Raw genomic sequence first — 72,089 nt, forward strand, 5'->3', positions numbered from 1 at the left:
CTGTGGGGCTGCTTAGAGGATTGTGCCAGACGTGCATTGGCATAATGTCATCCGATTGCAGGACTGTAAATAGCTGCATTTCTTGTTTCTAAAAACACTGAAGACTAACATGGTACACCAACATGAATGACTTGTAGGGCAATGAGATGGATGTCTAAATGGATGATTGTTCTAAACAAGTGCAAAATTCAATTGTCATGTTTTTTTAGGTGGCATCACTATTAACAACTCTTCATATTCTTATCCAACTTGGATGTAATTATCTAAAAATTCATGGATCAAGGACCAAAAAGGTCTGTAAAACTTTACTTGGCTACAGATTAATTCCTTAATGAAAGCAGTAACCTGCAGTTTCCAGTCTGTTTTGCTGTGGTCAACAGAATCAGTGTCTTTTTAACTGTACAGAGCTTCTGTATTGTTTCCCCTACTGTTTTTACAAATCAGTAAATTTCTCTTATGAAAACATGAAAGCTTGGTCTGTGCCAACGGTTCTTGTCCCTTATGGCCTGGAGGTCAAACTGCAGAGCAAAGGGTCAGTCAATGACCAAGTCAACCAGGCAGTCAGTTTACGAAAGGTCAGCTCATTAACCTGCTTTGGTGCCCTGTCTTTGCTCTATTCATCAGAAGAATTCATAAGAATTCATAAGTTTCAGTGTTAAAACCAGGTTAAAAAACATCAACAATAACACATGACATGGAGTGCAATAATGCAAGATATTGGCACTGATGTACAGAGGTTGTATGCATGAGCCCAGATGATCGGCACACCAGCGCCAATATCGCATGAACCTTGAGTGTATTATTGTAATTATATAACAGTCCTGTAATCACTGTTTATTGTAAGATAAAGAGGATAGAAAAAAATTATTTATTAATCTTTGTTCGGTAAGGTAAAAAAGGCCCATAGCCATTTTCTATCATGCACTGTGGTTATTTAACAGGTTCCATTCAAGAGTCATAAACCTTGGCACTCTCCAGAGAATCAACCCCACATCTGAACTTCTTTTGATGGGAGAGATGCCAGAGATAAACAGGCTGAGTCAGGATACAGTCATGGTTTATCCATGGTTTATTCAGAACACACTGCGTTCAGGTCATGGTGATGGTACCTCAAATTGTACTGCCCTCAGTCCCAGAAAACAGACGTGGCATTTTCTTGTTTTTATTTCTATGCAAATAAATATTATAAATATAAATAAATATATATTTTCTGTTTTTAAATCAAGAAGGTCTGCTGCACCATGGTGCTTTATCTTGACGTATTCACAGATGTCATCACAGTTGTTGCTCTTGTCAGGCAACTTGCTCTCTACCAGAAATCCCACCATCCCCAGCCTCTGTCTGGTAAGTGCTTGCGTCGTAGCTGGATTATGTGTGTATGTGGTGGAGTAATACTAGAAGAGCTTCAGTCAAAGTGCCATTATCACTAATACTGGCACCCCTAGAATGCAGGGACAGAACTAACTGTGGTATAATATATGATGTACTCAATGGCTTGCATTGGACAATGTGACCTTAGACACATGTGCAGTTTCCTTTTTCATTCCATAAGTTTCTAAGAAGATAATACAAGCTGTGTATGCACAATTGAACATCTGTGTACCGTAACAGCTGAATTCACTAATTATAAATGGTGTTTAACAAACTTGGATATATAATGTATTTATTGTCAAGGCGAGAAATGGTCCATACTAATATTTCTCTCTCTCTCCCTCATCAGCATTAAATTGCAAGCCTCCTACTTGGTCATCATAATGAAATAAAATTAGTGAAGCTTGCACCCACAAGTCTACAGCCTCCTACGTGTGGCGGCCCTTCAGACGCACAGCAGCAGCATCCCACACACGCACGCGCGCCATTTTGTACATTTTCAGTGAAGAGCGAGAAGATGTGGGAGAGACACGGCGGTCATAATTCAGAGACAAGGGACAGAGGAAACAAATCCAATGCAGGGGAACCATTACAATGAATAGAAAGAAGCACACCCGATCGTGAAGACGGATGGTGGGATTTATTCTGGATTTTTTTTCCAGGCAGTAGTGTGACAGAAACACACTGCTCTTATGACAGAAAAGGAGAAATCTGTTTATTCAGCAGCACTCTTGACTCTCACAGGCCACGCTAGGCTAGCTTCTGCTAGTATGCATTGCATATCCGTATAAATCAAATCAAATTGACACATGTTTCCACTTAAATACAGCCCATCAGCCAAGATGTATTCAGTGTCAGCTGTCTGCTTATTTAGTTCTGTCCTGGAGACGTACAGCAGAGGTAGAAACCAAGGAATGAAATTCTGTACGAATTAGCTTTGCATAAACTGCATTAGGACAAATATATATCAGTCTAAAGGTTCAAAAGGCCTCCTTGTTTCTACATCCATTGTCCATTTTTAAGCTCCAGTGACTGTAAAGGAGCACTTTGTAGCTTGACAACGAGAGACTGTAGTTCAGTTGTTGCTCTGCATACTTTATTAGCACACCTTCACCATTCTTCAATTCAGGACCACCACAGGTGCTGCAGTGAAACTGAGTGTGCGTTGTGCTGGTATGAGTGGATCAGACACAGCAGTGCTGCCGGAGTTTTTAAACACTGTGTTCACTCACTGTCCACTCTGTAAGACAGTGAGTGGTCCACCTTGTAAAGTCAGAGCCAGTAGTTCATCTGTTGCTTCACAGTCTGCTTTGGTCATCTCCTAGTCCTTCGTCAGTGGACACAGGATACAGCCTACAGGGTGCTTTTGGCTGGATATTTTTTTGGTTAATGGACTATTCGTAGTCCAACAGTAACGTTGAAGTGACGCAACACAAACTGTGCAGCACTAACTCTCTGACTTTACATCTACAAGGTGGACCAATGAGGTAGGTGTATCTAACAAAGTAGACAGTGAGTAGACCGTGTTTAAAAACTCCAGCAGCAACTGCTGTGTCTGATCCACTTGAACCAACACAACACACCACCACCACATCAGTGTCTCTGCAACACTGAGAATGATCCACACTCAAATTATACCTGCTCTGTGCTTTGTCCTGACCTTTGAAGCAGAATAACAGGGTGCTAATAAAGTACGGACATCCAGCTATGACATATGACCATCTGTAATTGTAGAACTACAAAGTGCACCCAAGCATTAATTAAAAGCAACATTTAGGAAATGTTCCAGCTTGAAAGCTTTTAACAAAGCAAGGTCTAAAGCTGTGTAAGTGCTTTGTGACTTTCTTAATGTTATTTGACGATGAGTCCCCCCTTAATCTCCCATTGGCTGTCCTATTAATCAAATAAGAGCAAGAGAGCTATTGTATGAGTAAAAGAGCTATTGTGATTCTGAGGAAAGAAACAGCGAATGAAAATCTGCATCCCACAATTTATTGCACAATGCTCAGCAGCTGCGCAGCCAGACTTGTGACAGCACAGACTTAGGGGGACAGCGCCTCCTTCTGACAGCTAGGGGAACTGTGAATTTGAGAGACTGACGCTTTCTGGAGGCAATTGAGCTCTCTGTGGTGTGTGTTTGTGTGTGTAGGCGCTCATTTCCGAGAGCTGTACCCCTTGGCGAAGTTTGAGAAAGTGTGTGTGTGTGTGTGGTTTTTTAGATTGTAATTGTAAACTGTAATTGATACCGCGGAAACCTCTGTGTTTATATATGCACAAACTATTAACACACACGCACATATACATACACACACACACACACACACACACACACACACACACACACACACAGGCACCCCTAGTCAAACTTTGTTGTTTATCTAGGTGGCATAAATAAAATAAATAAAATTAAACACAACTGTACACTGAATGTCCAAAAATGTACAGACACCTAACTCTATATATACGTTAGGGTCTCTAATCTTTACAAAAAAGCTTTACACTAGGGACATTAGCTGTGAGGTTTTGATGGCACTCTGCCACAAAAACATTAATGAGATCAGATAATGGTGTTGGATTATTAGTACTTGATCACAAAATACACTTAAGCTCATCAGAAAAACTATTGGCGCTCCATCAGTGCAGAGGATGCCTTTCCTGCCCCATGAACCAGTACTGGGTGGCTTTACACTCCTTTAGCCCATGCTTAGCTTTGATCATGGTGACCTTAGGTTAATGTGCAGCTGCTCTGGAGTGTGTGTGCAGTTGAATGTCAGTATCAGCAGAGGGTGCACCTTAAAGTAGACACATTACTCATTAGTGGTGGTGTATGCTAGAAACTAGGAAATGACCTGATCCTACACTGACCATCTAGCAGTATCCAGATGGAAAACAACAGGTCTTGCCCATTTTATTTGAAGGTTATGATAGAAGCCGGTGGTTCACAGACACAGGCAGACAAGCTATATATAAAGCATATTTACATTAGAGACGTGCCTCCCTTGATAGTTGCTCCTTCATATTGAGAACGTTTTCTAGGTCACAGAAGTGGCGCATGATAATCTGCTCTTTTGCTCAGAGGGGGAAAAAGCGTTCTCACCACTAAATGGGTCATGGTAAAAAGGAGGCAGCCGCTAATCCGCCCATTACATAACGGGGAACTTTCCTGTACTCAGGCACTGTATGCAGCGTGCAGCCCCTGAGCAAGCCAGGTTTGACTTGTAGTTGTGTGAACAAGTTTGACTTTTTTGATTATGTCCTGTCCTCTAAAGGAATAAAGGTTTTCAGTGCATTACTCTTATTTGGAGGGTGACAGATATAATACGGCCTGAAAAAGCTATGGCGCATTTTCTAGGTTTTTTCTAATTTTCTGTAAATATATCAACACCAAGCAGCAAGAAGTGGGCGATAAATCCTGCAATACTTGGCAACACTTGGTTTCGACCAAAATATTAGAGACAATCAGTGACAAACACTAACAGAGAGCAATCAGAAGCTTGGCTTGCAACAGCTTAGTGTAGGTTCACATTGTAAGGTTCGTGAAGCGGGATTGGGAAATGGGTTGCTAGTAGGGGTGGGAATACAGTATTATCACAATACATTGCCAAAATAATCACGATAATATCACAGATAATATCACATTTGATTAGCGCCAACATGGAGTCATGTAGGGACTCTTGTAAGTCTAGTTGGAGGGGGAGTCTGTTTAGTGCCAGTGTCTCGACAATGTATAGCAAAATTGCTGTGAAATAAATATGATATATGGCCATATTGATGTTTTGTCACATCTCTAGTCTCCAGTTTGATACACTTAACTGCCAGGGTAATTGGGGTGGAAGGAATGAGGAAAGAGCATTATATCCTCCCTCAGCAAACTCAGCTGAGATGCCCTAAGATATCCAATCCTTAACCACTCTCTGAGTGCTGAAATGGCTACTCTCCGCTCCGAGTGTATATAGTTAAAAATAATTAAAAACATGTTCATTCATTCATTATCTGTAACCGCTTATCCAGTTCAGGGTCGCGGTGGGTCCAGAGCCTACGTGGAATCATTGGGCGCAAGGCAGGAATACACCCTGGAGGGGGCACCAGTCCTTCACAGGGCAACACACACACACCTAAAGTTACTTTTGAGTCCCCAATCCACCTACCAACGTGTGTTTTTTTTTGGACTGTGGGAGGACACCGGAGCACCCGGAGGAAACCCACATGGACACAGGGAGAACACACCAACTCCTCACAGACAGTCACCCAGAGCGGGAATCGAACCCATAACCTCCAGGCCCCTGGAGCTGTGTGACTGCGACACTACCTGCTGCGCCACTGTGCCCCCGTATCTCACAAAATAGTAACTTTACAGGTGAAAAAAAAAACTTCACTTTCAATGGAAGTCAATTTAAAAAGATTTTATACCAAGTAATTGGAGCATTTCTGTTGATCGGCAAAAAATCGGAAATACACGTTTTAAATTGGAGGTGTCATGTGTCTCATAATAAACAATAACTTACACCGAAGTACTACCAGTCATTTTTAGGGTTCTTCTTAATGCTTTCAGCAAGTATGTCACTAAATGTCTTTAAAACTGGCAGATACCAAGAGAGGACTTCATATTTATATTCACAAACAATACTTAAGATTTTATTTAATTGAATAATTCATTTAAATTTATACACATCTAAAATCTTTTATCTTAGATAAGCTTCTAAACCTGTCCCACTAACTCATCTGTGGTTCTGCTGTAGTAATGTAACTGAGAGATAATAATCGTATGCTAAATTTAGGCCAATTGTAGCTGCTGTTTCTTTTGATTTCTGCAGTAATGACTAAAATGAGGCAAGATCAAATTGTCTTGTCTCACTCCTGTGGTTGCCATTTGCTTCGTAAGCAATTCTCTGAAATATCGAGCCCTTTTGGCTTTCCTGTCCTCTTTATCTGCTGTTATCTGATGTTCATGTCCCCAATTTGGTTGCCGCATCCTCTTCTAACATTCCCCACACTTGTGATTGTTGTGTGGGGGTGGTTATGTATGTTATCTCCCTATTTAGTCACATATAAGAGACCGCATGTCAGCGTAAATCTTGTACATCTGACAACATGACTGTGAAGGGTCTGATCACCGTTGTCCTCGCTGGATGCTGGGGTCTCTTTTTGCTGTGTCCTAAGTCGGATGCATGTGAGTTCAAGAATGGGAATTACATTTTAATTCTGTTATTGTAATTAATTTTTTAAACAGCATTTTCTTTAATTTGCATATTTTCCATTTTTCATTCATGAAATTTGGTGGACGCTTTTATTCAGAGATAATTCAGATTTTTAAATCATGTAACAGGCGTAAAGACAACTCTTATATGTGATCGAATAGAAGGAAGGTGTTAGAAACACCTCTTCCTATATCCAACACCATGGACCTTGATATATATAATTAAACTACACTTAAACAAGCTGGGAACTCTTAAAATGTATATTTGGTGGTTTGAATTGCAGTTGTGTTATTTTCTAGTTTTTTAAGCTGTTTTCCATGGTCTACTATGTCTGATTAACACAATTTACAAAGTATATAAAGTATAAGTAAAAATCCTGTCTGTCGGCATTATTCGGAATGCCCATTCATCACTGGTCATTTAGTAAACACAGGGTAGCTGTTAGCCAGATATTGAGTATGAGTAACTTCAATACATCAGTCACACTTACAGATTTATTCATGCATGTTTATGTATGTGAATATTGCAAAGAAAACAGGATATACAGGAATGACAAAATATAGAAAATATACTTTTGTCCAAATTGGCATAAAAGTTGAAGCGAATATTTTTCTATTATAAAACCAAATGCAGTGAATCATAACAAAAATCAAACTAATGTATCTGCAAATACAACAGTAATATGCCGCATATTTATTCATGTATATATACTTATTAATTTCACCAGGTATTATCTATGAAACCTAATTCAACAAATAAAAAATAAATGACAAAGGGATTTTTTTTGATTAATATTAAATATTCTTATAATACTGAATCACAGACAAAACATGAGATATTCTCAGATCTTTATTAGGCATTTGCAGTGCCAGTACATTCTCTCTCCACATTCTTACAAAGCATAATACAGCCAAGAAACTGAATATTAAGGCAACAACACGTAAAGATTTCTCTGTAGACTTGCCCTAAATTTCTCCGAAATGTTTATAGAAATGTGACATACAGAGCTGAGAGAATTATTTTTTTTTACAATGCTTTAGCAACATTTAATTCATATGTTTGAATTAAAGGTATAAAGTTATCAGCTGGATGGAAATCCGCTGAGTGTTTGACTGCTACTGATAAGGTATTATTTTTGTGGTGGACTCTTACAAGATAGTTGCATTGTGCTGCGTGAGTGTATCAGGAACCGCAGTGCTGCTGCTAGACTGACTCCCCAAAAAGATCTAGCCATGCACTTCTGTGGCCAGAAACTGACCAGTGGTGAATAGCTAGAGGGTGACCAACAAACATCAAACAGGCTGTTTTGTAAGGTTCTTGCTCCACTTGATTTTCCCATTTGAAAAAAAAAACTCCCATGAATTTAACAAACAGGAAACAATAGAATGTATTACAATGTACAGGTCCAATTTCAAAATTATGGTCAAACTGACAGTAACATATTATTATTATTATTATTATTTTGTCATTATGCAGATCTAAATGGTCCAATATGGCTTATTAGCAAGCCAGCTTAACTTACTGGCTGTAATCCACAACTATGTTCTATAACAAGAAATCTTAATATTGCTATTCCATTTTGTTCCAATTTCAGATCAATGTATTGGTGCTAGGTGATTTGGTCCTCACCTTTTAAAGAATTGTGTAATTGGTATTTGGTTTCAGCTACAAGCTGCGAAGACATACGTTTGTGCACCATTTGGTCTTGTAGGTGCCAATCTTGAAATTGCACCAAAAACCATGAATCAGAAGTCTTTAGTACTGGACCAATGGCCTATAAAGTAAGCACAGTTGTAATTGTCAGGTGCCAATATTTTTAGTACTTTGTGCAATGGAAAAATCACCCAGTAAACTAAGGTTGATCTATGAGGTAGGTGAAGAAAAAAATAATAAAATAAAATAAAGTGGCCAGTGGTTATAAAGACAACATTGTGTGTGTGTTTAATGTCAGATGGTCCGCTGAATCATGCCTGCTGTGTGAAATACACTCGGACACCCCTGTCCTTCAATGTGATCAAAGGTTACATAGAGCAGAGCTCCCGTGAGGTGTGCCGCATCGATGCCATCATGTGAGTCAACCAACCACAACACACCCCTGACCCAACACCCACAATACTGAGTGGTTTACACTGTTCACATGCTTCATACATATGCTTTCACATGAGTTGCATACAGTGACAGAAACCAACAGCCCTCAGATTACAGCACTGTACAGTACATACATCTTAAGCAGCCGCTTCCTCCGGATACATTCAAACTCAACATTCAACTACTGATCTACACCCTCTAACTTTTATTTCTATTTTTTCCTCCAGCTTTCTCACAAAGCGCAACAAGAAGGTCTGCGCGAGTACTGAAGACGAGTGGGTGAAACATGCGCTGAAATTTCTGAGGTGAGGGAAAGAATACTATTCCTGGACCCTTTAAACCAGTACAGGAGATTGTTCATGAAGCTACATGACTTCTATATAAGACCAGTGACTTAAACCAATGTACATTTACAGTGTACATTTATAATCACTTATTTTTCATGATGACTGATTTTGTTTCTGCTGTGTGACATTAGCACGTTTTAACAAATGACTTTGCCAGACTGAAAATATCACACACTTATAGGGTCTAATTAAATATAGGCCAAAGAAAATGGCAGAAAGTGAAAAAGTTACAAAGTCTAGGCTGTTTCACATTTGTACTAATGTCATAAAGAAATGCCATCTACAGGAATACTATGACAAATATATTACAAAACATATATATATATATATATATATATATATATATATATATATATATATATATATATATATATATCTAATATATAGATATATATATATATATATTCCAAGAGCCCACTAGCACAAGTAAAATTATTTTATTTTAATTTTGTTTTTGCTGTTTTGTATACTATTTCAACAGCACATCAATACGCAAACAGGAAATGCTCCTCAACCACAGCTCTCTAACTTGTTTTTGTTTTCTTTGCAGCGAGAAAATGAAAAAGATGTCAAAGCCACAGCCAAACCACACAGCTACCGTCAGCATCAGCGCCACCACAGCCATTTAGTCTTCCATTCTAATTTAGCCTCAAGCATCGCTACTATATATGATCTTTACTATCCTTGTTCTTCTATATTCCTACATAAGGCAAATAATCTATAAGCTAATGCAATCAAAATTTTTATGTCCTATTTGGGGCAGCACATGGTAAAATATTGTATAACTCATATCACGTTGCATATGTCTTTTGCTTACTTTTACATTCGATTCTTGTTTAATAGTAGATTAGATACTTGCTTTATATGTATTGCAATTTTTATTATCTAAAGTTGGATATTTTCAGTAGGAGATTTAAGAGTATGTAATTTTTGTTTTTCCAGTTTGTAGAAACTGAATTAATAAAATGTTATTGGATCAAATTTATTAGTAAGATCTCAGCCAGCACTCACCAGCATCTAATCTATATGGTCCAAGTAAGCACTGTGCCACAGTGTCTAAAAGGCTAAATCCACTGGTTATATTTACAATGTCTATAGTATAGGTTGTGCTATTGAGATTAAAGGTACAATCAGTCATTGTTCACAAAACAGCTGTCTGACACCTGAATGTTTCAGAGATATTAAATTATTTGAAACATGGCAAACCCTTGTTTAGTGGTCTGCTCTATGGAGCATATGCAGGCTGGAGGTATTTTAAACAAAATTTTGTTCATTTCTTTCAAATTGCACTTTGTAAAATAAACAAAAAAAGGAATAAATCTTTGCTTTAAGAAATGTTGTTTGAAGATTTAAAAAAAAGCTGATTGCTCCTTTAACCCAACTGGCCCACTGAAATGAACTAACTATATTTAACAGCTATTTTGTAGAAGCATATTTGAAAAATAAAATAAAATAGTGATTTTATGTCTTTCCTTCCTCTGTGTCTACTCCTTCAGAGGTGTGTCAGAAGACACCATAACACATCTGCTGGATGGGGTCCATGTGGGCTACTTTCAAGATGTTGTCCTGTGTTTCACAGTCATGGTTGTCCGTAGTTGTAGGAGCCGGCGGCAATGGAAGACGCATTCTGGCACCGTGCATCAGCTGTGTGTATATGAGAGAGAGAGAGAGAGAGAGACAGATGTATAGAGAGTAATAGAAGGGGAGTGAAAGAGATGCAACAATAGATAGATATAAAAATAAATCAAAAAGTAATTAACAGTGCAGAAAGTGAAAGATAAAGAATTACAGAAGAGTGAGAGAGAGGTATAGATAACTATTCCTCACGTGTATTATTTTTAATTCAATAAAATTAATTAAATTATATAAAACTATTTATATAAAAGTTTATTTTAATATTCAAAACATTAAAATAATAAAACACTCATCCATAAATACTCATGTAAAGTATTTTTCAGTCTTTTGCTCTGTTATTAATTGATGTTCAGTGTTCCCATTGCAGCGATAGATAAACTGTAATCAAATGCTACCTGAAGAAACTCCTCAAAGTTAATACACTTGTATCCATGTACATCTGCTCTGTCAAACATTGCCCTGTGCTGCACTGGAGTGGAGCTCTCCAAAGCCAGGTCCATACACTCATTGCTGATGAAATAATATGCGCAAAAACAAAAGTAAGAAATCTGTAACTTTATCCTACTTGGTCAAAAAAATTAATAAATAAATAAACCTAAATAACTAATGCTGAATAAAATATTGGAGAAACTAATTTTGTTAGATGTAAAATGTTTAGAACATCCCTTTCTTATTCGCACAAACACCTCAAACTAAAAGAATTATTTATAATTAATAATGGCTTTCTAGAACATATATTTTAAAGAATCTGATTTTGTTCATCAAAATGACCTGTTTAGAACTTAATTCAATTATTAAAATACCTTAATGCCTTAAAATTGATTTAGATTTAGATAAAATGCCATAGCTTTTTCTCAATCTGTTTCTCGGTCTGTTACATCCAGCAAACAAATATTTTACTTACTGTTTAATTTTACTGAATTTAATCTGTTTAAATTACACTGACATTACATTAAAGAGTAAGCAAAATTTGTTTGTGTTTAGAATAAGAGAATATATAAAACATTAAATATGAGATAACACGTTTTCTCAGTCTGTTACATTCAGCAAACAAACTGATGTAATGAAATATGTTTATAGAATGTGTAACTTTACAGCAAACTGTGTAGTTAGGCAATGTTTGCATTCTGTATTTGCACGATAATCCATGAACTTTTAGCTGTAGTGACGCCCTGCATGCCTTACTCCACAGTGACCACAAATACACATTTAAAGCATCTACTCTCACTTACCAAATAATGTGAGTAATGTCAACTATGCAGGCGGTCGTCGTCTAATGTTTAGAGATATGGCCTTGGGAATGGAAAGTCACTGGTTCAATCCCACAGACTGGCAGCAAAATAAGAGCAGGGGTACTGAAGGAACATCGCTGTCCTACTTCCTCAATCTACGACTGAGGTGCCCTTGGGCATAACACCTAACTCCCAAATCCTGCTGCTCCAGGTATGGGTCCAGTGTCCATAGAGCATTAGTGTGTGTGTGTGTGTATGTGTTCACTACCACGTTTGTTGTAGAAAGACAAACTGAAGTTTCAGCTTGTTAAAGTGATACTATCACAAGCAAGTAAACCCTTAAAATGTAAATTATGTAAATCTAATCTGTTTCAAGCAACATTTCATGTGACCTGCCTAATAAAGGACACAGGGTTTTTTCCTCAGAGGCTGAAAATAGAGAACATAGATTTACAATAAAAGGGATATAAAATACAACATTTTGAAGAGTTAATATAAAAATGTTGTTTTAATTTATTAATTTCATTTTCAGTTATACCAGAATCACTGGGCGCAAGGTAGAAATAAACCCTGTAGGGGATGCCAGTTCTTCACAGGGCGAGACACACACTCACACCTATGGACATCTTTGAGTAGCCAATCGACCTACGTGTGTTTTTGGCACTGTTTTTTAACAAAGAGTGGATAGGTACACTGCAAAAACTCCAAAGAATTTGATTTCACTTTTTTTTTGTTTAAACTACTCTTTCAAAAAATCAGTTAATAACACAGATTAAGTCATGAACCAAACATTAGTGAATAGTAGTCTGAATGCCAGCTTCATAACAGATTTTAGATTTTTATACAGATGTTTAAATACACAGATTATTAAAATATATATATATATATATATATATATTGACAGTGAATGTGGCTGTCATGGGGAAAAAATCTTGTAAAGTAATAGTGAAATGGAGCTGTAGACAGGTTGTTACATACAAAATCAGGATGACAAAACTCCCTCAGTTTGAGTTACCTCAATGTCATTAAACCTGCCTCTGTATGCAAACCTGTAACACCTCCTTAACAGCCTCCACCAACACTACTACTACGCTCCTTACAGATGTGTATTACAACAAAAGTTGTCAGTCTCGCTAAATGGCAGAACCATTGGTAGAGTACAGAAAAAGGCTGACTGATTACTATGTGAGCTTGTGCTGCCATCTAGAGCCAAGGCAACAGAGGACACCCTTTGGTCTGTTTAAACTCACAAGTCTTTGAAACGAAGCAGTTTTTTTCCATTGGTGTCAAACAGTTCAAAGAGATGCAAGAGGTTCAGTAGGTCATTGGACGTCCAGTCAGGGTATCTCTTCCATAGTTTTTTGGCTGTGGCTTCCCAATCCATAATAAAACCTAAAAAAAAAAAAAAATTATCTTACCTTCTTAAACTTTGACTTATTGGCAGCCATCACAGAAATCTATGCTTGTGAAACTGCAAACATGAGCTTATTAAATTGTAAATATATATATATATATAATTAATATTTAATTATTGTTGACTCAAACAGTGAAATATGTTTTATAAGTTCTGTAGGTTTTAGTAACTGAGATGACAAAAATGAGTGAATATGCCTACTCATAAATAGCTCTCTGTGAAAGCCATAAAATAACAGCTTCTTTGAGTGGATATGACAAAACAGTGCTGCTGAAGTTTGTGAGCACTAACTGTTCCACCTTGTAGATGTAAATTTGGAGACCTAAATACTAGTAGCTTTTAGTAGTACAATATTACTAGTAGCTCATCTGTTTCTGCAAGGTGTTTTTGCCATCTTCTAGTAATTTGTGAGTGGACACTGCTGCCTGGATATTTTTGGTTGGTGGACTATTCAGTCCAGTAGTGACACTGAGGGGTTAAAAAAAACTCTAGCAGCACTGCTGTGTCTGATCCATTCATACAAGCACAACTAACAAACTACCACCACATCAGTGTCACTGCAGTTTTGAGATTGATCCACCATCCAAATCATGTTATATCATGTGGTAGTTCTAGGAGATCCTGACCACTAAAAAATTGTGAAAAAATGGGGATAAACGTATGCAGAGCAACATGTGAACTACAATTTTTTATAAATACAAAGTGCAGCTATATGGCCAGTGGAGCTGATTAATTTGACATATGTACTTGGAAAAAACAGACACTTTAATGTAAAAAAAGAAAGAAAAAGAGAAAGAGAGATGTTGTTACTGAATCAACTTAAATGACTCATTTCTTCATAGAAGAATGATTCTCTCGCGAATGCTTACGAACTGGGCTGATTTATTTCTGATTTTTTCCCCATAATGAGAACATGGGTTTTAGGAAGTTACAACAGGACTTGGGGTTTAGGTCGCTTTTGTTTTCTCTCACAGTGTTTACGAATTTATATTTTTAAGAATATTAAAAACTGTAGATTTAAGTCACCCCAGGAGCACGTCACTCACCCCGAAGCTTCACCGTTTCGTCTCTGGAGCGCATTCTCTGTCTCACCATACAGTGGCAAAACTTCAGGTTTATTTCGTGCAGTTCCACCCCAATGATGAACTGGACTGAGTCTGCAAAATACAGACCACAAAGAAACGAATTAAGTGGGTTATTGTAATCTTTACTATATTTTAGATCATGAGCATATTGTTATCAGTGAGGAACGAAGCTGAATTTGGCACCTAATTCGAATATTCCTGTCCACCTTAAATGGTTAGGGCCTTGGGCAGAAAAACGGAACATTAATCACTGCACCATTTATTTATTTATTTAAATCCGGCCATTTTCTAATGAAACAAGCTGAACATTGGGCCGTTACGTTATTGTTAGTGAATTATATATATCGCTAGCTCGTTATATTTCGAATAACCTTCGAAAGAAGACTTACGCCTGATACAAAAACTAAAGCTAAATAGACAACCACATTTAACCTTAAATACGCAGAGCCATGGGCACCAGAAGGCAGCTACAGCTCAATTTAAGGTGGAAAGGGAAAATCGAGCAGGTCAGTTTCAGCCTCGTTAGTGATGCCTTACCGCGTGTGCTTTTGTGGCGAATTGGGAAACACTAAGAATTCATATTTAGAACTCCAAAAATAATTTATAGACGTTTTGTTCATTAAGTTGAATTCATCACAGAATCTTCCAGAAATGAAAAGGCTGAGTTTTCTAGGTTTTTGTTACTGAACCTACATCCTAACATTGGCAAATATTTACCTTCATAATAGTCTGGGTTATTGTAAGATTCCGGCTCTTTCACCAACGGGCAAGAAAGGGACATTCCCATGTTTAGAAGTCTGCAAATACAAGATAAACTAATATAATATCGGTCAAGTTGTCACTGGAAGATAGAGTTGAAGCCTAATCCGTTTAAGGAGAACTTGTTGAAGGTTACAAATAGCTTTCAAAATAACGGTCATTTTTTCAAATGTTGCGGCTAACCGCTTTCAAATTTGTATTTATTAGTTTGGTAGGAACCCAACAGACTAGATAACTGAAATAAACTGGGCTTATGTTCTGTTCAGACATGTACCGACTTACATGCTCAAACATTTGTTGTCACATCTTCTAATGGGTGATTTCTGCTTCGTTTATGTGGAGCCATTACTAAAGTGTTCAACAGTGCACGGCTTTTAAAATAGTCATAGAAAACCCTTGTCCATAAAATGAGGGGCTCCGGAAGAGAGTCTAAAGCGAACCCGCCCAATGCCAAGTTCACCGCAGTGCCCTCAGAAGTATGGAACCTGCTCTTTCAGGGAGTGGTAAGTAAATGTGAATAATGTTGTGAGGTCATCCCATTATTGATCGTCACATTCAAAAGTAAAACTTGTATCTCATTATTTTTTTCATTAGAATACAGCTGATATGCTTCACATTGTATGAAATTTCATGATGAATGGACCAATAGAAATGCTTCTAAATGAATTGGAATAAACTTTTTATACATTGAATCCACCAAAAGTGTTTTTTTTTTATTTATGGAGATGCATGTTTTGCTTTGGAACAGCAATGCTATAATGTACAGTATTGTAGAGATGACCCCAAAGTGCTCAACATGCAGGTGGCAATATAGAAAATAACGCTGCTGCCCACCATATTACAGAGTAATGTTCCATTCCCTGCACAGGCAGAAACACCATAGTGATAAGAGTCCTTCCATAAGACTTCAAATGCTGCAGTGGTCTACTTCTTTTAAATTATTAAAAGTGCAAGTTGCTGGATAACAGCATCTGTCAGTTTGCAAAAATTAAAATAACATGTTCTAATTAAAATTTGAAAGAGAGAAAAAATGAAGGTAATGAGGAACAGAGAAAGAGAACAAAGAACTTGTTGCTTGGTTGTTTGGTATTTTCTCATATTTATTTTGACTACAAAACTGGACATCAGAGTGATTTGGCATATAATATTTCCTGACCACCTAAAATATTTTAAAATGAGGAACCTACTGAGCCACATGATGCAATTACCCTATTTATTTCACCATCATCTGCTCTAGAGAAATTTACTTTTTGTTTTCTTAGAAATGTTTTCTGCAGAAGTAATGCAGTTTTGTATTTAATGAGGTGAACAAGGAAACAACAAACATTAGGATGCTGCACTTTGCATTGTTTTGCTTTGGCGTGCATGCAAATTAACAAAGTTACAGTGCTCCCAAATGTAGGGAGGTATGGCAGGTTCACACCATGTTTGCGTGGGTTTCCTTCCACAATCCAAAAACACATTTTGGCAGTTGTATTTAAAATACCAATTGCACACAGTTTTGTGTATGTGTGTGAGAGTGACTGGGTGAGTCTGTGATGGACTGGTGCCCTGTACAATGTGTCCCTTCCTTGTGCCAAGTGACTCTGGGTATGCTCCTGAACAGAACGAGGCAATTACAGAAAAATGTGTAAAAGGACAATGTGACTAAATGCAGGCTTAAAGTGAAATGTAGGAAATACATTTTTTATTGATTACCTATACAAATGAAGTGTCATCTATATGGCATCAGGCAGTTGACATACAGTAGGGTGCAAAAGTCAGACGCAAACCTTCATTTGTTAAATTTGGCAAACAGCCCAAAAAGCAGGCGTTATTCATTTTTCAGAGCCTTGTTTTTTCTAAATAAGCTTCAAAATTCAAAATAAGCTTATCCACTTGCATAAGGACATTCCAAGAAGTTTTCAAAACAGGAGTGCCACAAAAGAAAACATAGACATAAAAAAGAATTTATACCTCTTTTTAAACATGTTAGAATAGGTCTATGGGCTATGCAAAAGTTGTGCATGAAGTTCTTTGCACAACATTACTCTCACATAATGAGATCTCACCAGCTCTAGTCTTGCCAGTTTCAGTCCCTTTCAGAGTGAGCCGTTTAAGGGCTCTGTCACTTTAATGCAAATAAGCTGTTGCATGCCCCACCCATCTCGTGTTACACAGGTGAGGGGGGATGTCAGGGTGGATCTATGCAAATTTCCTTATTGTGACATCACAATAAGGGAGCCATCCAAACAGCTTGTAGAAGCACATGATTCCTGACACCAACATGTCTCAACTCACTCTGGAACTCTAAAACATATGGATGTGTTTTTTTGCGCTTAAACTGTTTATAGGAGCAGTAGAGACCGAAGTGGAAATCAAAAGCATGCAAAAAGTAGGCTTTGCATAATACATTCCTTTTTAAAATATGTAAGAAAATTGGGAGTACTAATGACCATATAGACCACAAAAAATTCGCCAAATTCTGATATGGCTATGTATGATAATATTTACTAGAGGGCTTCTGAATAGTTTATAGCCAATTCACGCCAGATAAGAAATCTCAGTATAAATCACAGATGTATGTTGGTCACCACACTCATAAACATTGTGCTGTTATGAGTGGATCAGTAACTTGCCTAAATGTGCCAAAAGCATTGCCCCTCTGAGTAGTCCTTGGCAACTTTTGGATTTGAGTGTTGTACAAGGACCTGCGGTTTGCTGCAGATTCATGAAAAAACACTTAAAGCAATTCTTTGTTTGAGAAAAAACCTTGATAGTCTCTTCTTCCACAGACTTTGACAGTATTTGTTGATGTTTAATGGCACTGGGTTGATATAACCATATAGTCTGTAAAATGACTACCCCCGAACATACAAATGGACCTTTGCACCACTTAACAATGCTGCTAATAATTACATCACATATGTAATGATGTATGTGCTTATAGCACTGCAAACTATAACACTATGGTTTTCCCCTGAAATCAAAGTTAGATCCAGAGCAGAAGAGGAGAAATGAGGAAGGATGTGAGTGTTGGCAAATCCTGCTTTCACCAAGTCTGTCCCCTCCCTGTGTCAAGCGTTCCACTTTTTAGGGACCAACAGCATAGCTGATCAATATTCATATTTGCCAGAACTTTGTAAAAAAATATTCAAATTATAAGGTATTTAACCTAGAAACAATCTATTAATATTAACAAACATTATATACATACATTATAATATTAACACGTTAAAAGGTCATGTTTTCTCTGGATGCTCCGGTTTCCTCCCTCATTCCAAAAACTCATGCTTACAGATGGATTGGCTATGCAGATGTAGCCAAAGGTGTGACTGGTTGAGTATCACGTGCCCTGTGGCGAACTAGTGCCCCCATCTAGGGTTTGTCCTTGCTTTGTGCAAAGTGAAATGAAGCTAGCAGTCCAACTCAATAAACACTTCACCACAGAGACAGTAGCAAACAGGTCATTATTCAGCCACAGGAGAGACAAATATTTCAGCTATTCTTAATTATTTATATATTTATAATTGTATTATGAAGTTGTACAATATACATTAATTAAATTATTTTGTATGATTATGTTTATTTCTTACATTTACAACAGGTGCAAGGCACAGCAATTCTGAATTCCAAATTCCAAATTATATTTGATAAAATATTTCCGGGTAAACTAGTAACAGTGGTGTTCTGTTTGTGTTCTGAGTGCTGTAGATAGATATGTTTTACTCATGTTTTAAGTAAATCAAATTAAATACACTCAATAAACCCACAATGTACTTGTTGTTAAAGCAGTAGTGTATAAAGTTTGGTTTAGCATGTTGTTTTGTGTATGAGGAATGTGGTTTTATGGTGTTGCAGAGCCTGCTGACTTTGTACATCCTCTTCCATGTGCTGTTAACTTTTCATTTATTTATTTAAAATAACATTCCTCCATTCGGTCCTATCTATGCTTGTTATTTTCTCATTTGTAAAGCACTCTGGGCAGTGGCAGTTAACTTTAAATGTTCTATGTAAATAAATATTACTTGTTTCTCATTTGATAACATCGGTCAATTGTTGGAAGCTAGATTTGAAACCTTGCTGTGGTATTTGTTTTGCCAAATATTGGACAGGGTTTAATGGTTGTTATTGAATTCTTACTGTTGCTGTGTCAAACATGATATTTGTGTTTAGTTGTGTGTTAGCAGCTCTTAACCTAACAGACTAAACTGCATTTACCTGGCTTCACAAGATGTTCTGTGCTGATTATGTGCTCAAAGTTGGAGCTAATGTTTATTTTCCCAATTCTTTTGTGTGCACCATTGCTCACATGGGTGTTAAATTGTGCATCTCCATAGAAAAGCACTGACTAAAACCATGGGGTCCTCAAAGCCTAAGGTCATCGTGTCCAATGCAAACTTACTTACTTACTTACTTATTTATTTAGGCTAATTGTAATATGCCAGTCCTTGAAGTGTAAAGTCTCTATAGAAAATTAAAGGGTTTTATAGTTGCAAAGTGGAACCAGCTTCCAATAACATTTTATATTTCAGGAAATAAAATTTTGGCTGTCAATAAGATGTAATCATGGTGTTTTTGGTGATGCATGCTCGCATATTTCTCGGGTTCTTTTTTTAAGGTAGCTCTACCCTTTTTAAAACAAAACTTACAGACATGGAGAATATAAGCTTACTTTGTACATTGACTTGTATGTACAACATTAAACAAAGGTATGTAGGACACTTTACTAATTTAGGGTGAAACTCTGAATTGTAAAACTACAAAATGGACCTTTGTTGTAAGTGGAAATGAATAAGGCCAAAGATTATTTTAAAAATATTCTTATGAAAACATCATAATACAGTTGCATGGTTTAAATGTTTTTATTTCTTAAAGCATTTTTCTGAATGTTTACATAGTATTAACTGTTGCAGATTTTGATGTTGATGTAAGAAATAAAATGGCATGACCACATGTCAAAATGGTACTTAAAATCCAATCTGTTACGTATTAAAAATGTATTACAGAAATAAATATGAAAGAATAAATATTCCAGTTCCTTCCAATACTTATAAATTAAGAGTAATAAATAAATTATGGCAAAATAAGTTGCAGTAGCGCTTTTTTGTGGAAGAAACTTGCCAGAATATTTCACAACAGTGCTAAGAAATGTCCTGGGAGTTGCTTTTAGGGAGAGCTGTTTGTCAGGGGTGTGGCTGTGGAGTTGTTCCTCAGGCCTGCCCTATGATAGAGATCATAAAAGGAACATATCAGTTTACTGTTGTTTTATGAAGAATTGCAGGAATTGTAATGAAAAAAGATGCATTACTTACTCCATAGCCTGAATGCTTCTGAGTTCATTGATCTTCTGCATCACCCAGCTCTCTTTCCAGTGGCTGCACGTAGGACCCTCAGATGTGAAAAAGCTGTAAAAGACAAGGACAGATTTAGGAAACACCCAACAGTGCTCTGTGAAGTGTTGAACCAGCTATGGTGGTCAAGTGAGTAAATGTGAACAGTGTTTGAAGACATGATATAAAATAGATTGTACTTTATTGTGGTTAAATCCAAAATACATAACTCTTGGTGCGGTGGTATAGTGTAGTGGTGAGCTCCGCAAGGCGGATTAGGGTTTGATTCCCAGCTCAGGCAGTTAAACAGCAGGATATCAGAAATAGTGTTTGGGCAAGACTCCTAAGACTACAATATCCTCCAAACAAATAGGTGAAAATTAGCTTAAATTAGGAAACTTACATGTGAGAATTGTATGCCCATTTTACTGCCTTTGCCAGATCTTCAGTTAGGTTTACAGTGTAGACAAATAAAACTTACAAAATACTGTGTCATAATTTTTTACATACGCCACATTTGCTTTTCTCTGGATACTCACATGACTGCCTTGACACATGGAGGATTCCATTTCTGAAATTTAAATCCTGTTATAGGCAAGTTGATTTTCTCCTTTGAAACTTCTGTGCAGCACTGCACTGGTTTTTGTGGACCACCTGTGAGGAGAACATGAGGATCAAATGTTAGGGCACAGTTTCCAAAAGAAGCATTAATAGTCATATAAAATCCAGGCAAAACGTGTACTTACTCGCATTTACGATGCAGACAATAACAGCGATGACAGCGAGGCTGCACACAGTTTTCTGGCTGAGATGCATGTTGTTGGTTGAGTTGAGCTCTCCTTCGCTGTATGTACTGCAAGGTTGGAGGTCTGAGTGATCTGGCTTATTGTGATCGCTCTCCAACTTAAATATCCTCAAATAAGGAACCTTCTGAAGCACCGGATGTTTTTTACCATGTTTTTTTTTTTTTTTTTTCTATCAGCAGGATCTCTTCTAGAGAAATCTATCTTTCTGCTTCCTCAGCGATATTGCCTCCGGATGTGTAACTACAATTTTGTGGTAAATGACTAGAATAAAGACACCACAAAAACCAGGAAGTTGCAGTGTGTGCAGAGGGGCTTTGCTGAAAAAAAATGAAAGTCTGGTCATGTGAAATGCTGTCAGTCTCTTGCCTTCCGTTAGGGAGAACACTGATTCATAGGGCTGATGCATGTCTTCAGACATTGTTTAGCTGTATTTCTTGGATTTTCATATAAATGTTCTGATTAATCCTTCTCAGACTACAGTTACATTTGGTAAGCATGTAGGCTAAAGGGAATAAAACATTTGAGTTGGCTTTCATTCCAGTTGACCAATTTACAAAGCTACTGAATGCAGTTTATAAACCTTAGGTGAATTGGGAAAGAAGAGCAATGTATCAAATGTGTTGTTAATTTTTTCATGGCAACCTGCACTTGACCTATGGCAAAGCAGGCCTATAAACTGGGTTAAAAAGTTATTTCATTTTCAGGGGACAGGGACAAAGGCCAGGTTTTTGTTTTTTTGTTGTGTTTTTAAAATCTGTCAAGATACATAACTAAATGCATAAATAAATATACTGATAATTGTATATATTTGTTGCCTTCAGCATTTTTCTCAAAACAGCATTAAAGAATTTTGTGCTATTTTTTTCCATACACACCACTCTCTGTGGGCATGGACCCCAGCAGATTGAGGCACAACTTTTGCTACAGACATAGCTATGTAGTTATGTAGCTTAGCTCAGACTGGAAAACTGCTCCCATCTGCAAAACATTCCTTATTTGAACCTGAAGAGTGAAACTGTCAACAAGAACCTGGCCCTAAACCTGAAAATTGTAGCCTTGTAGCACTTTCTCAGTGGCAGTATCTGTCATTTGAGATTGAACCTAAAAGCTAGCTAATAATTTAACAGGGTAAATATGTCCTTACGTACTTTTTCAACACAGATTTTAAAACATTTTATTGGTTAGTTGTTTGTGACTTGTAAAAGTGTACCTGTAACCAGTGTCTGTTGCAGTGGAAAATCAGAGGTGAAGTGAGGTAGAACAGGGGTAATGTAATTTCATGATTTTACATCCCTAGGACATTAATTATATGATGTCATTCATTGTATTTATTTAGGCATATTGCAATATGCCAGCTCTTACAGTGTAAAATCTATATAGCAGGGGTAATTAATTGAAATTCATTAAGGTCAAGATGAAAAAAACATTTTCTGAAGGCAAGGTCTTGTGTGTGTTTATATGTATGTGTGTGTGTTTGAATGAAGTCTCTGATGACCTGTCTTGTAGTTGCAGTTGACTTGGCCAGCAATCTGATTGGCTCTTCATGCTGAAGGACAGTACTTTATCCGTAAACAGAGTTCATGTTCAGTTTTATGAGAATTTCAACCGGTAACCATTCACTTATTTTTAACGGTTTCTGGTATTACCTCACACGACACTGTCATCCTGAAAGAGTCCCAAAAGAGCTTTTATCATATCCCTTACTGGCTTTCAGGACGGTGGTGTCTGGAGTCCTGCCCTTTGTGTGTCACTCATTCGAGTCACAGCGCTCATCATAATGCACAGATCTGATCTGAGTAGACTCACGTGTGATATGCAGAAGCACATGTGATTAGTCTGAGTTTCCTGGACTGCTAAACCTGAACTGTTATTACTAGAAGATTCACACCACTTAAAACAAACACTCTGGTCAAAATGAAACAGCTCTTAATAGTTTATCAGTTACAGGTTCAGGTCCAGATTGGACAGTGTCTTGGGTTGGACCGCAGTCCCCCTATTTGTGACCCCTGTTCTATAGAAACTTAAAGGCTTTTACTGTTGAAACGTGGTAACAGGTACCATTTAATATATTATATTTCAGGAAAAATCTTTTGGCTCTCAATATAATTTTACTGTGGTGTATGGTTTTGGTGCCAGTGCTATATGCTCACGTAATTTCTCAGTTTTTGTGAGAGGTAGCTTTACCTTTTGAAACAAACCTTACAGACAAAAACCCTACAAAATGCACCTGTGTTATAACTGGAGAGTATGAAGTAGCGGATTAATAAGAAAATAAATTAATTAATAAATAAAGATTCTTGTGACAACAAAACTCTTAATACAGTTGCATGGTTTACATGTTTTTATTTCTGAATGCACAGCACATGTTTATATAGCATGGACTGTTGCAAATTTTGATATTGATATACAAAATGGCATGACCACATGTCAAAATGGTGCCTAAAATCCAGTCTGTTATATATTAAAAATCTACTACAGAAATAAATATGAAAGACTAAATATTTCAGTTCCTTCCAATACTTATAAATTAAGAGAAATAAATTATGTCAAATTAAGATGCATTAGCTCATTTTTGTGGAAGAAACTTGCCAGAATATTTCACAACAGTGCTAAGAAATGTCCTGGGCGTTGCTTTTTAGGGAGAGCTGTTTGTCAGGGGTGTGGCTGTGGAGTTGTTCCTCAGGCCTGCCCTATGATAGAGATCATAAAAGGAACATATCAGTTTACTGTTGTTTTATGAAGAATTTGTGAATTTTTTTTTTTTTTGCATTAACAGTGAAGGATATTGTATTACTTACTCCATAGCTTGAATTCTTCTGAGCTCCTTGACCTTCTCAATCACCCAGCTCTCTTCCCAGTGGCTGCACATGGGACCCTCAGATGTAAAAAAGCTGTAAAGGACATGGAGAGGTTTAGGAAACACCCAGTAGTGCTCTGTGAAGGTCTGGTGAGTAAATGTGAATAACACAATTATAATATAGATTGTACTGTATTGTGATTAAACCCAAAATATATAACCTAGGATGTGGTGGTATAATGTAGTGGTGGCCTCCGCAAGGGGACCTAGTGTTTGATTCCCAGCTCAGGCATTAACCTCCAAACAAATTAAGTGAAAAAGAGCAGGGAATTTACACGTGAAAATTTTACTCCCATTTTACTCATTACCAGATTTACATTTCGTTTTACAGTGTGGACAAATTAAATTTAGTACTGTGTCATAATATTTGCATACGCCACATTTGATGGTTTTTTTTTTTTTTCAATATGTTACATTAGAACCAATAATCTGTAAACAGTGTGTTAAAATGTACACAAGTAGGTTTTCTATAGAAAATGCTAACATATTTTCATTTCAAGAAAACAAATGTGCATGTATTTTTCTCTGGATACTTACATGACTGCCTTGATACATGGAGGATTTTGTTCCTGAAGTTGAAAACCCATTATAGGCAAGTTGATTTTCTCCTTTGAAGCTGTGTTGCAGCACGAGGTAACTTTTTGTGGACCTCCTGTGAGGGGAACATGAGAACCAAATGTTACCAAAGTATTAATAGTCATATAAAATTCATATCAAATGTGTACTTACTCGCATTTACAATGCAGAGAATAACAGCAATGACAGCGAGGGTGCACACAGTTTTCTGGCTGAGATGCATGTTGTTGATTGAGTTGAGCTGTCCTCCTCTAATGCAAGGTTGGAGGTCTGAGTGATCTGGCTTATTGTGATTGCTCTCCACCTTAAATATTCCTCAAATGAGGAACCTTTTACCCCATTTATTTTTTATATCAACAGGATATCTTCTAGAGAAATCTATCTTTTTGCTAAATGACTAGAATAAGGACACAGCAAAAATCAGGCAGTGCACTGAGGGTTTTTCCTGGAAAATAAAAAGTCTGGTCATGGGAATTGTTGTCAATCTCTTGCCTTCTGTTAGGGAGAAGACTGATTCATAGGACTGATGCATCTCTTCCGACATTGTTTAGCTATATTTCTTGGATTTTCATGTGAAATGTGCTGATGAATTCTCAGCCTGAAGTTAGAGTTGGTAAGAACATAGGCCAGGGGTCGGCAACCCGCGGCTCTTTGATCCCTCTGATGCGGCTCAGCTTTTGAAAATAATAAGTATTTAATTAAAATATATTTTATTTTGGTTCGTTCATTTTCAAAATGTAATTCTATGAAGATTATGGCGATCTTGTAACATCTAAAATATTTTAATATGTAAAATATTTGTCGCTCTTAATACACGTCACAACTCCCAATGTGCGACACCCGCCAGTGTGCTGTTTCTTGAACTTTTTGACAGCTGACTGCACGGCGCCAGTAAAATAATGACGGCACGCAGAGAGAGAACTGCATTTTTGTTTGCTGCCAGTGGATAATTTAAGTTTGGCGTTTTTTTTTTTTTTTCCATTACTACAAGGACTCAAATAGACATTGAATATTTTACTTAACCGTCAACACAATGTCTTTTTTTCAGAGTTAAAAATGTTTTGTTGCATGCAGAAATATTATTTCATTTCTCTGCAGTCATTCATTAATTTCATAAATGTAACAAAGTATAGTTTGTTTATACATAGCACAAAGGCAAAAAAACCCTGTTATGCCCAGTGTTATTTCATGTAAAATTTCAAAAGGATTTTGTGGCTCCCAGTGTTTTCTTTACTGAGTGAAATGGGTCTAAATGGCTCTTTGAGTGGTAAAGGTTGCCGAACCCTGATATAGGCTAAAGAGAACAAAACATCGACCATGGTGGGTTGGCTTTTATGCCAATTTACAAAGCTGCTAAATGCAATTTTATAAACCTAAGGTGAATTGGAGAAGAAAAGCAATGTATCAAATGAATACTTTAAATCAAAGGTGTCATTACATTTTCATTTCAACTTGCATTTCAAATAACATTTTAATTGCATGTCAGTATATTTCAACAAGATATATAAATAATCATAAATAACAAATACTTCATAAAATGTCCCTTTCTCATTTCAAGTAAATGTAAAATAAATTAAAAATTATATATATATATATATATATATATATATATATATATATATATATATATATATATATATATGAAAACAAGAAATATTTTGTGGTGGAAATGACATATGGATTTTGGAAAGTGTCATTAATACGGGAGACTGAGCCGATGTGTGTTTATAGCTCTCCTGCTAGTGAGACAATCTGCAGAATAAAGCTCCATTCTCATTCCTAAGGCAATTAATTTTTGGTGATTTGTTTTTGTTTTAACTTTTACTTTTACAATATCGTGATATACATTTTGGGCAGGGGCGGCACGGTGGCGCAGCAGGTAGTGTCGCAGTCACACAGCTCCAGGGGCCTGGAGGTTGTGGGTTCGATTCCCACTCCGGGTGACTGTCTGTGAGGAGTTGGTGTGTTCTCCCCGTGTCCACGTGGGTTTCCTCCGGGTGCTCCGGTTTCCTCCCACAGTCCAAAAACACACGTTGCAGGTGGATTGGTGACTCAAAAGTGTCTGTAGGTGTGAGTGAATGTGTGTGTGTCTGTGTTGCCCTGTGAAGGACTGGCATCCCCTCCAGGGTGTATTCCTGCCTTGCGCCCGATGATTCCAGGTAGGCTCTGGACCCCCCGCGACCCTAAATTGGATAAGCGGTTACAGATAATGGATGGATGGATGGACATTTTGGGCATATCGTCCAGCCCTAGTTGTATTGTAATTTTCCCGGTTGTGAGGGACAATTCAGTAGTTGCTGGATTGGTATAGAGACATATCCATCCCATCTCTACCCAACTCTATGCCCTTGGCCAGACCACATGCTTCACTGCTGTAGTTAAAGGGCCCGGTCAAAGGAAAGCAACGGACTGTAGTTTGAAGACTCCTGGTTAACAGCAAACCGATTGGCTCTTCATATTAAAAGGCTGTGCTTTATCCTTGAACAGAATCCATGTTTAAGGATCCAGCTTTACAAGAATTTCAACCAGTAATAGTTCCCTTATTTGTAATGTTTCTGGTTATACCTCAGTTAGTCTGGTAATTTCCTGAACGCTATCCTGAACTGAGATGACTGGAAGAGTCACACCACTTTAAACAAATACTCTGGTCAAAATTCAACAGCTCTTAATTTTTTATCAGTTACAGTTGCGGGTCCGGATAGGACAGCGTATGGGTCCAGACCAAGACTGCAGTCCGTCTATTCATGACCCCTCCTCTATAGAAATATAAAGACTTTTACAGTTGAAAAGTGGTACCAGCTTCCAATGACATTTTATATTCCAGCAAAAAAACCCTTTTGCTCTCAATATAATTTTACCATGGTTATGATCGCATATTTCTGTTTTTGTGAAAGGTAGCTCTACCTTTTTTGAAACAAAACCTACAGGCGTGGGAAAATAAGCCTGCTTTTTACATTAGCTTTCATGTACAACAATAAACATAGGTATTTAGGACGTTTTACTAATGTAGAGAGAAACTTTGAATTCTAATGTTACAAAATGCACCATTGTTGTAAGTGAACATTATGAAATGGCTGATTATTCATTCATTCATTCTTGTCTGTAACCGCTTATCTAGTTCAGGGTCGTGGTGAGTCCGTAACCTTCGCAGGGAGATGCACATTCATTCACAGCTATGGACACTTTTGAGTCGATATACAAACTTGTGTTTTTGGACCATGGGAGGAACCCCAAAACTCTTCCCAGACACCCAGAGTGAGTTTCGAACCTGTAACTCCAGGTCCCTGTGTGGACTTGTTCTTCAGGCCTGCCCTGATAGAGATCATGAAATGGACATATCAGTTTACTGTTGTTTTATGAACAATTATTTGTGGTTTTATTTTAAAATTGCATTAACAGTGAAGGGAATAGCACAACTTACTCCATAGCCTGAATGCTCTTGAGCTCATTGATCTTCTGCATCACCCAGCTCTCTTTCTAGTGGCTGCACTTGGGACCCTCAGATGTGAAAAAGCTGTAAAAGACAAGGAGAGGTTTAGGAAACACCCAACAGTGCTCTGTGAAGGTCTGGTGAGACACAATATAATATAGACTGTACTTTATTGTGGTTAAACCCAAAATACATAACCCAGGGTGCGTTGGTATAGTGTAGTGGTGGCTTCTGCAAGGCGGACTAGGGTTTGATTCCCAGCTCAGGCAGTAACACAGCAGTATATAAATATTAGTCCTTGGGCAAGACTTCTAAGAAATGTAGTGAAAATGAGCAGGGAACATGCGTGTGAGAATTTTATACCCATTTTACTTATTACCTGATTTATGTTATAGTCTGGACAAATAAAACCTATAAATTAATGTTATAATTTTTCCATAGGCCACATTTATTTATTTTTTCTCAATACATTATATTAGAACAAATAATTTGTAATAACAGTGTGTTAAAATGTACAGAACTAGGTTTTCTCTAGAGAAAGCTTACTTATTTTCATTTCAAGAAAACAAATGTGAGACATGACTGCCTTGACACATGGGGGGGTTCCATTTCTGAAGTTGAAAACCTGTTATAAGCATGTTGATTATCTCCTTTGAAACTTCTGTGCAGCACTGGACAGGTCTTTCCTGCAAAAAATTGTGCTTATTCGCTTTGACAAAGCAGACAATAATGGCGATAACCAAAAGAGTTTCCAAAAGAAGCATTAATAGTCATATAAAATCCATGCAAAATGTTGGCTGACTTTGAGCTCTCCTTCGTTGTATCTACTGCAAGGTTGGAGGTCTAAATGATCTGGCTTATTGTGATCGGTCTCCACCTTAAATATTCTCAAATGAGGAACCTTCTGAAGCACAAGATGTTTTTTACAGCATTTGTTTTTTTCTATCAGCAGATAGAGAGGTCTGTCTTTTTGCTAAATGACTAGAATAAAGTCCACAAAAATCAGGCAGTTGCAGTGTGCAGTGATGGATTTTCCTGGAAAATAGACAGTCTTGATTTTTTAACCCAAAAAGTCCAGAGGAGGAAAACTTTTATTTTTTGCCGCCAAAAAGCCTCCTAAGCCAACAACGAAGAACTTGTCCCCTGGGGCAATCACGCGGAATGGACCTTCGTAGACCGGGCAAAGTGGAGTGCGGTGAGCATCATGGCGGACAAAAACATAGCTTGCCTTGTGCAAAGTATGAGGGACCTGTGAACGCTGCAGGCCGTGCTGAGAGGTGAGCAAGGGAACAAAAGATCTCGAGATATCCTGAGGGACAGGACACTGCTGACTGGCCAACCAGGGGCCAGTGGCTGTGGGGAGGAATTCACCAGGGACCCGCAGCACTTGGCCGTACATAAGCTCTGCTGAGGATGCTAGGAGGTCCTCCTTAGGTGCCAAGCGAAGACCCAGCATAACCCATGGAGGTTTGTCTGCCCTGTTGTCATATTTCAGGCTGGCCCTGAGAGCAGCCTTCACGGAACGGTGGAAACGTTTGCACGACCCATTAGCCTGAGGGTGGTGCCCGGTTGTGTGGTGGAGTCGCAAACCAAGATCCCTAGCCAGTCACTGCCAGATTGTGGATGTGAACTGCGAGCTTCTATCCACCTTGTTGCCCGGTCGACCAGAGTGAGGAGATGCACAACACCTTGAGACGGCAGAAGGGGCCCCACCAGGTCCACATGCATATGATCAAAACGCTGCTCAGGAATTGGGAAAACTGCTAAAGGGGCTTTGATGTGCTGATGCACCTTAGCACGCTGACAGTCCACGCAAGTATTCACCCAGTCATGCACATCCTTCTTGAGGCCACGCCAGACAAACTTGGCTGCCACCAGTCTTTGTGAAGCCTTACTACCAGGATGAGAAAGGCCATGTTTGGCATCAAAGTGTCACACCAGCATCACCAAAAAGGGATGTTCGCTAGCAGCAAGCAGGTGCCCGCACATTTGAGGGCCTGGATCTCTGGGTCAGAAAGCTGGTCAGCTGCCATCTTCAAGTAGTCAATGCCCATATGCACTGCAGCCGTAACTGAGCGCAGGGTTGCTTTTCCAAGTGACATGTTGGATGTGGGTAGTGTACTTGGAGATGAAAGCAAGTTGTCTTTGCTGGCGAGCGAACCACGGTTCTGAAGTCTTGGCCAGGGCAAAACCGGTGGTTTGTGGTCAACAAAAGCCGTGAACAGTCAGCCTTCCAAGAGAAAAAGGAAATGGCGCACTACCAGATAAAGGGCAAGGAGCTCGCTGTCAAAAGCGCTATAATTGTGCTCATTTGGACAGGGTTGCGGACTGAAGAATGGCAGCAGTTGCCAAGCACCATTGACCCACTGCTCGTGCACTGTCCCTATTGCATAATCCGATGCGTCGGTGGTGATGGCAATAGGAGCATTCGGAATTGGGTGTGCCAGTATGGTAGCCTTCACTAGCGCACGTTTAGAGGCATGGAATGCCTGAGCTCTCTCACCAGTCCAATCCACCAGGTGCTTTGGCAGGTTTACCCTTAAGTGCTTTGTAAATGGGACGCATGAGACTGGCTGCTCATGGGATAAATCAATGGTAAAAGTTTATCATGCCCAGGAACTCCTGCAAAGCTTTCATGGTGAGGGGGCAGGCCAAACCTTAGATTGCCTCCACTTTGGCGGGAAGTGGAACAGCACTAGCGTTGGAGATGCGATGACCAAGGAAGTCAATGGTGGGCGAGCCAAACCAGCACTTCACAGAGTTGATAATAAGGCCATGCTGGCTGAGGTGCTCAAATAAAGCTCAGAGTTGCTGCAAATGCTCCGACCTGCAGGTGCTGGCAACCAATATGTCATCCAGGTATACAAACAAAAAAGGCAGGTCACGCAAAACACTGCCCATGAGACGTTTGAAGGTTTGTCCTGCATTTTTCAGACCAAAAGGCATGCAAGGAAATTCGAACAGACCAAATGGGGTGGTCACAGCAGTCTTCGGAACATCTGCAGGGTGCACTGGAACCTGGTGGTATCCACGGACCAAATCCACTTTAGAAAAAAATGACTGTACCAGCTAAACGAGCAGAAAAGTCTTGTAGGTGTGGAATCGGGTAACGGTCTGGAGTAGTGGTGTCTTTAAGGTGACAGTAATCCCTGCATGGGTGCCACCTACCACCTGTTTTCTGGACCATATGCAGAGGTGAGGCCAAGGGCTGTTGGACCTTTGCATGATGCTAAGGCGTTCCATGGTGTTGAACTTCAGCAATGGAGAGCTTGGAAGGATCTAAACGTCTGGGCCGAGCATACACGGGTGGGCCAGTGGTGGTGATGTTGTGGTCAACACCATGTTTGCTTGCCAGAGTGGTGAACGTGGGCTCTGTAAGACCTGGAAAACTGGACAGGAGCAGCGCAACTTGTCAGAAGGGGAGAGTGTGCTGGGCAATTTGGAAGAGCCAGAGCGACTGAACGTTTCTGGGTTGATGAGGCACCTCTTCTTGACACTGACAAGCAGATTATTAGCGCACAAGAAATATGCACCCAGAAGTGGTGTGTAAGCTTTGGCCAGGATAAAATCCCAATTAAATCGCTGCCCATTAAAACACAAAGGCACTGATGGTCTGCCATAGGTGAGGTCCATGATTTTCCTAATGGCGAACTGAGTCTCAGCTTGAACAAACCAAATGACGGCGTGTTCTTCCTAAAACTCTGGTAAATTCAGGGCTACGGCATTCGTGGCCATGTTTGGAGGCTTTGAAATCATTCAAAGAGTTGTCGGGGTAACTAATGTGGGAGTTTTTTTACCACCAAAAAGAATCAACACTCCTCTCTAATTAGCTGATCTAGAGCCGACTCACCGCAATCAGTGAACCTCAACAGAGTCCTCTATTCAGTCCGAATTAAAGGGCCAGTGGAACGGTCCGCTTAACACAATGTCTGTGTGTGAATATTGTTCATCAGTGTTCAGTAGTCCCTACAAGTTATTACATTTTCTGGTGACATTTGTTAAAGGCCAGGTTTTGTTTTTTAGTTGTATTTTTAAAATCTGTTAATTAAATACATAAATAAATATACTTATAATTGTATGTATTTGTTGCCTTTTTTTCTTTCATACCTTTACCATACTCTGTGGCCATGGACCCCAGCAGATTGAGGCACAGCCTTTACTACAGACATAAGTGTGTATTTAGGTAGCTTAGCTCAGGCTGGAAATCGGCTCCCATCTGCAAAATATTTCTTGTTTAAACCTGAAGAGTGAAACTGTCAACAAGAACCTGACCCTAAACCTGAAAATTGTAGCATTTTCTAGGTGGCAGTGTCTGTCGTTTGAAATTCAACCTCCTAGCTAGCTAATTGTTTAACTGATTAAATATGTTATGTTGTTTTTCAACACTTTAAAACATTTTATGGGTTACTTGTTTGTGACTTGTAAAATGCACCTGTAGCCAGTGTCTGACTGTGTCTATTGCAATGGAGAATCAGTGGTCCAGGGAGGTAATGTAATTTCATGATTTTATATAACTAGGACAATTGTAATATTCCCATTCTTGTTGGATACATTCTCTATCGCATGATTTTCATGTGTCGGAACCGAATATGACCAAGTGCGGTCAAGTAGTGTGAAATTATCAAAGATCGGCGATGTGGCAGCTGGGACACCACAGCAAAACGTCTAGCATGTTAGAAATGTTTGTATCTTTTTATCATATATATATATATATATATATATATATATATATATATAGCCAGCAATCTGATTTGATCTTCATGCTGAAGGATGATACTTCTTTATCCATAAACAGAATTCATGTTCAGCATTGAGAATTTCAACCGGTAACAATTCACTTATTTTTAATGTTTCTGTTTTTACCTCACACAACACTGTCATCTTGAAAGGGTCCAAAAAGAGCTTTTATCATATACCTTGGGCTATTTTTACTGGACCCAGGACAGTGGTGTCTGGAGTCCTACCCTTGGTGTGTCACTGATTTGAGTCACAGCGCTCATCATAATGCACAGATCTGATCTGAGTAGCCTCACGTGTGATATGCAGAAACACATGTGATTAGTCTGAGTTCCTGGACCGCTAAACCTGAACTGTAATTACTAGAAGAATCACACCACTTAAAACAAACACTCTGGTCAAAATGAAACAGCTCTTAATAGTTTATCAGTTACAGGTCTAGATAGGACAGTGTCTCTGTTGTTGTAAGAGGTGGCTCTACCTTTTTTGAATCAGAATTTACAGACATGAGAAAATAAGCTTACTCTGTACATTAACTTGTATGTACAACTTTGAGCATTCATGTTTAGGACATTTTACTAATTTAGAGAGAAACTCTGAATTGTAAAACTACAAAATGCACCTGTGTTATAAGTGGAGAGTATGAAGTAGTGGATTAATAAGAAAATAAATAAATTAATAAATAAATAAAGATTATTGTGACAACAAAACTCTTAATACAGTTGCATGGTTTACATGTTTTTATTTCTGTATGCACAGCACATGTTTACATAACATGGACTGTTGCAAATTTTGATATTGATATAAGAAATGGCATGACCACATGTCAAAATAGTGCCTAAAATCGAATCTGTTATATATTAAAAATCTACTACAGAAATAAATATGAAAGAATAAATATTCCAGTTCCTTCCAATACTTATAAATTAAGAGTAATAAATAAATTATGGCAAAATAAGTTGCAGTAGCGCTTTTTTGTGGAAGAAACTTGCCAGAATATTTCACAACAGTGCTAAGAAATGTCCTGGGAGTTGCTTTTTAGGGAGAGCTGTTTGTCAGGGGTGTGGCTGTGGAGTTGTTCCTTAGGCCTGCCCTATGATAGAGATCATAAAAGGAACATATCAGTTTACTGTTGTTTTATGAAGAATTGCAGGAATTGTAATGAAAAAAGATGCATTACTTACTCCATAGCCTGAATGCTTCTGAGTTCATTGATCTTCTGCATCACCCAGCTCTCTTTCCAGTGGCTGCACCTGGGACCCTCAGATGTGAAAAAGCTGTAAAAGACGAGGACAGATTTAGGAAACACCCAACAGTGCTCTGTGAAGTGTTGAACCAGCTATGGTGGTCAAGTGAGTAAATGTGAACAAAGTTTCAGGACACAATATAATATAGATTGTACTTTATTGTGGTTAAATCCAAAATACATAACTCATAGTGTAGTGGTGACCTCCGCAAGGCGGTTTTAGGGTAAGACTCCTAAGACTACAATATCCTCCAAACAAATGCATTGAAAATGAGTGGGGAACTTGCATATGCAATTTTGGGCGCATTTGATTTTTTTTCCCCAATATGTTACATTACAACAAATAATCTCTAATGCGTGAAAATAAATGTGAAGTAACACAGCATTTGCTTTTCTCTGGATACTCACATGACTGCCTTGACACATGGAGGATTCCATTTCTGAAGTTGAAATCCTGTTATAGGCAAGTTGATTTTCTCCTTTGAAACTTCTGTGCAGCACTGCACTGGTTTTTGTGGACCACCTGTGAGGAGAACATGAGGATCAAATGTTAGAGCACAGTTTCCAAAATAAGCATTAATAGTCATATAAAATTCAGGCAGAACTTGTACTTACTCGCATTTACGATGCAGACAATAACAGCGATGACAGCGAGGCGGCACACAGTTTTCTGGCTGAGATGCATGTTGTTGGTTGAGCTAAACTCTCCTTCGCTGTATCTACTGTAAGGTCTGAGTGATCTGGCTTATTGTGATTGCTCTTCACCTTAAATATCCTCAAATGAGGAACTTTGTGAAGCACCGGATGTCTTTTACACCTTTTTTTTTCTTTCTTTCTTTCAGCAGGATCTATTCTAGAGAAATCTTTTGCTTCCTCAGTGATATTGTCACCGGATATGAAGCTACAATTTTGTGGTAAATGAGTAGAACTAAGACACCATAAAATCCAGACAGTTGCAGTGAGCAGTGAGGGGATTTCCTGGAAAATAGAAAGTCTGGTCATGTGAATTGCTGTCAGTCTCTTGCCTTCCGTTAGGGAGGACACTGATTCATAGGGCTCATGCGTTTCTTCAGATATTTTTCTGCTGGATTTCCATGTGAAATGTTCTGATGAATTCTTCTCAGCCTGCAGCTTGGTAAGAATGTAGGCTAAAAGGAACAAAATATCTGGCATCTTGGTTTGGCTCCATCTGACCAAGTTACAAAGCGGCTAAATGCGTTTTTTAAAATTAAGGTGAATTGGAGAAGAAAAGTAATGTACGTGTGTGTGTGTGTGTGTGTGTATATATATATATATATATATATATATATATATATATATATATGTATATATATATATATATATATATATATATATATAATTTATTTTTTTTTATTTTTTTTTACTTTGTCAAAAAAAAATCAAAATATTTTTTTTTCTCAGAACAGCATTGAAAAATGTTGTGCTTTGATTTTTTTCTTTTGCTTTTTCCATTCATTTATTAGTTTGTTTGTTTGTTTTTTTGTTTATTCCCTCACACCCTTACCATTGTCTGTGGGCATGGACCCCAGCAGATTGAGGCACAGACATTCCTTATTTCAACCTGAAGAGTGAAACAGTGAACAAGAACCTGGCCCTAAACCTGAAAATTGTAGCCTTGTAGCACTTTTTCAGTAGCAGTGTCTGTAGTTTGAGATTCAGCCTACTAGTTAGCTAATGATATAAATTTGAATTAACAGGTTAGATATGTTCTTATGTACTTTTTCAACACATATTTTAAAACATTTTGCGGGTGACTTGTTTGTAATTTGCAAAAGTGCACCTGTAACCAGTGTCTGACTGTCTGCTGAAGTGGACAATCAGTGGTGCAGGCAGTTAAAAGAATGTTGTCTGTAACTGCTTATCCATCTCAGGGGCGTGGTAGGCCTGGAACCTACCTGGAATCACTAGACTCAAGGCGGGAACACACGCTGGAGGGGGCGCTCATCCTTCACAGGATGACACACATTCAGTCACACCTATGGACACATTTTGAGTTGGACTACTTTCACTCTTCCAGCCACAAACTGGGCATTCCATCTTCTATTAACCATATGCCATATAGAGCATTGTGAAATGTGGAAGGGTCAATAGATTGCAACAAATAAGTAAATAAAAGAAGAAAGGGGGAAAAAAAAGTTTTATGTAAATGTCTCATGTACTACTGTTCCATAGCTTTTACATTAAACAGATTTAATTGACATATTTCACTTTTTCTTTCATATAAAATTGCACAATTTGTGATTAATGAAAGTTCCCCACAAGGTGACCTGAGGCATGTTCTGTGCAAGTGGCTTACAACGTAGGCAGAAGGTCACGTTGTCCAGGCATTTTTCCTCCGGAGGCAGAAAAGAGGAAGGATGTGAGAGTTTGCGTTTCAACAAGTCAGTCCCATCCCTGCGTCATGGACATATTAAGAAATATATAAATAATACATTATTTAACCTGCATTCGATGCAGAAATGTTTGTAATATTCACACACCCATGAATGATTGAGTTATTATAATCACAGGAAATTAGCAAAGAATTTATAAAAAAAAAAAAAATAGTTCAGCTCACATGAGATGAAGAATTCAATTTGTTTTTAATTATAATGATGTATTGCCCTTAGAATGGGCTGCCTTTTTAGAGTTTGTTTAATGCATCTGTTTTCAGTATAATGGCTGAAACATAACATGAAGATGAATAACTGGAAGAAATGTCAGTCACTAATTTGTAGTCAGTTTAAAGGTGATGTACAAGATTTTAAACACTTTTTATAACATTCATGGGATTTCCTCACCATGTTCTAGCTCTGTCTGTTCACACCCTGGAAAGCTGTCATGTGATTGTTTAAAAAAAAAAGGTCTCAGTCTGAACTGAGGTTCCCCAGAATCACTGTTGCATTTAAAACCACTGTTGTATAATCTGAACTAAGTGTACACGGAATATCCTAATATCTTTTTGAATTGTTTAAGGTTTCATGAGTTTGAAAAATCATTTGGAACCTTATCTAGTAAAGAGACTGCTTGACCATCTTCACCATTGTAATCTGCCAAAGAGAGTACTGTGGTCTTTCTTTCTGAAGGAAATTGAAACCATGTTCTTGACCTAGCCACATGATTCTGTTCTGCATTTAGATGCTCAGTGATAATTCCAACCGATTACTGACATTATCTTATTTTCGGCAGTTACCAAATACTATTGTTGGTGTGTGTGTGTGTTTGTTTTTTCTTTCCGCCTTTGATTGGTGTTGCTCAGACATAGATAAACAAATAGGAAGTACTTCAGAAATATTAAACATCTCAGGCTTATTTCAGCACTACACATTGGAGGAGTGATTGGTTGACCATGTTTAATAGTTCTGAAAATTAAGAATCTGAATATCCTACATCTTATACTACATAAAGGAGAAAGTATAAAAAGTAAAATCACACTCTCTTTGTTTGGTGGATTGATTGGCATGCTGCACAGTTGTATAATTTGCGAAAACTTAGATTAGTTGCTGACAGAGTTAAATTTTTATCAGATTTTATAAAGGTTAGTTTCAGCCACATAATCAGATTGGAAACGAAGCATGTTATTAACAGTAAGTGGTTGCTAAGTAAGCATTAAATACTTATGAATACTTTCATAAGGTTTTTTAAGCACATAAAAAACACAACATGAACAACTTCTGTAGCATAAATTTGACAGATCCAGGGGTTTGATAGCAGATCTACATTAGAACTCAAAACTGTTGTTAAATGTAATCTTTGTTTGGAGCTGTGATGGATGAACAACAAAAAAAAAACAAGGTTGAAACAGGTGGTGAGTGATAAGGCAATTATTGTATTTTCAAGCTTGCTTGAGATGAACATGAAGCCATAAGATGGCATGAGAAATGAAAGCCTCACATGCTCAACCCCAGTTTTGATCACATGTCTACCACTAATACTGACAATCCCCTGAGTCAAGTTAAATTTGCCAGGCCCCTGTGCCTCAAGACTGCTCATTGGGTTTCCTCATGCTTTATTCCACCACACTAAGCTTTCTCAATTCCATAATACCTTTTCCTCCAAGATAGTTTGAGTCATCACATTTGTACTTCTTGTCATGTTTTCATTCTTCAGTGAAATATGATTACTCTCTTAAACCAGGGATGCACCCATGTGGGATATGTGAGCTGATACTGCAATGTGATATGATGAATGCAAGTGACATATGATTTTTAAAACTTAGAAACCTAAATATTATACTCCTGGATCAACATATATAAGACATGTAATGTGAAACAAATTCATTTGGGGCAAGTTGGAGTGTTGTTTGTGATCCAGAACTATCCATTCAACTTCAGTACCTGACTATTCTAATGCTCTTGTGGGAGATACCCATCAACAAAAATATTACAACAACTAGCCTAAAACCTTTTAAGAGAAGACTCAGAGCTGTTCTGAAATAAATGTCCCATCAAATCATGGTTTGAAAAATTGTCTGAATGTAGTCTTTCATCTGATACAGATATGATTATAGCATCATTATACATCCTCATATGGACACTTTTAGGAGTAATTAATTTAATTTGGGTCATCAAGCTTTTCACAATAAGCCACAGTACTCTTGTTTTTTGAAAAGGGAACTGGCCCCTGGCTTTGTCACGTCAGAGCGGAACTAATGCCATTGAGAACTTCTTAATTTAATGTGTCACCAGCTTGCTCAGTTTTAAAATGTACGCAATACACTGGTGCTTGATGGCTTGTGAATCCATTGGACATAAATCTGACAAAATGGGATCATATGTTCATAAGTCATCAACACTCATGGTAGATAAAGAGAACACAATAAAGCAAGTAATATTAAATGTGGGTGTTCCTACATGTTCTTACATTAAAAAGAATTATTGAATCAAAAAAAAATTAAGTGATTAACCACAATTGATAATTGTAATGAAACATTGTTTGACAGCCCTAATAATCTTGGCCTATACCAACCAATGAGTAGGAGAATCTATTTGAGACCTCCTACAAAAACAATTACATTTAGGTCATTCATATCACACTGTTTAATTAATGCTAACCACATGCATAATCAAATTCAGTTGATCATGTTTGTTTTTTATTGTTTTGTTTTCATCAGCGTCTCCTAATGCCCCTGTAGGCATGAATGATTGAATGTGATTGATTGAGCAACAGCAGTAAATCCCACACAGCAGGTAGCAGTGTTTCACCCAAAAGAACAGAAGCAGCAGAATGATTTCTGATGTCCTGAAGTTATTAGTCAGTACTGAAAGCTGAATTACTCTTTGCACAACATTTTGGTTTAGGCCTGTGCTTGTCGCAATAAACTGTCTAATCTTAATGTCCAAACCTAAAGTCTACATACGTGGATTCCCAAAACTGAGATCAAGTCGGAAGTGCACAAGGTTAGTGTTGTTGTGCAATAAGGGGAAAAACTGCATAAAATGGGAGGCAGAAGGTCTTGGGTTGAATGTGATGTAAAGCAGTCAGTCATTAGATTGCAACATTAGAGAAGGAGCTATTGATAGAGCATGGGAAAGCCTAAAAAATTGTCTTTGTGCAGATATCTAGACAAGGCAAATGTTTGTAGGTGGGTGGTCATAAGACATTTGTGCTCCTTCTCTTCTAAGAAGCTTTCACACTTGATATGGGGACATCACTATAAAGATTTAAATGTATTTCACCCTCATTTAATTGCTTTCAGCTGTGTACTCAATTACCCACGTTGGGTGCCTTGTTTTGGATCACAAATATCAGTCCATATTTACATATCTGTATAAATGTGGGTGTTCCTAGTTGTTAGTCTACTCCCCTTTTTCCACAAGTCCATGCAGTTCCCCGGTGTCTTAATGAAACATTTTTGACCTGCAATATTCAAAATATCAAATGGATCAAGCCTGTCTAAACAGCCTTATTCAGAACAGCCAGTCTCAACTCTTGTTCCTTTAAATGATAATGAGGTTTTGTTCACCCCAATCTGAGTGCATTGCAGGGAAGAGCAAAACACATAAGCTCCGATTTTTATCAACTTAAGTTCTCTTTCATCTCTGTATGTTTTACTCAGTTTAACCTTATCTTTGCACTGTCACATAAATGCAGGTGAACAAGGAGTTTTGTCATAATATTGCCTATTAAGATTAGGTTAAAAATAAAACTATAATGAAGTCAAGGTGGCACATCCTCTAGGCATGCACTGTATCCGGAGTTCATTCATGAAAAAAACAAAATAGGGGAAGTGTTATGCTGCTGTTTTTAAACTGTAAAGCCACAGTTGGAAACCCCAGAGAAGTCATGAGTCTTTGTTGAACAGATGCTAAATTGTAGGCAGCTCTAAATGAGTTTTTAGGAAACTAAATTTCTTGTAATACTTTCATTGCAGAAGGCATGTTGGATGATCAGGTTACCCGTGTAGTGTATGCAAACATATTGAGTTGTATAAGGTATTTATATCAACCAAATTAGTACCAGTCATTTATGAAGTACTGAAGCTGTATGATTCGTTTCATATAGGAAGTCATAATTTGAGTCTAGTGCTTCAGATAGACACATTTGTTTAGAAGTGCAAATGTTGCCATTGAATTGCAACAGACTGTTTTCCGGCTGTAAGCACTTAGCCTTGTACAAGCACAGCTGTGCCTGTTGTATTTTCAAACTAGAGGGCAGCATGTGCCTGTGTCACTGCAATTACACAAAACTCTTTTTTAGTTCTTCACTGAAAACAGGATTTGTCTTGTGGTGAGAGTGTGGGTTGACACTGCACATTTGGTGTTGATGGCTGGGAGATAGATCTGGTTGGAGCGTGAACAATGTGGTTACAGTGAATATTTCTACTTTCCACATGTTCTGTAGGTATGGGATGATTGTTTTGCTGATTAAAGCCTGCTTCTTTCCTTTCATACTCAAAGCAAGTCTTCCACTACTTTCTCTAGCTGACTGAATATAGCAGGTGAGATATGGGTGTCTCAGTTACTCAACTCAGTATTATTATGTGCAAACTCTGTAGTTACTTCTATTAATTTCTAATGTGTAAGCTATGAAATAATAATGGAGTTGTCTACAAACATTGCAATGGTGAAAAGTCCTGGTTCAATACTATACACCCAGCTGTGTCAGTCTAAAGAAGGATGCGCCCAAAATGGAGACAGTGGAGAAATAAAGGCAAGGAATAATGAAACAATGCAGGATTATGAAGTAGTATAACTTCCAAAAGCTACCCATTAGCTCTGTGGGAAAGGCCTACAAGACACCCCCAGCTAAAAAAAAAATTCTCCCAAGACGATGGGGAAATTTCATTTGGGTGGCAAGGTTTGAAAAACCCTGCATCACACACCTCTCTGGCTCCCATTCACACTTCATTCAAACTACTGCAGAAGCATCAACACCTCTACCCAGCACTGATTGCCTCCCCGCCAACACTGAAGGTCTGTAAACACAATGTGTGCCAACTCTTCAAGAAGGCATCAGGCCCAGAATGTGTTTCACCCTTCTGTCTGAAGGTTGGTGCTAACCAGCTTGTACCTTCAAGTTGTCTTCACAAAGATTTTCAACAAATCATCAAAGCTATGTGAAGTACTTATTTTTAATGCACCACAATAACACCCACTCCAAGGAAGCCACCTCCATAGGACTAAATGACTGAGAGAGAAACACGTGTTGCCATGAAATGCTTTTACAGACGGGTACTTGTGCACCTTAGAGGCATCACAAACCCCTTCTTGGACACCTTACAGTTTGTGTATCAACTCTGTGGATGATGTGGTGAGCATGGGGCTTGTGCTGCATGTGGGAATAAGGCTAGCTCGTCTTGTGTAATCCCAGAGAAAACATACAGTGGCACAAACTACAGAAAAAGTTAATGCTGGCTTGGACCACTGTTGTTAGGTACTTACCAATTCAATCTGGAAACACCCCACAAGACTTGGTGTTTTGGAGATGCTCTGATTTGATCACAATGTGGCTCATGTCAAAGTCGCTAAGATTTTTACACTTGCCCTTTTCACCTGTTTCCAAAAGCAGTTTCAAGAAAGTACTGTTCTCTTGCAGCCTGATATACCCCACCCCTCAAATGCCATTGCAAACAGAAAGACAATGCTGTATATAATATTGATTTTAAACTTGTCTGATCAGTGTACAAAATGTTGAGATTTTCAGTTTAGCTTTGTCCTTTGAAACAGCAAGGTTTGATTGACTGATGTGAGCATGTGAAAGGGGAGTTAAAAAGGGGGATTTTAATTAATAAACCAAGCCTGAATGGGCTAATAGTAGTTGTGTTATAATACCTGGGTGACTTGTGATTGTTTAGTGTTGCTAAATATAATTCTGCTGTTTATCATGACTTGTAAAACCTAGCCAGAGACATTCACAAGGAATTTTCTGCAAATCCAAGTCAAGTCTCAAGACTTTGATCTCGAGTCTCTTATATTTGAAAAACATGAATGCCATCTGTTCTTGAGTTTACATCATGTGCTGTACTCTCATTTTTTAGCACACACTTCAGTATCAGTTGTGATCAGTGGTATAATTGAAGTTATGTAAAAACGTAATTTTGGGAGTAGGACCACGTCCAAACTCTAATCGTTCACGTCATTTCCGTGTCAGACAAACTCGCTTCATTTAGTTCAGGAGACGGATCTGGACTCGACTGGGGGGGGGGGCTTCATGCGCATTCATAAGCCACACTCAACTCCTCCCCAAAGACTTCTCCTCCCCAAAGAGTTCACCTCCCCGTCTCAGCCTCTACCAGCGTGGTCCGTACTAGCAAATCACTTTTAAAGTTATGTTTCAATGCAATGTGTAGAAACCCACAAAAAAGCCTTGTTTCTGCACTAATCTATACATGGTGTTTTTTCTATTTACCATCTGTTATGACTAATTATTATCTGGCTGTGTAACCCAGGCATCTCATGCATAATATTTTTGTGTTTAAAGGAAAAAAAATACTATTACAAGTAGAGGTCTTTGGCAATTTTTTATTCTGCTTTACGTGACAAGCTACACTGCTTAATATAGAAGATTACCGCCCACAGCATTGAGCATCACGCAGCACATTTACCTCATCTGGTGGAAAGGAAAAGAAAGTGGTGGTTTTCTAGTGTGCTTGGCGCTCTGGCTCAGAGTTTGACTCATGGAAATGTGGAACAACCAAGGAGACTCTTTTCACGTGAACTCTCACACGTGATTCAGCACTTGGCTAAGGGGGCCTTGGACCTGTTTGAGCTAAGCCAGTGCTTGTGGACATTAATTTATGCTTAAATGGGCTGTTTATTTTTAAGTCAACCAGCGGGCTTCCCAGAAAAAAGTAAACTTCCACAGTATTTGCTTTAGCTCCATACACCTGCTCATTCGCTGATGTGAACTAATCAATATTTTGCAAGGTTTTAAACTGGCCTTGTAAGTAAATGTGAACTGTGGTTGAAGTGAAAGCTTCCAATTCTGCCCCTTGACCTGGAAGCTTAGTTAGGGGACTGTTTGTGGTGAAGCCAGAAAAACTGAGTCACACACCTCTATAATCTATAGGCCACAGAATGTATTGTCTGTGGCCAGTGGTCTCCAAATAGGTGAGCTTTGCCCTTGAAATTAACATTTCTGTTTTTGTCTTCCGCTTTAGATGCCACAAATATGGGTGGAAATATATACTTATTATATTTGTAGTCTCTGAGAGGAAACATTAACAGCGCACAGTGGTGGTGTAGATAGGTTGGCAAATTCTGTCTTCAGATGTCAGTAGGAGATGATTTTAGTCACACGCATGGCACGATAAATATAAATATTTTTGGTCTTTTGATTCTACTTTCTGTGGGTGATGGTCTCAGAGAGTACAACAGAAGGAACTCTAATTGGGTAGCATAGGTCGCACTTGCACACAAGTGTCACTCACTCTCTCCCACACACCCACACACACTTTTGGACAGTTTCACATACTCATCCATTCACTCACATACTCAAACATTTGTACAGTTTCACACATCCAGTCACTCACTAACACACACTTTTGTGGACAGTTTCACACACTCACCCTGCCACTCAAACAATTGTACAGTTTCACACAGACACTCACTCACACCTGTGGATAGTTTCACACCCTCACCCAGTCACTCACAGACTCAAACCTGTGGACAGTTTCACAGGCTCACCCAGTTACTCACTCATGTACACACACACCCCTGTGGACAATTTCACACTCACCCTGTCACTCTCACACTCAAACCTTTGTACGGTTTCACACACTCACTCACACACACTCACACTCGTGGACAGTTTCAAACACTCACCCACTCACACACAAACACTTACGGACAGATGCACACACTCACCCAGTCACTCACTCACACACACACACAGACACTTGTGGACGGTTTCACACACTGACCCAGTCACTCACCCACTAACACACACATTTTTGGACTACTTGAATCTAGCAGCCACTCTCCCATCTCTGTTGTTTTCACTAAAGTTTCTTATACCAGTGCAAATACACGATGAATAATACTGTCATCCTGTTGTAAAATAGCATTACTCCAGTTCCCTACGATAGTCTGTCAGTCTCTGCACTAGTCCAAGAGGTCTGAAGTGGACTCTAGCTGACATGCATAGGTTGAGCTTGGAGTTTATTTTTATAACCAAAGAAATTTCCTGACACAACCTTAGAAAAGATATTATCTCCAGGGTTAATGAGCAACTACAGGGCCCAAGTGCCTCATGTAGACTGCAGCCATTTTGCTGACGAGGCTAGTAATTGTCTGTTAAATTACATCAGACCCTTCTCTTACTGGAAGCTTTTAATTTTGTACGTCCACAGTTCTCTATTGTGCTTTCTCAGCCATGGTGGTAGACTTGTCTAAATGATTACGCAACTGGCTGACTTGGTGTTTCAACTGACAACAGTTATTTCCACAAATGTTAGCTTTATTCAGAAGTGCTGTGAGACTTAGAAAATATGATTTGTTGTTTATAAAGGTCATCAACAGAGTATATCACTGATCTTGGTCAAGTATGGACCTGACCCCACTGGGGAAAATAGACTTGAGACAGGAATGTAGCTGGTTCTATCCCCTCAACTGGCAAAAAAATGGAAGAGGGGAGTTAAGCAAGCACACTGTTCCTCCCTCAACATCCATGGACTGAAGTGCCCTGGTGCAAGCAATCTAACTGTTCACCTCAACAGCTGCCTGCCAGTCTGGGTCTGCCTAGTGCAATAATATGTGTATGTTCACTACCTTAGGTGTGTTAAATGCATAGGCAAAGTTTATTTGCATTACTGTGCAAAGATAAATGTTATGTTATTAGAAGAAGAATTGCAACACCCTGCCTGCTACTTAAATTTATTTTAGAATCACTTTATTTATCCGTATTTAACCCAATCCGTGCAGTGAAACACACACACTAGTGAACATTAAGGGGGCAGTGAGCACACATGCCCAGCCTTTAAGGGCACTTCAGTCATGACCTGCCAGCTTTGGGGATTGAAGCTTCCAGTTACAAGCCTAATTCCATAACCACCAGGCCACCCCTAGACTAGCTGTGGTGTGGATTGACTCACCAAACCTAGATCAACTCACCTCTATTGGCAACAACAGATTCATTCATAAAAATTAGGATGTGATAGTCAAAGAGCTATTTATACAATTACCACTGAAAGGAGAAGTTTACAGTCAGAAAGATGATGCAATGGATGTTGACGGTAATCACTTGACAACATGATGTAATGTCAAATATGGAAAATGCTCCTTCAAAATCCCACATATACCCTTTAACACTTTTTATGTCCTAAAATCTTGGGCATCCTCTCCATGGGACGTAACCTTGTATCTGCTAATTCCCTAAATGTGGAAATTGAAGGCTCTGTGTACTACAAAACACTAGGCTTGACAAAATGGCTGTTTGAAAATGCTTCTGCCGCTTCCTCTGCTAAACAAAAATATTCCAAAGTTGCAATATTAGGCCATGTATACATTTACATCTCATGATATTTTGAATTACAAAAAAAGCACTAATGAATAAAGCTATAACACTCATGTGCATAGAATGGACCTTAAAAGACTAGCAACCTTATAAATAAGCAGCAAACTAGCGTGGTTGATCTCCAACTGATATACATTTTTGTCATAGAAAAACTACAGCTTGGACCTAGAAATGCTTATATGAGCAAGAATGATTTTTGGCTCCAGAAGTCTATGGATCATGCAGTCTGGCAGTTAGCACATTATCACATTATTCATTCATTCATTTATTTGACTAATTTTTACTGGACTTGTACTGCAAGTAATTACAACATTTTATAAAGCATTAGTATTGCCAAAGCACGCAAGTTAACAAGGGTAAATTTTTGTTTAAATTTCTGTGTAAATTTTTGTCTCTCTTTTTATTTATTTATTTATTTATTTTTTATTATTTTTTTGTCGCAAAAGCTGCTGGTATTTTTAATCTCAAAAGTGTGTTTGCACATGTGATACCCCATACCATTTGCTTACTCTGGTGAAAGTACAGTATGTTCTGTGGTAAATGTGAACAGATGCTAGAGATAATGACTGGTATAAAATTTTACGTGTAACTGACCTGATATTGCAAAGTGTGAAAACCTAAACAGATGTGGTGAATAGAAGGCTTCCGTTTTTGTGTTGTATGTGTTGCTTGCACAGCACTTCTCTGCAATGGTTTGGAACTTTAAATAGGTTACATGTGTGAGACCTTGGGACTCTCAGACTCGAGCAGATTACGTTCTGAAAAAGCGCAGGTTGAATCATGTGGAATCCATTGTCCCAATGAAAGTCCAATGCTTAGCAAAGCAGCATTATTCCATTAAGGTGCATCACATCATATCCAACGTGTCATTGTATAGCTCCTTATACACATGTTCCTACAGTGTGAGACAAGGTCTGTGGTAAAGGTGGTGCCTCACTTGGTATAGATGGGCACCATAAGGTCAGAGTTGCAATTTGATTTAAAATGATTGTGGTTTGCTGCTGCTGGGATTGTACTTAAACTGAAACCCTCCTACTCAGGGTGACTGTGTTTAACCCATGTAGGATGTTTGCCTCATGCCTACTCAGTACTCCTCTAATCATTTTATAGGCCATAGGACTATATGTTATTTTCTTACCCACAGCAGCTTTTTAGTGGGCTGAAAGAAAAAGGAGAGGCTTGCATGCTTAAGCATGCAATCGTTTACGTAATGTTTGACCCAAATTTGTCCTCAGTTTTAGTCATTGTCATTTCCATCGACAAACTACACATTACTCTCACCCCTGGCAACAACTAAGTAATCAACAAACCTGGAGGATGTTCAGACAGTTTTTTACAATGTAGCAAATAAACCAATCACAAATAAAACACACAAACATATTCATTTAAATGATGGATCTTTATTGTCCCCCTGTAATTATGAAATCACTCAGTATTGAGGAAACATAATTCAGTTATTTTAAATTTTGCATTTCTAACAAAACCCCTGCTTACGTCTGTGTTTAAAACCTTAGTGAGCTTTTGGACTTTACTATTTGAAAGAAAACAAGGGCAAAAATGACAAGAATGTAGTCACTTAAGTGAAAAAGAAATCCAGTATGAAGTGTAATATCCAGTATGAAGTGTGGATTCCAGTCAGCTGGGCCGACAGGGCATGTACTAACAGAAAGGGAAGGTTATAAAAGGGTCATTTAAGGGTAGACAAAGGAAGATATCAAAGTGTGAGTATAGAATATTTAAAGCAATATGCCTATTTAATACATATGCTGTTACTGCTACATTTCACACAACAAAGCGTTGTAGCTGTTGGGTTTCTACTGATGGGAAGAATCATGGCACTGTAAAATTATTTCCTCTGCTTATTAAGTATTTTGAAATGAAGATCATTTTGCACCAAGTCAACACCATGCTTCCTGAAAGCAAACCAACAGGTTCATGTCTATAAAGGTCAAAGGACTATTGGCACAAACTCCCAAGGTGGGACCAGGTAAGAGGTGTGAGAATTCAAGGTCTGTACAGGTCCTACCTGGTGTATCTGGAGAAAGGGATGGCATCTATGGAGGAGTTCTCTTCTTTTGTGTGGATGGACAAATCGCGACTGAGCCAGTGTAGAGAGAGAACTGATTTTCTTTGATTGGAAAATTTTGTTTGCAAACAGTGGGCAACTGGAAAATTGGGGCTAAAATTATGTAATGTGAACCTGACATAACCATACTACATATGTCTTTTTCCACCACACACCATTTAACCACTGTTTGAAGAGATAGTTCACTCATGCAAATCATGGTAGGTTTATGCATGTTTATTTAATATATCTTGTTCTTGATGATTATCAGGGCTTTCACTGTGACTCATTCTATGTTGTAGCCATGCTGTTTACTGTCGCTTATATGTGATTGCGGTCGTGTCTTTATCATCACTGAGGATCACAGATGTAAAGCCAATGTTTTTTCATGTATGATGTTCAGCACACAATCGTGTCCAGAGCTACATAGAAATGTAGAATTAGTTTTTGTATTTGTTTATTAATCCCAGCCTGTCGTTTGAAGGGCAAAGGTCTTACCCCTTAGATACCAGCAATTTACCTGTTGGCTCACCCCCAGGCTTGAGAGAGATTTTTATGAGGACATTTTGATTCTTCCAGTTCTTCTTTTACCATTTGTTTTCCTTCTTTGGAATCATGAAAATTATTCAGTTGCACACATCCCAAATGTATGAATATCACACCACGGGAACATTCTTTAGCAACATTTCTCCCTGGTATTTTTCTTTTTGATATTGCAAGATCCAAAGAATGAAATGAGATGACACAAGCAGTACTCATTTCTGTATAAGTGTTGTGTTTAAATCTAATTTGAAGGCTTCATTACAGTAAGTGTTCTAAAATATGCTGATCTTATGCATTTTAGACCATGTCCGTAAACTGGCCTTAGAACCTAATGTTCAAATTCACATACAGAGGTTCGTGTACTTTCCCTTTTCATAAGAACCCACCAAGAAAGGGGTATTTTTACACACTAGCTGAGAGCTATCAGGGTCCAAATCTGTGGTAAGAAAATGAGAGCAACCTTCAGTGACCTAGAAAACCAGGAAACTGTTGAACTTTGAAGGTGTCAAGAAGTTATGTACTTCACTGAAGATGATAATGAAGACTATGCTGCTACTTAAAATGTAATAGTAAACACAAACACAATGTATACAGGTTACCATCCTTGTTTAAAAAAAACAAAGTCTCCGATGCTGAATCCAATGTTTAGAACAGAAAATAGCCATTTGCTCTGTGGTCAAGTCTCCTTATTACTTTGATCATGAATTATTTGCTTTGACAGGAAGGAGCGAGCAGCGCAGTAGTGCTAATATTCAGCAATCTGGCTATATTCGTACTGCTTCTCTCTTTCAAAAAAGCTGCTCCTTTAAAATCTGAGGGTTAACGCTAACATGGAGTTTGGATATATTCCTTGTTTTAATCCCGGAAAATGATCAGAGAAATTAAGCTGGGTTTGGTTTACACTGTGTGCTGTTTGCATTGGTCCAATTAGATTCCCAAGGGAAAGCAATGAGGACTTGCCTCTAAAACAGTGGATTAATTTAATTTAACTGATGTGTCTGGGAGTCTGGCTAATCTCTATGGCCCTATTTGATTAGTTATATATGGGGAGCTGGGGTAATATAATTTTACCACAGGACATCAATAATGCTTATGGTGGATTTGAATTGGTAATAAAAAAAATCTTCGCAAAAATAACAGATGGGGGTGGCAATTCGATTCACGCATTGATATCACACAGTGGATCAGCGACTGTAATGAGCAGGACACATTCATAACAGGTAAAGAGACCAGAAACATCTTTCCACTGAGTGACCCTCTGGATATGATGGAATATTCCATAAAACACTGACAAAATAAAGGTCAGTTAGGATGGGATTAAACCTGGGGTTATTTTTACTGCTCATTTTATAGTTAGTAGAAAGCTTAGGAAGCCTCCCTGAAACGGGGGTGTGCACTTGGGTAAAATGACTGAAATGTTCAATTCAGACGGGATTAAAATCACCAAATAGGATTTAAGACTATACGATTCTAAATGCTGTAATTAAAGTTTCAGGTTTGCTCAGACCCTAGCTGTGGTGAAATCAAGTTAGGCTTAGACATTGATTCTGTTGACTTCAACAGCAAAAGTTGAGGGTTTACGTTGACTCCAGAAAAGCCAGAGTGTGTCACTAAACAGAAGTTACAAAGGGTAAACTTGAGAACAGCATATAAATCTATGATGAAAACAAAACAAATTTTAATCCAGTTCATTGACTTAAAATGTGTATTAACCTTATGGAGAGTGAGTTGTCATCCACTTCCAATGAGAGGGAAACTTTTAAGTGCTACCACTGACCTGAACGTGGATGACACTCAGTGCTTAATATTGTGTGGAGAATGACACAGTACTGTTACACTATTCAACTTGGATTAACATGGGTTATTATAATTTCATTTTAAATTAAATTTAATTTATAAATTAACTTTAATTGTCTTATACCACAATCAGGATAGTTTTTCTTTTCTGGAGCAACTATTTAATTTGTAGCTTTGGGTAACTTTCTCAAAGTTGGGTCAGGTGTGAGGTAAGTTCAATCATAGTGAGAGGAAACTTGCCTCTGGGGCTTGTGGGGTGTCTTGGAAACTTCCGTCAAGCCTTTTGGGGTGGGCTTAAATAGGCAGCTTCTCGAGTGAAGTTCAGACTTTTGAAGCCTAACCTTTCAAGATGAAGATGCCACTTGTACTCAGTTGTTTGGCTTCTGTCCTGCTGTTACTTCTTCTGTTTTCACCAGCAAAACAAGGTGCCTTTGACACTTTATTATATGCCAATTCTCAATCTTTAAAGTTTACTTTTTGATTTTTAAAGACAAATGCCATTTGGTTGACTTCTTCATTTTGTTTTTGTAGGGAGTGAAGCTGTTCCTGTGAGCTGCTGTGTAAAAACTTATAAGGGCAGAATGCCACATCGGAACCAGCTGTTGAAATATGTAATTCAGACCAAACCCTTATGTGCTGTGGAAGCTGTGAGGTAAGAGATCAGTTTATAAACATGATGCCATTGCTGTAGGTTAATTTGATTTGATTTTTTATTTTTTTAATAATGTACTTTTTTAATGTTGAGAAAAATGTAAAGGAATTTAAGAATATGTTAAAGAAAATACAAACTGAATATGTGAATATGAATTTTGGCTTGTGCCAAAATTATGGCACATTCCATGTTTGCAAATCTGATGATAGTATGTGCAATTTTTTTCTTGGAGCTTCAACAAAATGCCACGATATCAATTATTCATTGTCTGTAACCGCTTATCCTGTTCAGGGTCACGGTGGGTCTGGAGCCTACCAGGAATCATTGGGCGCAAGGCTATCACTTTACCAGAGACTTTCAAATGACACTGATCAATGGTATTACAAATATCAATTTTTTTAATATTATGTATTTTTCTTGGTAGATTCAGAACAAAGAAGGGGAACATAATCTGCTCTGATCCCTCCTCACAATGGACCATCTCAGCCAAAGACTTTCTGGACAAGAAGAATAATCCACAGATAAAGGAGCCCATCAGAACCACCACCCACAAAACCACGTCATTAAAACCTGAAGTCCAGCATAACAGCACAACTACAAATTCAACTGTATTTCTTATTTGAACAGACTTGCATTACATTCCTAATTTTCTAACCAGTGTTTCCATTGCATTTGGAGTGTTGATTTAGGAATATGCACTTTATTCATGTAAATAATTTTTGTATTTTTATTATGAATTGTTATTATTTACCCGATTTAAACAATACAAACCAAACTTTGTGTACATCTGTAATTGGGATTAATTCCTTATGTGAATAAAGCTCAATAACTGAGGAATGTCTGTAAACCTTTTGACAGGTGGTGAATATTTGATATGATTTTTAATCAATTCAGTTGCAAATGTCTTTGAGTAAAATGTTATTAACATTATTCAAAATGGGCTCCGGACCCAGCGTGACCCTGAACTGGATTAGCAGTTACAGAGAAAAATGGTATTAATGTTATTAAAAATGTAATATTTAATCAAATGATTATTAAATGTATTTTTCCTAAAATGTGCTTGTTTGATTCCATTCCTGAGTGCAAGACTTTTATCTGTAATATATGTCATATCTCCAACTAATGCATTAGTTCAGAAAGAATTAATGCATGTTTTTGAAAGTAGAAATAGGTAAATGATACATTTGAGGGTTATATTCATGTTGTAACATGGTTAGATTCAGTAGTCTCGTAGGTCAGTTTATTTTAGTGGTGTATCTTTGTAAAAAGAAAGTGTCCCATTTTCCTTTGTGGTTACATATACGTGACCAGCTTATGTTCATTCCGCTCAGTGAAGAGGAAAAATCTTATGTAGCTGACTCTTTTATGTTGTCCATGTTCTCAATTTGGCCAGTGTGGCTTGGAGATCTGCACTAGCATTCAGTAAATTATTTAATTACATATTAATGATCACCATAAATACCTGAGATGTATTAACAGTTCACTGTGGATGTCAAACAACTTCAGTAATCACATAGTCTTGGTAGCTTAATACAAAATTAGTGTATTGTGTATATTCAGTTTTTGCAAAGGTTTTCCAGGTATACAAATTGTGAATACATATGCAAAAATAATGTAATCATCCTTGGTAACATGATATGTTTTGATCAGTTAACAAGTTACATTAACATTTTAAGGCTCACATTGATTTTTTTTGCCCTCATGTTATTGTATATTGTACAGCCAGACAAATAATATTACTAATAAATACTAATTACTTATAAAAAGTTTAATATATTTAATTATAAATTATATAAATGAATTGCCGTCATACAAGATTTAAAAACAATAAATCTATGTAGACCCAAGCTGCAATGGTCTCATGCTCAAGAATCCATGAGCACTGGGACAGAAATTATTTTGTAGCCTTCTCAAGGACTCCACACAATCCTGTCTCTGAGGTCTACAGGCAGTTTTTGACTTCCCCATGTCTTGTTTTATGCTCTGATTTGTATTGTGAGCTGCGAAACCGTATATAGACAGGTGTGTGTCTGTCCAAATAATGTCCAGTCAACTGAATTTACCAGAGTTGGACTCCAAGCCCACAGAACTAAATTTCAAGAAACATATCAAATGGGTGTAAATACTTATATGTAATGTTTAGTTTTTCCGGTCTAATAAATTTGGGGAAATTTATTTAACTTTCTCATTATTAAGGGACTAAAGACTTTCTGAATGTATTATATGTACTGTTACTATGCTGAGGTTAACTAGGCAATGTGTATGTGTGTTTCTGACCACATTGGGGATTTAATTCTGTAGTGCTTAATGAGGGCATCTTCAGGGGTGTTTCCCATCTTACTTAAAATGCTTAACAGAGGGCAATGATCATGTGGTTTCAGAAAATTTTAGCATGTTATTCCAGTTTTACTTTGTTAATTGCAGCAGAATTTGGCTGCACTCTGCTTTTTGCGATTCAAATATGATCCCAAATACATTGTGATGTTAAGCTCTGAGATTTGGGGAGGCAGGTTTAGTGTTTTAAAGTATTCATTTAATATATGGCCTGTATATGTGTGTATTGTGATCAGTTTAGAGCATTCGTTGACAGTAAACTTGTTATTAACAAACTTTCAATGACTATCCTGTTAGGAATTAATTCAGACATATTTGTGGTACTATTTCACGTTTCATATAATTAAATAATTAAATTCTCCTATTCAAAGTCTGAATACACTTGAGTATACCAGACACATGAAACCCACATTTTTCTGGTCTACACTGCAACCTCTCATATTTTCCTAGCTTCATGTGAATGGTATAGGTTTTATTGAGGTCCCACCCACCAAATGATAAGACCTTCAAGAGGTTCAAGAGCTGACAGTCAGTGTAGTGGGCTTCAGGCGAGATGAAGAAGCTGCTGGCTGTTAGTGTCCTCTTTGTCGGAGCATTCTCCAGTATCTTTGCAAGTAAGTTTCATTTGTCTGAACACATACAACTCAGGCACTTTGTGGTGTGCCCTAGATTTGTGAGACAAAAATTATAATGTGCAGCCTTTGCATCAGTATGGGTTTGGAAGGGAAAATGTAATGGTGATATTTACTCTCTATGAAATTGTAGTTTTTGGGGCTTTTTTCAACCGTATTTTTCTTTTTTTTCTCACAGCAAATGGACCACCGGTGGGTTGCTGCATCCGAGTAAGCCGTCCCAAAATCCCTATGGGCTACGTTGTGGACTATAGATGGCAAAATAATGCAATGTGCCCAGTCAAAGCTGTGCTGTGAGTATCTTGTACACATTTTCTGAGAAGTCCAGTAACTCTCCAGTGTAATGATTGTATTAAATTATGAAATGAATGAATGTTAAAATACATCACATGGCCACTAGTTTGTTGTACATTTCTATTAGCAGAACTTTTATGTGGAGTCTACAAACTGCATTCATACACTTTGTTAGCAAAACAGGCTTTACAGAAATGAATACACCTTTCAGCAGGTAGCTGAAATCACAAGAGGTGTCTAGAAACTGTTAAAGATATTGGCTATATAAACCCAGTGGTCGATAGTAACGAAGTAAATGTAATTTGTTAATGTATTTAAGTATTTTTTGTGTATCTGTACTGTACTCAAGTTTTTTCATTTTGGGCAACATTTTCCTTTTACTCCTCTACATTTCAAATACAAAAATCTTACTTTTACTCCACTACATTATGATCTGCCATTACTTTTTGGTATTTGTGTGAGTAAAACCGTAACGTGTCTCAATACATCTCTACGCGCGACACAGCGGCATTGTTGCTAGGAGACGAACAAACATAGTCGCTGCGCTAAAACAAATAAATTGTTTTTCTGCCTAAAACCAATAATACCAAAGACAGACATTGTTTTTATTAAGTGCTGAGCAAATTTGAGACTTTAAGTTATCACTTTCAGTTCTTAGAATCATTATGAATGAACAGAATGATTTGTACCGTTTAGTATTTGGCTGTATTTGAGCCATCAGTAACACTACTATTCAAAATCATTCACCAAGGGTGAGAGTTAGTTGGAGGTTTATTAAACACAATTTGTGAAACGAGGTCAAAACCAGAATAAATGTTCCAAAACCCAAAAAGCAGTACAGAGTGCTAAACAAGTCCAAATGACAAAAAAGAATATCAGACAAGAAGTCAAGAAAAATACAGGTGTTTCAGAATTGCAGAAATTGCACAAACTATGCTCTGCAAATATGTAGACAAAACAGAGAGCTTAAAGGAACATTCAGTTAAGTAAGTAATATTTTTTACCTTAAAATTACAGCTTCAAAATCATTGTGATGCTTCACTGACCTATAATAGGGAGCATACAGCCTCTGCAGCCCTAAGTTCTTTCTTTTCCTGGGAGCTTTAATTTCCAAACCAGATAATAATGCTCCATTTAGCAATGCTGTGGAGATCTTGAATTTAGGTCCTTAGAGATGTGTACTCCGAGGTACCTGTAGCTGGTCACTTTCTCGACCGAAGTTCCCTTGATATGTAGTGGTGTTTACGGGGTCCTACTTTTCTCTCTTCTTAAGTCCACAACCATCTCCTTGGTCTTGGAGGGCCAGGGAGAGGTTGAAAATGGTGGTAGTGGTGATCCTCACTGGTCAGGTCGCATGCCGCTGTAGCGCTAGGTGCTAAGCTAACAGCGCGAATGGTATTAAAATTATCAGTGTTGACCTTGAGATGTGCATAAAAGGTCTTTAAATCTTGAACCGGTGAGGGGTTAATGTCATCTGAGGTGTTGATTTGTTCGTGAAAATCCATGATTGTCAGCAGTCCTTGCCACACTCGTCTGCTGTTGCGGTCACCGAGATGAGACTCCACTTTGTCCCTGTATCGCCATTTAGCAGCCTTTGCCGCTTTACTCACTTTGTATGACTCCTCTTTTTACAGTCATATCTCTAGTGCTCAGTCCAGTGTTGAGGGGTACAAGCTTTAATAGCCTCACGGTTCGGAGGACGGTGTGCACTCTCTCTTAGTCTGTTTCAGACTCCGGCGTGTTTCCCTCAGTGTTTCTTCTTGCAAATATTCAGAAGAGGCTTGTCTTCATTGTTAGGGTCCATGTTCTAAAGTGTCTCTGTTGGCTTAGTCGAACTGTTACTTAAGACCTCAGAAAAAAAGATAAGTTGACCTAGTACTTAATTCCAAAGGAGTAGTAAAGTCATACATTATCGTTGTCAGTGGCGGCGTGGTGAAAGAACTCAAAAAAAAGAGTAAAACCATAAAAAAACACAGTCTAAGCAGAGCTTTCACAACAGCGACTTTTCACAACAGTCTCACTCGCGCCATTAGCTGCATTTGACCCATCCATAGTAATGAACACACAAACACACACTAGTGAGCAATTCTTCACAAACACTAGGGGCAGTGAACACACACAACTGGATGCTGCCAACCACCTTGGGGCCCAGGGGGCAGTTCAGAGATTAGGTCCCACAAGGGTTCTTCCACCATGAATTAATTTTACCTTGCCGGTCCCAGGAATTGAACCGGTGACCCTCAGGCTCCAGGCTCACTTCTCTAATCATGGCTGCCCTCAACACAATGTAATTAACAATGTGCTCCTTTTAAACAGTGATATGAAGCACAGTGGTAAGTTACATATAAACAACATAGCCATGATATTTTATTTATCTTTCTCAGGCAGTTAAAATGTTTTAAACCAGGGTTGTTTTCTTCTGACATACACTGACATATTCTGTTTTTACTGTAGGCTTTACACCCGAAATGAGAAGAAACTCTGTGCCGATCCTAACTGGAGCTGGACTACACGTATCATAAATAAGATAGATTTGGAGAAGGAAAGAGAAGAGAAGGAGGAGATAAAGACAAAGGCTTCAGCAGCAGAAGAGAACAGAGAAGGGGTTTCCTCACACACCACTGCTAAGCCCCCAGTGGGCAGCAGGGGGCTACAAGAGTCAGCAACTTCAGCAGCTCTAAAACCAGATGAATATATGCAATCTACTAAAGCACAACAGGGTTTAGAGAAGAAAAGCAGGAGAAGAAAGTGGAAGAGAAAGGGAAAGAATAGACAGAGGAAAAGAAAAGGGATAAAGGCAAGTCAGAGAGCGAACAAAAAGTATTTGTGATAAAATGGGGAGAACACTCAGAAATATGGGGAGAAACTTTTTTTTGAGCTAAAAAACATTCATTTTTTGAACTCAACAAAGAAATATAAATCATGGACATTACATGGCAAAAGAATGGCATGTTTCCTGAGGAGAATTAATTATTCAATTCCGTCCACCTAGAAAGTAAGCGAAACATGTCTTTTGAGCAGAAGTGCCCAAAGTTTTGAAGATAACGTACATATACGAATGCTCAAAATAATTTGCTTAAAATTTCTCCCATAGGCCGTTCATATGAATTGATTGTTTTTATGCCTACAATTATATTTATGCAGTTATTTCCATAATGTAATTATTAGTAGATTTATTTTTACTATAAATAATACTCTTTAAAACAGTGTATGATATTCCAAACATACAAGTTCCTGTATTCAACTCCTTAAGATTGTTATTAAAAAATGTTTTTGTTGTTTTTTTTTCTGCTGATCAGATTTTAAACTCCTCGCGCTCCGAACAGTTGGATTCATATTCGAATTGTTTGTATCATTAAAGAAAATCGGAAGATAGTGGAAGAAAACTTGTTCTGGGGTCTTTTAGGTCTGTATTTAATAATGTTAATAGATCTCAACTAGTCACTAATGTGTCTTTACATGTTTAATAATATAATAAATAATAAAAACAGGTAGGGTTACATCTTATTTTGAATGAATATAGGTTACAGATGTGAAAGACTGATTACAATAATGCTTATTCACCTTTACACATTTGTGAACGTTTACAGCCATTTGCCTTCTGTTCACTTGCACTGTTTGTGGAATCTGTACAGAGAGAGACTGTATTTTAGTTTGATGAGTTTGCAGTGTTGATGTTTATACAATAATTAATTTATGTACTTCAACTACTTCATACTGCTTGAGATTGTGGTGGGTCCAGAGCCTACCTCAAATCATTGGGCACAAACAGGGACATATTCACACTTGTGGACAATTTCACACAGCCAGTTCACTTATATTGTGTTTGGACTGTGGGAGGAAGCCCAATTTCCTCACAGACAGCAAGTCAAGGCAGGAATTGAAACCAGGACCGTGGAGCTGTTGGGTAGTAGCATTACTTGCAGTTCCACAATGTTGTTCTGGTTGTATTTTGTCTATATTTTGAGGCTTGTTATTATCTGACTCAAGTGCTCATTTACACTAGACAACACAGTTAACTGTTCTCTATTACCATTTGTAAGACAGTTGGCATTGGGCACACTAATGTTTGTCTCACATGCAGCTGGTTCAAATCATTCCATTCGTTAGTCCTTGGAGATTATAAATGCTGTGCGTCACAATAGGTTTGTCTTCAAAATTTGGACATACTCCCACCAAGGGGCGCTATATGCCTTTGGTCACACACTTAACAAAGGCTATATGCCTTTGTTAACTTGACTCACGTGGCCCGCAGTAGAGAGCTCAGGCTTAAATGTAGTAAATGCACGTTGCATATGTAGTGTAATGTGGGTAATGTGCAGACACTGAGTGGTAGCAGCTGCATGTATGTTTCTGACCACACTGTGTGAAGGAGTGAACACCACGTTGCTCCGTGCTTACACCATCATGGGTTTTTCCCCTTCAGTGCAGTCAGCGGAGTTCTTTCCAAGTCTATAACAGTATAGCAGACTATAATTTTACCATGGCTTTTGATGATAGACTTCAATCAAATTTAACGCCGCCATATTTGGTAATTCTGCAAGTTTATAATAGCTGTAATTTCTACTACACACTATGGCAATGTGGACATGACCTCATACAACATTCTGTCTGATATCAAGGCAGCTAACACCCTCTGCTGTCCTGGTCATGCTTTACATTAGATTGTAAAACATTTCTGCCAAGATTGATGGGATTCAGCCATGAGAGAGCACGTGCTGAAATGGGATGCTGAGTTCTTGACCAGAAAACCCACTCCAACTCATCCCAGAACTTTGTAATTGTGCTCCTACAACCTCTTACAACATAAGTATTGTAAATGGTGATCCAAGGCTCAGTTATGGCTGTTTCAGATCATTGCATTTAATATTTTGCTTTTCCAAGATTTATACATTTGCAACTGAGAGCTGAAATTACAACTGAGAGCTGAAATTCAGTGCAATTCAATTCAGTTTCAGCCATTTTCACTTTAAACTTCATTCTCGTTTTCACTTTTAATCAGCAATGTTATTTCCCTGCACCTGTGTTTGTCTTACATCATTTGACCTCGTCTTTGCATTCTCACATAAGCACAGGCCCAGTGCTGCTACAGGAGGTTGGCCAATTCTTCACAAAGCAACTCACTTGGTGTTGGCAGTCTTTATTCTCAGTTTGTTTGATGGTAGGGGCTTCAGAAGAGGTTGTTTTACCCTCACCAAATAAACAGGTGGGGTCTTTTCAGCAAATAACAGAACTTTTGATGTTCTCCTCCAAGCATGCTGAGGTGTCCAAGTATGTTGTGTTATTAGCAGCTTGAAAAGAAGTGTAGATTGGCTTTACGTGTATTGGTAGCATGACTCGGAGAGTCCAGGTTTATGGGTGGAATGGGTAATGAATAAATGGGGGAGGAAACTGGGTCAAAAGAAACCCAAAAAGTGAGGTATTTATAGTTTTGAATGCAAGAGTTTGTAGAGACCGGAAATACAGTAAGAACAGATGAGGCGGAGCGTAGTTTCACATGTAAGAGTCACGGGCGAGAGCTGAGAATGCAACGTAGGTGTTTTTTGACTCGTAAGACAAAAAGTTTTCTCCTTGTTGGTGGCTTGTGTTTCACACCCCCAACGCACCTTTCCACTCATACTTTCTCGCCCAGGTCATCATCACCCTCCAGTGAGTTAATTTAATCATGAAGAGTTAATATAATCAGTTTAAAAATGCTAAAACTTATTCAGTTAAGAGTTATTCAGTTAAGTTTTCTGAACAGGACCAGCAAGAAAAACAGAGCAGTAGGAAGTGAAGTAACAGCACTTTCTCCTACCTCAACAGCCACAGCTGAAATGCCGCTAAGAAAGGCACGTAATACACAACAGTTATGTGTACAAATTTCTCAGTAGTGTTTGTGTGCGTGTGTGTGTGTGTATGTGGGTTCACTGCCACAAATGGGTTAACTGTAGGGACACGGTTTCCCCCATAAGGGGAAATTCTTTCACATTCATTTGAAATAATCAGCAACCCTTTATGTTGTCTTTACATTTAAGACAAATAGACTTAAAGAAAATATCCTAAAACGTTTTTGTCTGTTTGTTATTTTTATTACAAAGCATTAATCTAAAGATGACTGTATTTCCTTCCTGCATGTACACTGCTGCTAATAGTAGTTTACTACTAATAGTTGTCTACACAAGGCCTAAGTGAATGATGCTACATCCTCTCTGAACAAAAGAAGTGATGAAGCTGTACTCTGTGGTTTCTTATCTCCAAAATCAATTGTGTGTCAGTGTGTGTTGCTTGTTGGGTTTTTGAGACAGAGACCATGAATGTACAAGATTAGATCTCTAACTACTTACTAGAGGATGTTTGTGGATTTCACTGAGCTCTTAAAAAATCATTGCTGTGTGGATATCCTGAAACAAGACATGATCTTTGCAAATGATTTCTTAGTCTGTTTGCAAGTACATGATTTTATGCATATTAAGGAATATACTCTTGTCATAGAAATATTAATTAATTCATTCATTGTCTGTAATTGCTTAATCAGTTCATGGTTGCGGACAGGAACACACCCTAAAGCAGGCACCAGTCCTTCACAAACACTTTTGAGTCACCAGTCCACCTACCAATGTGTGTTTTTGGACTGTGGGAGGAAACTGGAGCACCCGTGGGAATAGAGTGGGAATAGAATGTGCCTGGAGCCGTGTGTCTGTGACACTACCTGCTGCGCCATACACACTAGCAGACTGTATAGAATTCAGCAATTTCATGTTTGGCCAACATACTTGATAAGAAATTTGTATCACTGTTAAAAACAATACTCAATAACAGACTTAACCTGGGGCCAAAAACTTGGCTTTTATAACCAAACTGTGCATTTTATAACCAAATGATCCACTGTAAATTACGGACATATCGGCCCTTGAGGATGGCTCAGGTTACTTACTGTTACTTAGCTTTTACCTGTGTTACTTCTGTTACCATTTTAATTAGGTTCAGAAAGAGTGAATGTATATTACTCTGACAAATGAATAGAGTATCCGTCAAAAGTTTGGACACATTTTCCTCATTAGTCATTTGTGGAATAGGGCTCGTCAGTGTATAGAACTGTGTGCCAGCCCTACCTCTGCACAAGTTGTGGTCTCAAACACATTAAGAAGGCAAGCAGTTCTACAAATTAAGTCTTGACGTGGCCACAGCTGTTCACAGAAAACCATGCCAGGTGACAGCCTCGTGAAGCTGATTGAGAGCACGCTGAGAGAGTGCAAACCTGTCATCAAAGCAAAAGATTTTCTTGTTTACTACATAATTCCATGTGTTCCTTCATAATTTTAATGTCTTCCATATTCATTTACATTGTTGAAAGTAATAAAAACAAAGAAAAAACAATGAATGCAGAGATGTGTCCCACCATTTACTTAATAAAGTATGATTTCTAGCTCTAAAAACTCAGACATGAACACACTGATATGTTTGGTGTATGATAATGTATTTTAAAGACATTGGAACCATACAAGTCATGCAGTCAATTTAATATCAGCTCAACAGGAAACAAACTTTTGTTTACAGAGCTAAATGCTAGTCACCAGTAACATGCAGCCAGTTGTGTCGCTACACAAACACACAGTCGTATGTGGTTGGCGTTTCTGCATGTCAGCAAAACTCAAAAGGCAGATGGCAAAATTTCCAATGCCGGGAGCCTGTTTCTTCTGGGAGGTGAATAAATCATCATGTGCAGCTACTCCACTGTCACATTCCTTTGGTCAATGCTTTTCTGTGGATGTTATTTAAGGTGAACCAAGCAGTTGATTGGCCTTTCATTGTGTCAGCAACAGGTGCACCTTCAACTTGAAACCACATGTTAGAAGGGAGGTCTAAATATTTTTAGGAAATCAATGAAGTTTAATGTTTTTCTTTGAAGACATGGTCATTATGATCACAGAGTGCTCAGCACCTATTTTACATCAATAACAGGATTTCTCTTAAAGACTTTCTTGAAGATGTTAAGGGAAATTAAGCTGAAGAACTTATTTAATTTAAAATGAAAGTAAATTGACAGAGAAAACAAAGTGTTGCTGCAGTAGTTCCACCAATTTGTGAATGATGTCATTGGTGGGCAACAGAGAACAAACACAGTGACCACACACCAGTATGACTGTTGGGTGCTGAATGTTGATGGGGGCTGAGAGACTTCCTTTAAATGAGTTTTTTCCGGGCAGTCTTGCGGCACGCAAAACAGCAAGATGAGGCTGAATCTGTTTGCTGCATTCCTGTTTGCTCTGCAATGGACAGGAGGCATTTTACCAAGTGAGTTTGAACATGTTTTTACTTCAGCTAAGTTCAAGATTGTTTTTCTGGCCTGGATCAATTCTGCTTTGTGTAAATTATGTGACCCTGACATGGTGGGCGTATTGTCAGTACTACCATCAGGAAATAGTGACAGAGTAGGTCTTTGTGGCTAGTTTGTATATATTTTTTTTTCTTCAGGCAATGGACGTCCAGTAAACTGTTGCACAAACACAATAATTCCAGTTTCTGATATCTTGAGCTACTTGCATCAGTATCAACCACTGTGCCCCGTCCGAGCTGCAAGGCAAGTTAAATCATTAAATTACATTATGTACCAAAATTCATCCATGACATTTAATCTCCAGTAAGTGTAATATCAATTCACAGGTTTACTACCAGAAAAGGCAATACCATATGCTCTGATCCTGAAAGCAAGTGGGCCAGAAGGGTCATTTGTGAGGACAGACACAAAAAAGGAAATTGGAGCTGCCATGGCTTAATAACTGAAAACTGGACAAATCGCACTACATCTAAACCAATATCTGTGACAAGTAAACAGAAATTGAGCCCTGCAACCTCCATAGCAGTAGATGATAATGGGATAAAGACTATAACAGTGGGCAGGTCATCTGTTCACACAGAATGGGAAAATGCACCATTTTCAAAAATGCGCACACAGTCTTTAAACAAGGAGACCATGTTTTGTATCTACAGTACTTGAACTGTAACTTGGTTATATTCTCATTCAAATACAGGTTTTAAAATCCAAGATTTCCTGACTTCTGTCAAGCTAACTTTCCTTTCCCAACAGTGAATGGCTTTACCATAAAGTACACAGTGCCTGAATCAACATTTACAACTAAAACAGCACTGATATTACTGATATGTGTCAGGCCTTGGTCCTGTCATCTGTCTGTTTTTCCCACCATGTGCTTTAACACATGGCTCTGCTTCTTATTGCCCCAGTCCCGCCTTAGCTCCACCCTCTCATTGTGCCTCCTTTGTAGTCCTGCCCTCTCGTTATCCCAGGTGTTCCTTGTCTTTGGTGTGTATTTAAGTTCCCTTGTCTGAGTGCCTCTTGGTTGGACATTCCACTTTAGCTTGTCTGTTACTAGTCAATTTGTCTTGTCTTTTCCTTGCTTCTCTTCCCTTCATATGTCTGTCTGGTTGTGTTTCTCAGTCCTTCTGTTTACATGTGTCTTCCCCGGTTCATGGCTCTCCCCTGTCCGTCCTTGTATAACTCTTTAGTTTAGTCTTGTCTTTATTCAGTCTGTATGTATTACCCGTGTTTATTTTGCTTCTGTCTTTATTAAATTAAGTTCCTTGCATTTAAGTCCGCCTCCGTCATCTGTCCTGTTCAGCTGTGACAATATGCTGTAGGTGATATTAGTAACGTTAGCCAGAGAACTGTGGAGGAAGCAATGCAGCAGTTGCGGTAGGCTAATTATTAAAGGGCAATAATGACAATTTTCATTCTCACATTGTACTATTCGATTTTTCATGTCTAAATTATATGAACTCAGCGCCAAAATGGTTTTAATGATGTTGAATTAATGAAAGTAATAAATGCTCTGTTTTGTATGTATTTTGAGGGGGGGGGGGGGGTGATTCATTATTGAAGATATGTAATAACTCCTCTCAGCCCTATAGATAACCTGCAAACTCACGTCATTTCCGCGTCAGACAAACTTGCTCTCACCTCCACCCCGTCTCCAGCCTTTTCTCGTATTCATCTATCCAACTGGGGGTCCGGCTTCATGCGCATTTATAAGCCACCCTGAACTCCTCTCCAGAGACTTCTGAGTTCACCTCCCCGTTTTAGCCTTTACGGATGTGGTCTGTACTAGCAAAATCAAGATTAAATACACAAATGATTGCAATTGTGAATAGAAGGAAATTATTACAAATAGGAAATTAAGAAATAAGTAGAAGCTAAAAAAATTATGGCACGGAAATTTCTTAATACATCGCTGATCTCACAGCAAAGAAAATCAAGTGAGTTAAGACATGTTTGGTTTGGTGTAAGTGTTTTGTAAAAATAAATATAAATGATATTTTATTTAAAAACAGACATGCAGATATTACCTAACTTATGAACAAAACAATAAAGACATAGCTCTACATTTGCCCCCATGTTTCACATGCTAGGACCTAGGAGCAGATGGGACCTAAGAGTTTGGCTCAGTCCCATTTCTTATTTTTACACTTATCACTTGTTTTCGAATGTCACCTTACCCTTGGAACTTATTTATAAAAATGTGCTGTTTGAGATCTTTCCTTGCAAAATGGGATGGACTTTCAAGTGCTGAGTACATCATCAGTAGGAAGTTCTGTCACTTTGCAGTCATATGAGAAGAGTGCTAAAGTGCTGCAATCTTGCTGCTGGACTTTAACTCAATTTTGAGCTTTGTATGCCTTCAGAAGAGTTCCACAATAATATATGATCATCCTCTACTAACTCTTCTGTGAATACACCTTATTGTTGTTCAAAAATTTCCAGTTCTACATTAAATGTTTTAGTAGCCTCGTGCACCATAATATGATTTTATTTGGACTAAGAACTTGACTAGCAAACTACTGAAACATCAGCATACTACTAGTCATGTTTTATGCTTATTATGAAATAAAGTGTCATTATGTTGAACCTACATTAAGGTAAGATTATATAGTGGTTTCATAGTTTTAAAAGATAATATACTGACTTTTGAGGGGGGTGGTCATTTGTACAGACATCTTCCCCATGATTCACATGGCAATAAGGTTCCCTTACACTTTGCCCTACCCCTCTTTCAATAATTTAGACACTCTAACCCTAGGAAAATGGACTAAGGAGTGGTAGGACTAAGTGGTAGAGGCAATGGGTGAACTGGAGTTAGCTCTTCCTTTGTTGCATAACTTTCTTCACGGTAGTCTGGCAGCATGCAATATATATATATATATATATATCGCTGTGCTCGAAAACTTGTTAGAAATATTGCCAATGCAAGAGTCCAGTGGTGGACACCAGTAGTGAAGGATTCTGTTACTACTAACATCTCGACTACGAATGCAATAGCACATGGTCTTTGGGGACAGTGCCCCTGAAAACTCCAGCAGCCCCGCTCTGTCTGATCCACTTGTACTGGTGCAACACACACTAGCACAACCCTCCAGTCCACACCACTGAAATTGTAGGTTAAAATGTGTGTTATATGTCATAGAACACTTTAGGTTTTAAAGGTTGGAGTTTGAGTGTGGGCAGGAGTTTGTGTGTGTAGAGGTGTATGTGTAGGGGGTGTATGTGGTGTAAGTTCATTTGCATGATTATGGGTTTCGTTTTTAGTAGTGTTTTAACACCTTTGATGCTTCCTTTAATGTTTCTTTCCTGAACATCTAGAGCTGCCTTTTATTGAAATGAACCTAGTTCCCCAGCTTAAATTATACATATCCAAACATTTCTAGGCACTTCTAATTAGTGAGTGCATATACTTTAAGTAGGCCCATTGTTAATAGATGCTCCAGTTATGCAAAAAGAGCATGTTTAATTACCATAGAAATGTATTATAAATAGACTAGTTGCACCTGAGCATACAGTCACCAGACCCAAGTGATGTGTGTTCTACAGAATTACTCCTAGCTAACACTTTTGGATAGAGATGAACTTTGTGATGAACTTAGATGCTCCCGCATCTAGACCCAAGCTTTCTTGGAAGATTAAAGGCTGTCACTGAAGTAAAGGAGGTACAGACACTGGATAATACCCCTTAAGAAAGAAATTAAGATGACACTTTTGTGAAGTTATTAAAAATGTCCAACTATTCAGTGAAGATTTGATGAACTGCTGCCCTGTCTGGGGTATGTTCTTGCATTGCACCCTATAAGCCTGTTCATAACTGCTATTAACATGTGTGTTGTATCCTGATAGTATGTGGATTTAGTTTGATCAGTTGCCATTTACATTTGTCATTATAATGCATCCAAAGTCTGGCCAGATAAGATTGGATTTTAATTTCCCTAAAAGAAGTTCATCATTCTGGTTTTCCTTCCTCTAACTGGCTGTAAACATGGTCTTTCCTGCTCCTACCAGTGTATAATAAATCTCAGAAATAAACTATAAAACAGGGAGGGAATTGTCTGTAGTGGCCGAGGAAAAGGCCAGTAGTCTTGTAGCCGCTTAAAATTCTGCATTGGTCAATACCACAACCATCCAAGGGAATGTTTGGACCCAACAGACTAGTCAAATTTTACAAACAGAATTCCTGTCATTACTTTGTGTCTCTCATCTTGATCAATGTGTTTTTTATTTGTGTAACTCTATCTGGGCATGGATTACATCCATCCATTCATTGTCTGCCATTTATCTTGTCTCTTCCTCATTGGACATGACAACACTTCACCAAGGAGGCATCCTCAACTGGTTCCTCTCAATGTGGAGGAGAAGCAGCTATACTCCGAGTCTCTCGTGGATGTCCAAACTCCTCCCCATATTCTCCAGACACCCCCTGGAGAAAAATCATTTCAGCTGCTGAAATGAAAACAAGCAGCGTGGATAACGCTTATATTTATGTTAAATGTCATTCAAGGAATCCAATCATAATCTGATAGCATTGTGTCTCTGGGTCTTTACACCTGGATTTTCATGCGGAAAACTGAAATCTGAATGTGATCTGATCACAAAAACCACATGATAATACCAGGTGTATGTCTATGATTCTAGGTAGAATCCTCCAAACCCACTGCAACCCTGATCAGCATGAAGCACTTAAAATTGATAACTGAATGAATGTGTGATTCTTCTGCTTATTTTCTCTTTAGAACCACCATACCATGGTACATATTTACATAATATGAGACCAGTAGTTAGCTGAACTGGTCCATGTATTGTTCCCTTGATTTGGTTTGGATCGGGGACACTGAAGGTACAGTGTTTGAGCTTTTGGTAATTGTTCTTATTTAGGTCTTGCAGCCAATATTATGGTCAATCATCACTAGTTGAGCCCAAACAAACATCCTCTCTAAGGCTTTCTGTTTCTGTTTTTCAAGATCTCCATGCCTGACAACAGTGAAGCGATTGCTATCACTGGCCTCTGCTATCCAATCTTCTAATATTACTGCCTCATTGTGTCCTCTACTCTCTTTCATTTTCATTTTCCTCTTTGCAAGCTCCAGCATATCAATTTTACTGTTCATTGCAACCCTTCTGTTTTTCACCCCAACACACTGATATATATTCACAACAGTCTTGCACATCTTTCATCTCAAAACCCTCTACAGATCATTCCAATACCTCAATATTTCATACTAGTCTGCCTTTTTTCACAGTGGACTTCCTTGATTCATCCTGACCCTTGGCTGCCAGACAGACACTCTTTTCACTTGTGTGATTGCATCATTAGTGTGTGCTAATTATTCAGAGTGCTAGTGAACTCTCCTGGGCATGCAAATCCTGCCATCTTCTGCAAGTGATGAGGTGCTTTCTCTTGTAACATTTTGTTGTTCTGCATGAATAAACAGTGTACCATTATGTGCTGCCATTATGATAACCCATTATCAGGCTGCTCAGATATTTGCGCTAATGACCCAACTCATTAAGAATGTGCACTTCATGAGCAGTTCTTATGCATTTACATAAGAACATCACTTTTGTATTACACTTCAGCACATGAGAAGCCAGGTCTATCACTCAAGCCACATTCAGTACAATTTATACAAGCGTAAATTGAATGTCTGTTATGTATTTACATACAATGATCCAAGCCTATGCTTTAAGTGTGACACTGCTTTCAGTGCCTTGAATCATAGACAGCAGTTGTTTATGTACTCAGACATTAAATTATTTTATTATAGAAAATTAAACAGATACACCTTTCAGAAAATTATTTCAGATAATCTCCAATAACTCAATTCAATATCAATTCACGGGTTTAATACCACAAAGGGAAACCTGATATGCTCTGATGCAGAAAGTAATTGAAATCCTGACACACACACACGCACGTGTCATATATATATATATATTGCATAGGACATGTATTATACATAGTTTCCATAGAAGATGATAGGTGTGATTCACACTTAAGTCATTTGCTGAGGGCCTGCACAACTCCAGTGCAATATCTGAGTTTAGTACTGCTTCCTCAAAACAACAGGATTGTTTTTCCTTAAAAAAACAATCCTTATATTTAGATAGCAGTGTCCAGCAAGGACAGAGACAAGATGCAGCCTTGTCTGTTCACCTCAGTTCTCTTTGCCATGCATTGGACATCGGAATCAGTATTAGGTGAGTATGAAAATACTTTTCAGCTTAATTCAGTTTTATCATATAAACATTAAGTAACTTATCCTGACTGTAAAATGTTTTGATTTCTGAGAACAGTAAGTGCTCTACGTCCGGTGTGTTTGTGTGAATTTACGTCATTGTAGGCTAATAATGGTCTGTACATCAGTTCCACAGAAGACAACAGGTGTCAGTCCCACTTACCACTTTTGATAAGGGTCAGTGTGGCTTCAGTGCAACGTTTCATCTTTGTAATATTGCTACTTCTTCTGTGAATAAGGAAAAACTGAAACTTTTCTCTGTGGTTCCTTAAAGCTATAACATTATCATTCAGACCTTAATTCTACAACACAGTTTCCAGTGAACGCAGAGACAAGATGCAGCCCTGTCTGTTCACCTCAGTTCTCTTTGCCATGCATTGGACATCGGAATCAGTAGTAGGTGAGTATTAAAAATTCTTTTCAGCGTAATTCAGCAATGAATGTTGTGGTTTAGCCTCTGTTGCTTTGCTTATGTTTGAATCCTTAATATCGGTCCAAATATTTTATACAAAATTGCAGAAATTATAAGGTGCTCTCATTGTAAATATAGACCTTCAAATGTGCACACATGGTTTGTATAATCTCCATAGAAAAGCATGAAACTGGAACATTTAGAAGAGAGTGGCTGCATATGAGTTTGTGGTCAATGCTCTTGCAAAGTCCCGAGTGCTGAGCTGCATAGCACTACTTTCTCTTGAGCGATGGATCTCCATGCAATAAGTTTTGCTCCTTTGGTTTTTATGATCAGACTTCAGAACCTAGTTGGATTTGCAGTTGTTTTACACAATAATTTCAAGGCACATAAGTCAATAAGACACATCAATTAAATAATGATATTATTAATTTGTAATATTAATTTTACCTCTCAGACATTGTACCTCCTCCATACTGTTGCCTAAAGACAACAAAGATAAGGATTCCTATTACCCAAATTGTAAGCTATCAGGTTTCATCAGGAGTGTGTCCTGTCAAAGCTGTTGTGTAAGTCAGAATCATTTATTTCTCTCAGGCATAGTGAATAATTAGTGAAATCAGTATGATATAGCAAATTAAACTGAAAAAAACCCTTTCAGAGTGTAATTTCCGGTAACTGATATATCAATCCACAGGTTTCAAACCATGAAGGAGAAATTGATATGCTCTGATCCAGAAAGTAATTGGGCTAATTGGGCGATAAATAAGATAAAAGAAAGGAGTACATCCAACACAAAACCTGAGCCCAAAATGCCCTCAGTGACAACTACACCTACATCAGTGACAAGCAAACAGACAGTGAACACTAAAGCCACAAGCTCCACTGCACCAGAAGGTAAAGAGATAGGCCCAACAGCAGCAGACAAGACATCAATACCGGTCTCCTCTACTGAAACAGAAGGAAAAGATACATCGGTTTCAACAAAGTATGACCAATCTTTAAACAAAAGCACCATGTTCTCTGAAAACAAGAAGACAGCCATAAGTCCCAACACCTACTTTTGTATCAACACTCTCTCAAACTGAAGAACTTTTGATCCAAAATGCTCACTAATGTTTACATGTCTGAATACAATCAAATCCAGACAGAAATGCATTAACATTTCGTGTAAAGACTGCTCAGAACTACCAATGGATCAAATAATTGTACTAAATTGTGTACAATAGTCGATAATATTCTCAAGAACTTATATTATCCAGAGGTTTTAGTATATGCTGTGGTTCAGGCCTTGATTTGCTGTTAGCCAACTACAATTATTATACTAGTTATTACTGTTACATAAACAATATTGACTGTATACATCATTCATGTAAAAAGAAATAAACAATACACAATACTCAAAAAAAAAAAGCTCTATAATATATCTGTTTATAATTGTAAAACCATCTCACTAGTCAGTTGTGTTACAGTACGGTATTATGTAAGAATATATATTTAATTTTAATATAATTTATATAGGGAGGCATGGTGGCACAACAGCTAGTGCTGCAGTCACACAGCTCCAGGGACCTGGAGGTTGTGGGTTTCAGTCCCGCTCCAGGTGACTGTCTGTGTTCTCCTGGTCCTCTCTTGTTTCCTCCCATGCTCCAAAAACCCATGTTGGTAGGTGGATTGTTGACTCAAAATAGTCCGTAGGTATGAGTGTGTGTGTTGCCCTGTAAAGGACTGGCGCCCCCTCCAGGGTGTATTCCCGCCTTGTGCCCAATGATTCCAGGTAGACTCTGGACCCACCGCGACCCTGAACTGGATAAGCGCTTACAGATAATTAATGAATGAATGAGATAATTACAGAATGGAGACAGATATACCTCATAATAATGAGATGCTTATCTAATAATAACGACATATTGAGGATACAACAATGTGTTTTTAAAAAAATAATAAAAGTATGTAACTTATCCTGAATGTAAAATGTTTTGATTTCTGAGAACAGATAAGTGCTCTATGTCCGGTGTGTTTGTGTGAATTTATGTCATTGTAGGCTAATAATGGTCTGTACATCAGTTCCACAGAAGACAACAGGTGTCAGTCCCACTTAACACTTTTGATAAGGGTCAGTGTGGCTTCAGTGCAGCGTTTCATCTTTGTATTATTGCTACTTCTTCTGTGAATAAGGAAAAACTGAAACTTTTCTCTGTGGTTCCTTAAAGCTATAACATTATCATTCAGACCTTAATTCTACAACACAGGTTCCAGTGAATGCAGAGACAAGATGCAGCCCTGTCTGTTCACCTCGATACTCTTCACCATGCAGTGTATGTCTGGAGCAGTAGCATGTGAGTTTTAAAAGGTTTTGACAGTTCAGCTGAGCAATGATTGTTGTGGTCTAGACTCTAATGTGCTTCCATTTACACCCTTACAATCCATGTAATGTAATGAATAAAGGGAAAAAAATAAATAAAAGAAATGCGTGTATATAAATGTGACGATTAGAAGGGAACAGCTGAATATGAGCTGAATATGAGTGAATATGGTCACTGTTTCCTATCACAGTTGTTGACTACAAGCTTGTAAACCCCAAGTGCTTGTTTGCATAGCAGTGGAACTGCATTTGTGATTCAGAAATTATGGTGCATCAGAGCCGGAGTGGCTAATCGGAAGATTCCAGATGGGCCAGCTCATGTCAATCTCGAGTTTGGGCCGGTTGGATGGGAAAAATAATTTTGACACTTATCTGTCACTTACTTAATCTT

The 72,089-nt window shown here is 38.1% G+C and overlaps 3 protein-coding genes and 1 long non-coding RNA gene across 4 annotated transcripts; 3 read left to right on the forward strand and 1 right to left on the reverse strand.

Moving 5' to 3' along the window:
- Nucleotides 1-6,411: 6,411 nt before the first annotated feature.
- On the forward strand, nt 6,412-9,692 carry ccl20l (C-C motif chemokine 20-like). Its single transcript, XM_066682077.1, has 4 exons — nt 6,412-6,541; nt 8,521-8,638; nt 8,885-8,962; nt 9,555-9,692. The coding sequence occupies exons 1-4, from the start codon at nt 6,463-6,465 to the stop codon at nt 9,631-9,633; spliced, it is 354 nt and encodes a 117-aa protein (XP_066538174.1). The 5' UTR covers nt 6,412-6,462; the 3' UTR covers nt 9,634-9,692.
- On the reverse strand, nt 9,533-15,266 carry si:ch211-122l24.6 (uncharacterized protein LOC557261 homolog). Its single transcript, XM_066682079.1, has 4 exons — nt 15,088-15,266; nt 14,332-14,442; nt 13,122-13,263; nt 9,533-10,648 (listed from the first exon to the last, which is right to left on the reverse strand). Exons 1-4 carry the CDS (start codon nt 15,155-15,157, stop codon nt 10,645-10,647), a joined length of 327 nt encoding a protein of 108 aa, XP_066538176.1. The 5' UTR covers nt 15,158-15,266; the 3' UTR covers nt 9,533-10,644.
- A 38,682-nt stretch (nt 15,267-53,948) lies between these two features.
- Nucleotides 53,949-57,741, forward strand: LOC136707894 (C-C motif chemokine 2-like). The gene is made up of 3 exons (XM_066682193.1): nt 53,949-54,053; nt 54,250-54,364; nt 56,820-57,741. The coding sequence occupies exons 1-3, from the start codon at nt 53,993-53,995 to the stop codon at nt 57,193-57,195; spliced, it is 552 nt and encodes a 183-aa protein (XP_066538290.1). The 5' UTR covers nt 53,949-53,992; the 3' UTR covers nt 57,196-57,741.
- An 11,218-nt stretch (nt 57,742-68,959) lies between these two features.
- LOC136706758 (uncharacterized) lies at nt 68,960-70,576 on the forward strand. Its single transcript, XR_010804142.1, has 4 exons — nt 68,960-69,098; nt 69,196-69,321; nt 69,791-69,902; nt 70,031-70,576. It is a non-coding gene; the product is annotated as an uncharacterized lncRNA (long non-coding RNA).
- Nucleotides 70,577-72,089: the final 1,513 nt, after the last annotated feature.

The sequence above is a fragment of the Hoplias malabaricus genome, chromosome 9 (assembly GCF_029633855.1).
Source record: "Hoplias malabaricus isolate fHopMal1 chromosome 9, fHopMal1.hap1, whole genome shotgun sequence".
NCBI lineage: Eukaryota > Metazoa > Chordata > Actinopteri > Characiformes > Erythrinidae > Hoplias > Hoplias malabaricus.

What these genes read in the sequence shown, in the direction of transcription:
- ccl20l (XM_066682077.1), top strand. Translation starts at nt 6,463, where the DNA reads ATGACTGTGAAGGGTCTGATCACCGTTGTCCTCGCTGGATGCTGGGGT. An exon ending in TGCCGCATCGATGCCATCAT is followed by an intron (nt 8,639 to 8,884) that starts GTGAGTCAACCA and finishes TTTTTCCTCCAG; the next exon opens with CTTTCTCACAAAGCGCAACA. An exon ending in CATGCGCTGAAATTTCTGAG is followed by an intron (nt 8,963 to 9,554) that starts GTGAGGGAAAGA and finishes TTTTCTTTGCAG; the next exon opens with CGAGAAAATGAAAAAGATGT.
- si:ch211-122l24.6 (XM_066682079.1), bottom strand. Translation starts at nt 15,157, where the DNA reads ATGGGAATGTCCCTTTCTTGCCCGTTGGTGAAAGAGCCGGAATCTTAC. An exon ending in TAACCCAGACTATTATGAAG is followed by an intron (nt 14,443 to 15,087) that starts GTAAATATTTGC and finishes TGTATTTTGCAG; the next exon opens with ACTCAGTCCAGTTCATCATT. An exon ending in CGAAACGGTGAAGCTTCGGG is followed by an intron (nt 13,264 to 14,331) that starts GTGAGTGACGTG and finishes TTTTTTTTTTAG; the next exon opens with GTTTTATTATGGATTGGGAA.
- LOC136707894 (XM_066682193.1), top strand. Translation starts at nt 53,993, where the DNA reads ATGAAGAAGCTGCTGGCTGTTAGTGTCCTCTTTGTCGGAGCATTCTCC. An exon ending in ATTCTCCAGTATCTTTGCAA is followed by an intron (nt 54,054 to 54,249) that starts GTAAGTTTCATT and finishes TTTTTCTCACAG; the next exon opens with CAAATGGACCACCGGTGGGT. An exon ending in TGCCCAGTCAAAGCTGTGCT is followed by an intron (nt 54,365 to 56,819) that starts GTGAGTATCTTG and finishes TTTTTACTGTAG; the next exon opens with GCTTTACACCCGAAATGAGA.